Source organism: Prionailurus bengalensis, chromosome D1, assembly GCF_016509475.1.
Source record: "Prionailurus bengalensis isolate Pbe53 chromosome D1, Fcat_Pben_1.1_paternal_pri, whole genome shotgun sequence".
Classification (NCBI taxonomy): domain Eukaryota; kingdom Metazoa; phylum Chordata; class Mammalia; order Carnivora; family Felidae; genus Prionailurus; species Prionailurus bengalensis.
The window spans coordinates 62,841,411-62,913,499 of record NC_057346.1 but is presented as its reverse complement, the minus strand read 5'-3'; the positions used below and the strand labels follow the sequence as shown (position 1 = coordinate 62,913,499).

The 72,089-nt window shown below is 37.3% G+C and overlaps 3 protein-coding genes and 2 pseudogenes across 3 annotated transcripts in view; 1 reads left to right on the top strand and 4 right to left on the bottom strand.

The window, feature by feature from the left end:
• Nucleotides 1–6,142: 6,142 nt before the first annotated feature.
• LOC122482628 (olfactory receptor 56A3-like) lies at nt 6,143–7,090 on the bottom strand. The gene has a single exon (XM_043578943.1). It carries the CDS (start codon nt 7,088–7,090, stop codon nt 6,143–6,145), a length of 948 nt encoding a protein of 315 aa, XP_043434878.1.
• An 11,215-nt stretch (nt 7,091–18,305) lies between these two features.
• LOC122484286 lies at nt 18,306–43,799 on the bottom strand (annotated as a pseudogene).
• A 1,339-nt stretch (nt 43,800–45,138) lies between these two features.
• On the top strand, nt 45,139–46,207 carry LOC122482627 (olfactory receptor 56A3-like). Its single transcript, XM_043578942.1, has one exon. The coding sequence runs from the start codon at nt 45,139–45,141 to the stop codon at nt 46,084–46,086; it is 948 nt and encodes a 315-aa protein (XP_043434877.1). The 3' UTR covers nt 46,087–46,207.
• A 14,239-nt stretch (nt 46,208–60,446) lies between these two features.
• LOC122484285 lies at nt 60,447–61,363 on the bottom strand (annotated as a pseudogene).
• Nucleotides 61,364–72,076: 10,713 nt separating this feature from the next.
• The window catches only part of LOC122482626 (olfactory receptor 56A4-like), a 954-nt gene continuing 941 nt past the window's right edge, over nt 72,077–72,089 (bottom strand). Inside the window, exon 1 of the mRNA XM_043578940.1 lies at nt 72,077–72,089. This exon is cut by the window's right edge and continues 941 nt beyond it. Coding sequence (XP_043434875.1) covers nt 72,077–72,089 — 13 coding nt within the window.

Here is a 72,089-nt window from a genome sequence, read left to right as displayed (position 1 = left end):
TCCAGTATTTTTATGGTTTCCTGTGTCACATTTAGGTCTTTTATCCATTTTGAATTTATTTGTGTGCATGATGCAACAAAGTAGTCCAGTTTCATTCTTTTGCATATTGCTGTCCACTTTCCAGCACCATTTGTTGAAAAGACTGTCATTTTACTGTTGGATATTCTTTCTTGCCCTGTTGACAATTAATTGCCTCTATAGTTGTGGATCCATTTCTGGGTTTTCTGTTCTGTTCTAGTGATCTATGTGCCAGTTTTTGTGCCAGTACCATACTGCTTTGATCACCACAACTTTGTAATGTAATTTGAAATCTGGAATTGTGATGCCTTCAGGTTTGGTTTTCTTTTTAAGATTGCTTTGGCTATTCAGGGTACTTTGTGGTTCCATACACATTTTAGGATTATTTGCTGTAGCTCTATGAAAAATGCTGTTAGTGTTTTGATAGGAATTGCATTAAATTTGTATGTTGCTTTGGGTAATATAGACATTTCAAAAATATTTTTTCTTCCATCGATATTTTTTCTTCCAATGAGCATCGAATGCTCATTTCCACTTCCATTTCCTTGTGTCATTTTCAGTTTCTTTCATCAATATTTTATGATTTTCAGAGTACAGGTCTTTCGCCTCTTTGCTTAGGTATATTCCTAGATATCTCATTATTTTTGGTGCAATTGTAAATGAGATTGATTCCTTAATTTCTCTTTCTGCTGCTTCTATATTAGTGTTCAGAAATATAACACTGTACATTTAATTGTGTCCTACAGTTTTACTCAATTTGATTTTCAGTTCTCAGAATATTTTGGTGGAGTCTTTTGGGTTTTCTATATAGAGAATTATGTCATCTGCAAATAGTGAAAGTTTTACTTCTTCTTGATATGGAAATGTGGGGGTTCAAAGCCAGTGGCCAAGAAAGAATTCTTGAGATGTCTTTGGTGCAAAAAGTTGGTTTAATTAAAGCACGGGGATAGTACCCATGGGCCGAAAGAGCTGCACTGGGGTCATGATGGGCGACTGATTGTATAACTTTAAATAGGGAGAGCACAGGTCTCTATTTTGGAAACAAGGTTTCCAGGACACTGAGGGGTCTAGCTATTGTTGGAAAAAAGGTCATTTATTGCTGTTTAATAAACCCTCAGACATTAGACCCTTCAGATATGTATCAGTGGGCCTTTGCTTGGAGGATGTTTGCCAACATACATCTTGGGGCGTAGAGGTAAAGCGAGTTTCCAAAGGCATTTCTATATGTTTAAAGTAGACTCACAAGATCGTGGGGGTTGGGATAATGTTAAGCTAAGATTGCCTTTTGCTCTTAGCAAAGTGTCAACATTGAGGCAGCTGAGTTTCTAGAGGAAGGTGACTCTGCATGTCTAAAGGACTTATCAGTGGCCTGTAAGTTGAAAGAAAAATTTAACTTTTTCTTTTGCCTTTGTTTCTGACATCAGTCCTTGGTGATTTGGATGCCTTTTATTTCTTTTTGTTGTCAGATTTCTGAGGCTAGGGCATTCAGTACTAAGTTAAATAACAGTGGTGAGTGGACATCTCTGTCTTGTTCCTGACCATAGGGGAAAAGCTCTCAGTTTTTCCCTGTCGAGGATGACGTTAGCTCTGGGTGTTTCACAGATAGCCTTCATTATGTTGAGGATATTTCCCTATAAATATACTTTGGTGGGCATTTTTATCATGAATGGATGCTGTACTTTGTCAACATAAATGTAAAATACACACTGGATTTCAAAGACCTAGCATACATAAAAAAATGTAAAATGTTAGTATTAAATTCTTTTGTATGTATTATGTGTTGAAATTATGTTTTAGATATTGGATTCAACAAAACACATAATTAAGTTCAATTTAATTTCTTTTTGTAGTTTACAGTGGTGAATAAAACATTTAAAATTAAAGATGTGGCTCACATTGAACAGCACTGTTTTAGTATCAGTTATTTTAGTGGGATAAAGCCGTCATTAATCTTTTGAACTTCTCAAATGGATCTGTCAATACTGCTTTGATGTGAGCCATAAATGTGTAAAAGTTGCATATAAACACAACAATGTAAAACTTTCAAAAATATAAGTTTTAAATGTAAGGATTTTACTGTCTAGTTTGGAAGACAACACGTGTCAAATTTTCTCAGTCTTGGGTGGTATATGCTTTAAATCCCCTGATGTAGCCCTTTTCATGCATTCAATGTCCAAGTTTTCTAACAGCTAATTGGAGAGATCTTGGTTTGCTATGCAATATGACCCTGGTGGAGATTAGTTCTGAAAGTTTTTGGTCCCTTGATGAGCAGATAACTTCACATTAGCACATTATATCATATTTGTAAGACTTTTCTGTTGGTATCCAGTTATATGCACTTTATTTTTTTATTATTTTTAATTTTAATTTTAAATTTATTTTCATCCCAGTTAGTTAACATGTAGTGTAATAATGATTTCAGGAATAGAATTTAGTGATTCATCACTTTACATATAACACCCAGTGCTCATCCCAGCAAGTGTCCTGCTTAATCCATCCCCCCATCCAAAACTCCACCAGCAACCCTCAATTTGTAATCTGTATTTAAGAATTTCTTATGGTTTGTCTCCCTCTCTGTTTTTATATTATTTTTGCTTTCCTTCCCTTATGTTCACCTGTCTTATTTCTTAAATGACACAAATGAGTGAAATCATATGATATTTGTCTTTCTCTGACTGGCTTATTTTGCTTAGCGTAACACACTTTAGGTCCATCCATGTTGTTTCAAATGGCAAGATATCATTCTTTTTGATCACTGAGTAATGTTTCATCATATATATGTGTGTGTATATATATATATATATATATATATATATATATATATATACATGTGTATATGTACTACATCTTCTTTATCCATTCATCAGTCAATGGAACATTTGGGCTCTTTTCATACTTTGACTATTGTTGATTGTGTTACTATGAACATTGGGGTGCATGGGCCCCTTCAAAACAGCATAACTGAATCCTTTGGATAAATACCTAGTAGTGCAATTGCTAGGTCATAGGGTAGTTCTATTTTAATTTTTTTTGAGGAATTCCCATATTGTTTTCCAGAGTGGCTGCACCAGGTTGCATTCCCACTAGCACTACAAAAGGGTTTCTCTTTCTCCATATCCTCAGCAACTTCTGATGTTGCCTGAAATGTTCATATTCTGACAGGTGTGAGGTGGTATCTTATTGTGGTTTTAATTTGTATTTCCCTGATGATGAGTGACGTTGAGCATTTTTTCATGTGTGTGTTAGCAATCTGGATGTCTTCTTTGGAGAAGTGTCTGTTCATGTCTTTTGCCCATTTCTTCACTGGATTATTTGGTTTTTGGGTGTTGAGTTTGATAAGTTACTTATAGATTTTGGATACAAACCCTTTATCTGTTATTTCATTTGCAAATATATTCCCCCATTGTTTTAGTTGCCTTTTAGTTTTGCTGATTGTTTCCTTAGCTGTGCAGAAGGTTTTTATCTTGATGAGGTCCTAATAGTTCATTTTTGCTTTTGTTTCCCTTGCCTCTGGAGACATGCTGAGTAAGAAGTTGATGTGGCAGAGGTCAAAGAGGTTGTTACCTGTTTTCTTTTCTAGGATTTTGATGGCTTCCTGTGTTATGTTTAGGTCTTTCATTCATTTTGAGTTCATTTTTGTGTATAGTGTAAAAATGTGGTCCAAGTTTATTCTTCTACATGTCACTGTCCAGTTTTCCCAACACCATTTGCTGAAGAGACTGTATTTTTTCCATTGGATATTCTTTCCTGCTTTATCAAAGATTAGTTGGCTATACATTTGTGGGTTTGTTTCTGGGTTCTCTACTCTGTTCTATTGATTGATGTGTCTGTTCTTCTGCCAGTAACATACTGTCTTGATGATTACTGCTTTTTAATATGGCTTGAAGTCCAGAGTTGCAATGCCCCAGCTTTGGTTTTTCTTTTCAGGATTGCTTTGGCTGTTTGGGGTCCTGTCTGGATCCATACAAATTTTAGGATTGTTTGTTCTAGCTCAGTGAAGAATGCTGGTGTTATTTTCATAGGAATTGCACTAAATATGTAGATTGCTTTGGGTCATATCAACATTTTAACAATATTTATTCTTCCAATACATAAGCATGGAATGTTTTTCCACTTTTTAAGTCGTATTTAAAAAAATTTTTTAACGTTTATTTATTTTTTGAGACAGAGAGAGACAGAGCATGAACGGGGGAGGGCCAGAGAGAGAGGGAGACACAGAATCTGAAGCGGGCTCCAGGCTCTGAGCTATCAGCACAGAGCCTGATGCGGGGCTGGAACTCACAGAGCGGGAGATCATGACCTGAGCTGAAGTTGGACGCTTAATTGACTGAGCCACCCAGGCGCCCCCCCCTTTTTTAAATTTTTTTTAACGTTTATTTATTTTTGAGACAGAGACAGAGCATGAATGGGGAGGGCCAGAGAGAGGGAGACACAGAACCTGAAGCAGGCTACAGGCTCTGAGCTGTCAGCACAGAGCCCGTAAGTCATATTTTAAACCAAATAATTTTTTAAGGTTGAAATGTGTGAGAGAATGAGATTTTGGAGAGCTCTTTTTCAAGTAACAAAGAAAAAGGTTATCTATGGCATGAACCTAATTGGATCTTGACATTGTTTTTTCTTTCTGTTGTTTTTTTTTTACTTTTGATAGTTATATTATTCCCAATAAAATGTTGATTATGTTCTTTTAACTATTGATTCTTAATTATGTCAGTACCTGTTTTTGGTGTTTGTTCTTTTTTCCAATAGTAGCTCATAATGGTATCTAGAAGAAGAGGAATGAGATACCAATTCATTGTTCTTTATTGTGAGACAGAGAAGAACAAGAAATGGACAGTTTTGCAGAATGAAAACTTAAGTAGGCCCAGGATGAATCAATGAAGGCTAAGACGCCTAGATTTTGGGGACATATTGGCATTAGACTGTTGAGAGATTTTCCTTCCATGATGAAACGAGGAAATACACTTATGAGTTGTTATTAAGGTGCAAAAGCTTATATTTAGAAAGAATCTTTTAAAATAAATTTTTCACTATTCACAAGGGTAACAGATGAGTAACATGAAACACAATGAGACCATCTAATTTGTTCCCAAGAACCCAACTTTTTGTGTAGTTCTGTAAGCCTTACATTTCAGACCTTTAACTCTCTATCTAATGCTTTCTTATGTGGTCAGGTAACTTACAACATATAGATATGCCTTATTCCATTCCTCATTCTCTCCCATTGAGAAAAATATGTTCTTGGGACTCATATTGTATTACCACTAACCATAGTTTTAGCTCCTGACAGCAACAATATTCTATTTTTGTGTATTCATATCTGAAGAATTACCAGGACACAAAGTATCTTTAGATACTGTACAATTAACATGAAAATAATATTCAGATATTATATTTTTGATATTTAAATTATTATTACTGCATCATATATTACAATCCTTGCAATCTTTAACTCTTTAGCAGAGCTATCTGTGCATATCATAAAATATGACACTCTGGATCCAAAAGATAAATATCCTCCCCTTTGGGGAGGAGAATTTAGGAATCTCTTAAATCTGATCAAACTCATTGCTAATTGTTTCACAAATGAGAAATCCAAGAAAAATCCCAGTTCTCTTGCAATGCACATTTCAAAAGACAACCCAATTACAGACCCAGTTACACATGAATAGCAATCTTCCATCATTCAGGACTGAAATTCAACTCCTATGTTTTTGTATCCAATATGCTTCCTTCTGTGGAAATAAGAATAAGAATGCATTACACATTACATGACTGTACCCCCAAATATCCACAGTTGTATATTCAAGAATGCAAAGGCATGAAATATTAACAGCTGTATATTCAGGAACATAAATTTGTCACTTCAGAACCTACCCATGGAATCTCTGTATGTTGTTAGGATAGGATAATATGTGTGGAGAAAAAAAGTAAAGTGGTCAAGGATATTGTTAAAGTAAAAGTGAGACAAAAGGAAACTTACAATGAAACTTAAATTTTATTAAATAAGACACAGTATCCAAAAACCAGTTTGAAATTGTAACTCATAGATAAAATTTCAGCTGAATTACCCATGATTTGATTAAACTTAAACTATATTAGGAATCAAGAGATCCAGTTGTCCTTATTACCACCCTTTCTTCAGTAATCTCTGGATTCCTTGCTTGATCTCCTGGGTCCGCACTCCATAAACTATGGGGTTGAGGGCTGCGGGGATGACATGGTGGAGGACGTTGAGCAAGACTGGAACATCAGGGGAGACTTTCTTCTTCACCACATGAGTGAGCACGAAGACCAGAAGGATGGTGCTGAAGAAGAGGATAAGGATGAAGTGGGAGCCACATGTGCTCAGGGCCTTGGCCACAGCACCCTCTGCCTTGAGTCTCAGCACCGCTCGCAGTATGAGGGTGTAGGAGAGGAAGATGAGGATGAGGTCAGATCCTAGCAGTGTCCAGCCTCCAGCAAACTGGTAGAGGCGATTGATGGTGACATCATTACAGGAGAGCCTGGAGACAGACATATTGGCACAGATACAGTTTTCAATGACCTTTCTCCCACAATAATGGAGTCGGGATGAGAGAATGGGAATAGGCACTGTAGAAATAACATTCCTGGCCAAAATAAAGACAGCAGCCTTGACTACAAATTGGTCAGTGATGATGGATGGGTACCTCAGTGGATGGCAGATGGCCACATAACGGTCATAGGCCATTACCATGAATGTGCAGGACTCCATGGCAAGGAAACAGTTCATAATGTACATCTGGAGGAAGCAGGCATAGAAGCTGATGGACTTAAGTTCAAACCAAAAGATGGCCAGGACCTTGGGAATGACAGTGAGGCAGAGCACAATGTCCAATAGGGAGAGGATGCTGAGTAGATAGTACATGGGCTCATGCAGAGAAGCTTCCAGCCATATAGTGATCAGGAGAACACCATTGCCCCCCATGGCCAGGAAGAAGAGAAGGATTAGGGGGAGGGAAAAAGAAAGTTGCCAGGTGTGGGACCTGACAAAACAATTCAGGAGGAAGTCTGAAACCTCAGAGGAGATGGTGCCATTTTGGTGTGCTGTCATATTTTGTCATATATTTCTACAGCTTTCTTGTAGTGGTCTGTAAAATTAGGATAAAAATTAGCTAGTGACACATGACACATGGATTTAGAACAATTTGCTTCACCTAGGTGACATGCTTGAGTCCTAGCAAGTCATCCAGAGTCATGTGAATTCATCTGTTTGTCCTTTGTGCCATGCTACTGGGATAATCCTATCAATTTAAGCAGTATAGAGGACTGAGGATATATGCTTTGTTTAGATATGTTTGAATTATTCAAAATTTAAGTTTAAGGAAGTTTTATATCTTTGCAGCAACTAAAGAGAAGGAGAAATTACTTGGAAACTACTTTGTGAAAGGTGAGTCTCTAAATTTGTACTCTTAAATTTCTTCCCTTTTGTGTTTTATTATTTAATTACCACCTAGACTACCACATGACAATTTAGCAATATGCACAAATGAGTAGCAGAGTCCGGCACAAAGTAAGGACTCAGGCGCATGGCCTTAGTTCTCTATGCCACCCCCCATTCTGAATTTTCAGCTATAGTTGGCTTTAATCACAGTTTGAAAAAATGATACCCTGGAATTAATGTGAGTTAATTTTCACCTTGTCTAAAATGTTATTTTAGTTCATTGGTGTTGATCCCACCAAAGAATTGCCAATATGTGTTCATATATGTAGGATTCTTAGCTTCAGGGAACAAACAGTTTTAACAGTAGAATGTGCAATTCCACATAAGTGTGTGTGACAGTGGCCAAATAATTGCCGGTACATATTAATATATGTAGGATTCTTAACTTTGGTGAAGAAACAACCTTAAAAGTAGAATGTGCACATAGAAATGTGAGAATGATATGTGTCTTTAAACAAGATGAAAGTTGATTGTTCTGATTGCAATAATGTGAGGGTGATGAAGTCTACCTAAAGTCCTTTCGTTTCCTTTCTATATCCCTTTTGGTCTTCACTGTAACAATCCAGGTCCTCTTGTCTAGTGGTTATGCTGTGCCTTGGTGGAGTACTCACAAGGATTGGCAGATGCTGCGCATACAGGTGTTCATGAAAATAAACACCCATAGAAAAAAACATCCAGTCTTGAGTTGGTTAACAAAGGACCTTCTCCTGTCTTGGCCACTGTGTTCATTGAACTTTGCTTTTCCTTAAATTTTTCTTATTGGATACATTCACTTGTAAGTTTGAGACATAACTAATTGCACCTGAACAGCCCAGACCTTGCCACAATGACCTACAGGATGCACAACCTCATGCCACCAAATTTGAAATACTCCCTCCAAACACCACTTTCATCATTTAGGTTTGTCTTTGATCTTTCCCACCCACTGATCTAAGTCTTTGCAAAACTCTTTGATTGCACCCTCTGATCTAACTCTGCAAAATTTTTACACTTATTCTTATAGGTCAGAGCCCCCAAATTCATCATGCTCAAGAATCTTTTAATTTTCAATCATTCAGAGTATTCTTGGCAGGAATTGGGAATTAATTACGTGGAAGGAAGGAATATCTTGAAATGACCATTAGAGGGTATAGCCAAATGGAAAAAAATGGCAATTCAGGCATGAGTATCCATGGAGAGGTACAGAAGAAGAAGCATATTCTCTTTGTCTCCTGAAGAACTTTAGGATAATTATAGCCCTAGGATGAAATTTCTGAGGACAACATAGGAGTGTTTTTTATCCGTTCTTTCCACTCACTGACTCTTCCTTTCTTCTCTTTTCTCTGGATGTTCCTCTGAGTTCAATCCATAATTTATCCAAAAAGCATTGAACTACCTACTCAGCCTTAGAAGTAAAGTATCTGAGACCATGATGTTCTACTCTCCTCTTAAAATCTTGGATTGCAATCAGAGTTAGCCAGTTGAGCACTAGGGCTGAGGACCTAGAGCTAATGACTACAGGTTGTGGGTAGGGACAGGATGAAGAAGCCAGTGAGGTTGAAGAGCAATGATAAAATCAGAGACCCTGCAGGGTTAACTTTTATCAGACTGCAGGAGAGCACTATGGAAGCCCTGTTTAAAAAAGGGGAAGGGTTGTTAGGGACCACTAACTCCAAAACTCAGAATTGTGAGACCTCTCTCCCAAGTATCATTTCAGACATCATTGATCTAAACCAACCAGTGTGACAGATACCTCTATGATCTGTGCATAACTTTCTGTTTGTGGCAGCAATAGCTTTTAGAAATTCTTTATATTGAGCTGACATAGGAGGAACAACCTTCTGACTCTCACTGACCCTTCAACTGTGATCTCTGTCCTAAACCTAAAATATAAAGTTTATTTGTTTATTTTGAGAGAGAAAGCACACAAGTCAGGGAGGGGCAGAGGGACAGGGAGAGAGAAAATCCCAAGCAGGCTCTGTACTGTCAGTGCGGTGCCTGGGTGCAGGGCTTGAACTCACAAGCTGTGAGATCATGACCTGAGCTTGAACTCATGAACTGAACCATGAGATCGTAGACTCAGACACTTAACTGACTGAGCCACCCAGGTGCCCCGAGATTAAATTTCATTCCTATGCCATGATTCAAGCATTTGTGGGCAGAAGATTCTTTGCCCTAAACTAAATTTTCATAAACTAAATTTTCATATTCACATATGAAACCCCCACGTTTGCAAATATGAGTCCCAGATGATATAGTTACCTGTCTCCTTCTGTTCATTAATCTACTAGAGACAAATTCCTGCCCCTCTGCATCTCTGGCAGCACCAAGCAAAAGATCCAAAAAGGCAAGAGAAGAGCAAAAGGGAAGGTCTCAGAGCATAGGTTCTCACAGGTGCCTCCTGACCTGAGACAGGATGCAGTCTCTTCTACCCCATTTTCAGACTACTTCAGCAGTAGTGATTCAGGAATGGAATGCAGCACAGATCTGCATTGAAGAGAAAGATCCCCCCACCTTCACCCCATGTTCTCCTTAATCTTGCTATAGCTACCTTTCAGGCATCCTCTACACAAACTTACATAGGATGGAGTAGGGGTCTGGCTCCACTGATACTGCTGTTCCAGTTAGTTCCTGAAGTATCTGGGTGGAGTTATAACTCCAGAACCTCGGGGACTTTGCCCTCTGGGAACTTTCCATCCCTAATTCCTTGTACCTAAAATGTTCTCCTGGGACAGACAAGTAGGCAGGTAGAAGAAAATGATTTTTTTCCTCTCTAAAAGCAAGTAGCTCTTGTAATTCAGCCTAACATTGACTGTGTGTTCTGTAGGCAGTTAGTCTCCTGGGTGTAGGGGTTTTACATCCATACATCCATTTTCACAGTTATTTGCAGATGCGCACCCAGTGCCCTCCACGGGTCCAATAAGTTCGCTCAGAAGTTCTCATGGGCTTCCTGCACGTAATTGTTAGATAAGTACTCCCTCATCATGTTATTGAATGGATTGATGTTAACTTATCATGACTTTTATCACTGCATTATAATGGCAAAAATCCATGAGAAACTTAAAAAAAAATATTCCTGAGAAAATTCATTATGTTTTTCAGAGAAAAAAATCCCATAGAAATTTTTGCTGTAGTGAAAGATTTTTCAGCTGGGATGTATATAGAACTATATATTAGGAAACATGATCTGTTCCTTCATTTCTTACTTTCATTTTGAACCTCATGTGAACTACTCATACCCCTCCAATATGGAGCAAACATGACACTTTCTTTACTACTTATTTATTTATTTTCATGAATCTTTTTTATTTGAGTGTAGTTGACACAAAATGTTTCATAGGTTTCAGGTGTGTAACCTAGCGTTTCAACAAGTCTATCCATTATGCTATGGTCACCACAAGTGTAGCTACCATCTGTCACCATACGGAGCTATTAGAATACCATTCATTATATACCTTATCCTGTGCTTCAGTCTCTTTAAAGGTCTTCTTTTACTCTGTTTTTACTTCTCTTTCTTCTGTATATCTCAACATTTCTCATATTTCTCTTTCCTTCAGGAGAATGAAAACTCTAGTGTCCTTAAAATATGTCCTTCTAATTAATGTTAAGTATACTCATTAGTTATCTGTTTGTTTATGGGAGAATACTTTGGAAATTGGATTTCTACAAATGTCACTGTGTTATAAATCTGATGTTATTCTTTGTTTACACCCAAAACTAATTTCTAAAAATCTGTCCATGTTGCTTTAAGTCCACTTGATCTTTTTTGGTGGCTGTTCTATTCCCATTATATGCATTTTCCCTCTATGTAAGTAATCAACACCCAAGTGACCTGTGATTGTTACTAAAAATATTGTTGGTGTCAATATCCTGTACACGTCTCTTTATAGACCTAAAGTAGATATATGTGGAGGATTTTTGATTCAGTCATAGCATATAAATTATTTAATTTCACTAGGAATTACCAAATTTCTCTCCAAAATATTTACAAAATCTTACTAGAAATTCCTAAAGTTCCTTTATTTTTCATAATCCTTATAGCATTTGATGCTATCTTGTTAAAAAAAACTATAAAGATGTAACATACTATTTTATTGTTTTTAATTTGATTTGACTTTCTCCTGGTAAGTAAGCATTGTTCATATAGCGTTTGGCCATTTGTGGTTTTCAGGCTGTAAATCATGTGGTCATATCCTTTGCCTGATTTTTCTATTAATATTTGTTTTTCTTGCATATTTAGAAAATCGCTGTGCATATTTTAAGTATTAGAACCCTTTGTTGGCTAGATATTACTAGTATCTCCTCTAGTTTGCTATAAAGCTCTCAATTTTATTGTCTGCTGCCCAGTATTCAATGGACATCTTTCAATTTCACCAAGTCAAACTCTATTTTTTCTATAAATAGATTTTCTCTGTGGATCCTATTTAGCAAACATTCCAGAAGATCGCAAAGATGCTTTTGTTTACTTTAACTGTTTTTAAAACATGCATTATGTTTCATACCAATGTATTTAAATCTGTTTGTGGTTTATAATGCCAAGAGTAAGGAGTGGTATTAAGTTAGTACAAACTGCTATATTCACAACTGTGCAGCTATCAAATACTGTGTTGCTATTATTGTAAATATCTTCTACTTTGAGTCCCCTGGCCCCTCAACACTACCCTGGGCACTCTCATGGTGTCTCCTGGACTTCCCCATGATCCACAAAGTGTGCGTTATTGACAGCAGAATAGGGTCCATCAGTGGCAGCGACAGGGCACGGTCTGAATAGCTTCTGTTTTGTTGATGGAGGTGCTGTACCAGTTACTAAGCATTTCCCCCCCAGTTTAAACAAAATTATCTAAGCCGTTTTAATTATGCTTTAGTGTTTTAACCTATCCACCTATCTTGTTGACCTATGTGTTCTATGTAAACTGTCCTGGGTGTGTTTTTTGTATTGTTTTGTTTAGTTTACTTTTTTAAAATGTAAATTCTAATTAGTAAACATGCAGCATAATATTACTTTCAGATGTACAATATAGTAATTCAACAGTTCCATACATCACCCATGCTCATCAGAACAAGTGCACTCTTTAATCCCCACAAACTATTTAACTCATGCCCCAACCCCCTCCTCTCTGGTAACCATCAATTTGTTTTCTATAGTTGGGAGTCTGTTTCTTGGTTGCCTCTCTCTCTTTTATTTTTCCCTTTCCTATTTTTTTTTTCTTAAATTCCACATGTGAGTGAAATATGGTATTTGTCTTTCTCTGACTGACTTGTTTCACTTAGCATGATACTCTGCTCCATCATGTCATTGCAAATAGCAAGATTTCATTATTTTGTATGGCTAAGTAATATTCCATTGTGTATACATAGCACATTTTCTTTATCCATTTATTAGTAATTGGACATTTGGGATCTCTCCATAATTTGGCTATTGTAGATAATGCTGCTATAAATATTGGGGTAGAATATCCCTTTTAATTAGTATTTTTTGTATTCTTTGATACATACCTAGTAGTGTAATTGCTAACTTGTAGGGTAGTTCTATTTTTAACTTTTTGAAGAACTTCCATACTCTTTTCCAGAGTGGCTGCACCAGTTTGCATTCCCACCAACAGTGCAAGAGGATTCTCCTTTCTCCACATCCTCACAGCTCCTGTTGTTTTTTGTACTGTTGATTTTAGCCATTCTGACTGGTGTGAAGTGATATCTCATTGTAGTTTTGATTTGTATTTCCCTGATGATGAGTGATATTGAGGACCTTTTCATGTGTCTGCTAGCCATCTGGGGTCTTCTTTGGAAAAATATCTATTCATGTATTCTGCCCATTTTTTTTTAATATATGAAATTTATTGTCAAATTGGTTTGCATAAAACACCCAGTGCTCATCCCAAAAGGTGCCCTCCTCAATACCCATCACCCACCCTCCCCTCCCTCCCACCCCCCATCAACCCTCAGTTCTCAGTTTTTAACAGTCTCTTATGCTTTGGCTCTCTCCCACTCTAACCTCTTTTTTTTTTCCTTCCCTTCCCCCATGGGTTTCTGTTAACTTTCTTAGGATCCACATAAGAGTGAAACCATATGGTATCTGTCTTTCTCTGTATGGCTTATTTCACTTAGCATCACACTCTCCAGTTCCATCCACGTTGCTACAAAGGGCCATATTTCATTCTTTCTCATTGCCACGTAATATTCCATTGTGTATATAAACCACAATTTCTTTATCCATTCATCAGTTGATGGACATTTAGGCTCTTTCCATAATTGGGCTATTGTTGAGAGTGCTGCTATAAACATTGGGGTACAAGTGCCCCTATGTATCAGTACTCCTGTATCCCTTGGATAAATTCCTAGCAGTGCTATTGCTGCTGCCCATTTTTAAATTCATTTTTTATTTTGGAGAGTGTTGAGTTTTATAGGTTCTTCATATATTTTGGATACTAACCCTTTATCATATATGTCATTTGTGAATATTTGTTCCCATTCCATGGGCTGCCTATTAGTTTTATTGATTATTTCCTTCACCATCCAGAAGCTTTTTATTTTGATGTAGCCCCAATAGTTTGTTTCTGCTTTAGTTTCCCTTCTCTCAGGAGACACATTTAGTAAGAAGTTGGTATGGCTAATGTCAAAGAGGACACTGCCTGTATTCTCCTCTAGGGCTTTTAAGGCTTTATGTCTCACATTTAAGTCTTTCATCCATTTTGAATTCATTTTTGTGTGAGGTATAAGAAAGTGGTCCAGGGACTCAATTGGTTAAGCATCCAACTTTGGCTCAGGTCATGATCTCACAGTTCATGAGTTCAAGCCCAGCATTGGGCTCTGTGCTGACAGCTTGGAGCCTGGAGTCTGCCTCAAATTCTGTGTCTTCCTCTCTCTCTTTCTGCCTCTCCCCACCTCTCTCTCAAAAGTAAACATTAAAAAATATATAAATAAATAAAAGAAAGTGGTCCAGTTTCATCCTTTTGCATGTTGCTGTCCAGTTTTCCCAGCACCATTGGTTACAGAGACTGTCTTTTTTCCTTTAGAAATTCTTTCCTGCTTTGTTTACATTTAATTGACTATATATTTGTGGGTTTTTTTCTGGGTTTTCTATTCTCTTCTAGTGACCTATCCATTTTTTTAATGTTTGTTATTTTTGAGAGAGAGAGAGACAGAGTGCAAGCAGGGGAGGGGCAGAGAGAGAGGGAGGCACAGAATCTGAAGCAGGCTACCGGCTCTGAGCTGTCAGCACAGTGCTCCATACGGGGCTCGAACTCACAGACTGTGAGATCATGACTTAAGCTGAAGTTAGACACTTAACTGAATGAGCCACCCAGGTGCCTTCTCTGAGTCCGTTTTTGTGTCAGTATCATACTGTTTTGATCATTACTGCATTGTAACATAAATTGAAGTTAGAAATTGTGATTCCTCCAGCTTTGATTTTCTTTTTCAAGTTTGCGTTGGCTATTTGGGGTCTTTTGTGGTTTCATAGAAATTTTAGGATTGTTTATTCTAGCTCTATAAACAATTATATTTGCATGTTGATAAGGATTGTGTTAACTGTATAGGTTGTTTGAGAAGCATAGACATTTTAACAATATTTATTCTTCCAATCCATGAGCAAGGAATGTTTTTCCATTTCTTTGTGTCTTCTTTTATTTCTTTCATGAGTATTTTATAGTTTTCAGAATATAGTTCTTTCATCTCTTTGGGGAAGCTTTTTCCTATCTTATTGTTTTTGGTGCAGTTGTAAATGGGATTGTTTTCTTAATTTCTCTTTCTGTTGCTTTATTATGTTTCTGTATGTTGATTTTGCATTCTGTGACTTTAACGGTTTCATTTATCATTTCTAGCCATTTTTTTTTTTTGGTGGAGTCTTTCAGGTTTTCTATGTATAGTGTCGTGTCATCTGCAAATACTTTTATTTCTTCCTTGCTGATTTGGATGCCTTTTACTTATTTTTGTTGTCTGATTGCTCTAGCTATGACTTCCAGTACTATGTTAAATAACGGTGGTGAGAGTGGATATACCTGTCTTATTCCTGATCATAGAGGAAAAGCTCTCAGGTTTTCCTCACTGAGGATGATATTAGTTGTGGGTTTTTTATAGATGGCCTTTATTATGTTTCAGTATTTTCTCTCTAAAACTACTGTTGTGAGGTTTTTGTTTGTTTGTTTGTTTGTTTTACCATCAGTTAATGTTGTACTTTGTCAAATGGTTTTTCTGCTTCTGTTTAAATGATCATATGGTTCTTCTTTTTTTTATTAATGTGCTCTATCACATTGATTGATTTGCCATTATTAAACCACCAAACCAGGAATAAATCACTCTTGATAGTGGGGAATGATTTTTTAAAGATATTGTTAGATTTGATTTCCTAGTATTTTGTTGAGAAATTTTGCATACATGTTCATCAGGGATATTGGCCTATAGGTTTCTTTTTTAGTGGAGGCTTTATCTGGTTTTGGTATCAGGGTAATGTTGGCTCATAGAATAAATTTGTGTGTGTTTTTTTTCCTTTCCATATTTTGGAATAGTTTGAGAAAAATAAATATTAACTCTTCTTTTTTATTTTATATATAGAGAAAGCCTAAGGGAGAGGGGCAGAGAGAGAGAGAGAGAGAGAGAGAGAGTGAGAGTGAATCATAAGCAGGCTATACATTCAGTGCAGAGCTCAATGTGGGGCTTGATCCCACCACCCTGGGATCATGACCTGAACTGAAAGCAAGAGTCGACACTCAACTGACTGAGCCCCCCAGGTGCCCCATATTAACTCTTCTTTAAATGTTTTATAAAATTCACCTGTGAAGCCATCTGGCCCCAGACTTTTGTTTGTTGGGATTGTTTTGATTATTGATTTAATTTCTTTGTTGTTTATCAGTCTGTTCAAGTTTTCTATTTTTTCTGTTAATTTTTGGAAGTTTATATGTTTGTAGGAATTTATCTATTTGTACCAGGTTGTCCGATTTCTTGGCATATAGTTTTTAGTAATATTCTCTCATAATTTTTTGTATTTCTACGGTGTTGACTGTTATTTCTCCTCTCTCATTTGTGATTTTGTTTATTTGGATCTTTTCTCTTTTTGATATGTCCAGCTAGAGGCTTATCTATTTTATTAATTTTTTTTGATGAACCATCTCCTGGTTTCATTGATCTGTTCTAATTTTTTTTTTAGTTTTCTTCCAACTCTTGAGGAAGCCTGTATTGCTATGTATTTCCCTCTTAGGACCACTTTTGCTGCATCCCAAAGGTATTGGATTGTTGTGTTTTCATTTTCATTTGTTTCAATGTATTTTTTATTTCTTCTTTGATTTCCTGGTTGACCCATTAATTGTTTAGTAGATTTTGTGTTGCTTAACTTCTCTGTATTTGTGGTCTTTCCAAATTTTTTCTTGTGGTTGACTTCTAGTTTCATAGTGTTGTGTCCTAAAAGGTGCATGGTATGATTTCAATCTTTTTTGTATTTGTTGGGGCCTGTTTTATGATCTAATACGTTATCTGTTCTGGAAAATGTTTCATGTAGACTTTAAAAGGATGTGTATTCTGCTGTTTTAGGATGGAATGTTCTGAATACACCTATTAGGTTCATCAGGTCCAGTGTGTCAATCAAAGCCATTGTTTCTTTGTTGATTTTCTACTTAGATGATATATCCATTGCTGGAGGTGGAGAGTTAAAGTACCCTATTTTTGTATTATTATCAATTAGTTCCTGTATATTATAATTAATTGTTTTATATATTTGGGTGTTCTCATTTTGGGTACATAAATATTTACAATTGTTTTGTCTCATTTTTGTATAACCAGCATACATTCAGTCATTTATTCAACATGTATTCAGTCATTAATTTCATAAACATTCATTGGTCTATGCCATACACTGAGCACTGTTTGCACACTCAAAATACAACAGTGAACATAAAAGACAAAAATTCTTGCCCTTCTACTGCTTAAATTTTAGTGAATGTAGGCTGACTAAACAAATAAATGAGTAAATGTAGGTTCATTAAATAGTGATAAATTCTGTGCAAAACGGAAAACAGAGAAGGTATAAGGATATTGTTTGTGTTTGGGGAGAATATTGTTGGATACTATTTTAAATACTGTGGTCAGGGAGACCCAGTGGACCTGGGGGACGGAGCTATGTGGACAGAGGAACAATAAGCAAAAAGTTCCAGAGACAGGACTATAGTTCATGTTTTTAAGCAGCTCTTAGGGAGGCAGTTCTGACTGGGGGTCTGAAGGAGGAGGTTAGGTAGGTAAAGGAGTCCCACCTACAGGAACAAAATTTATCTCTCTTCTGGGCTTATTTATGTGTTTTAATCTAACTCTTAATTCTAACTTTTGAAATTTTCATTGGACCTTTTTGAGTAACGGGACCAAGATTTATGTATGTTAGAATCCCATTTTCTAGTTCTGTGCTAGACATAAAATAGCTTTCAATAAATATATTTAAATGCCCGAGGGAAAGGTTAAAACTAATGGTTATTTTCAGCATTTTTTAGCAGTTGCTTTTAGATTTTACTTGCTTTTCCAAAGTCAATGCACTATCTTTAAGTACTGATACTTCCCATCAACCACACATCCATTACACTGACTCTAAAAGGGATTTAATCAGGAGCAGACAGTGAGGTGTGATGCTTGATTCATCAAAATTCATAGCTTCTGGGCTGGGTGCCATGATGAGAGATTATATATACATCTGTATCCTTAGTCACTTCCAGAAAATGATGGAATGTAAGAAATGTGATGTACCTGTGGGTAAGAGAAAAACCATACAATTCATATCATCAGGCATGTCCAGAGAGAGGATTAGGACTGTAATTTTATCTCCAAGTCCCTGTATTCCAATAATGATTTTGAGTATTTTGGTTAAGAAAAGTCAAGCTAGAACACAATTACTTGCTGCTCTCACCCTCCTCAGCAATTTCCTAATCCCCTCTTTAATCTCCTGCGTTCGTACCCCATAGACAATGGGGTTGAGAGCTGCAGGAATTACATGGTATAACACATTAAGTAAGACAGGGATATCAGGGGAAATTTTTTTCTTGGCAATATGGGTGAAAACAAAAACCAGCAGGATGGTACTGAAGAAGAGGATGAGGATGAAGTGAGAGCCACAAGTGCTCAGAACTTTGGCAGCTGCCCCTTTTGCCTTGAGTCTAAGAACGGCTCATAGGATGAAAGTATAGGAGAAAATGATGAGGATGAGGTCAGAGCCCAGTAGAGTCCAGGCTACAACTAAATGGTAAATTCTGTTAAAGGCAATGTTATCACAGGAGAGCTTGGACACAGAGAGATTGGCACACATACAATTCTCAGTTATATTTTTTCCACAGTAATGATGCTGGGCAGAGAGGATGGGAATAGGTACAGTAAGAAATGTGTTCCAGGCCAAGATGAAGAGAACAGTCTTTCCTACAAACTGGTCAGTGATGATGGATGGGTAGTAGAGAGGCTTACAGATGGACACATAGCGGTCATAGGCCATGGCCAGGAAGGTGCATGTCCATGGGCAGGAAGGAATTCATGATGAACATCTGGAGGAAGCAGGTAGGGAAGCTGATGGACCTGTGGTCAAACCAGAAGATGGCCAAGACCTTGGGGATGACAGTCAAGCAAAGCATGATGTCCAGCAGGGAAAGGAGGCCGAGCAGGTAGTACATGGGCTTATGCCAAGAGACCTCCATCCTGATCCGGATGGTGATCAGGAGGGTGGCGTTGGCCCCATGGCCAGGAGGAAGAGGAGGCTGAGGGGCAGAGACAACCAATGCTTCCAGATGGGGGACCTGACAAAGCAATTCAGGATGAAGTCTGAGACTTCAATAGAGAAGGAGCTGCTATTCTAAGGCAGCATTGGCAGTGACTTTAGTGAGGCAGATGTCTTTGAGTAGCTGCAGAAGAGAGGAGTAAATCTATTATACTCTAATGGCTATGTACTTAGCTTGTAAAATCCATAAGGGTAAGTACATAGTCCACTTCATCCACCCCACAGCCCTTGTGCCTAGCACATTTTTTGACATATAAGAGGTGGCTAATAGAAATTTGTTGAATATATAATATAATGTTTCCACATCTTTATTATTTCATCTGTGTTTTATCTTTCTCTTATGTGAATGTATATTTTCATACATTCATGGTTAATATTTAATGAATCAGAAATTATTTAAACATCAAATGTTATTTAAATTAAATACATAAAGTCAAAGGCTGATGAAACATTTCAGTTTAAATTTTAAAATGAACAGAAATGCATTCCAAAGATTAGATGGGATTCATTTTCAAGATTTTAAGGAAGTAAAAGATGATAGTATCCAGTGACATGATGAACTGGGGTAGTTAGAGCAAATCTCCTGATGAAAAGGTATACAAATTATTTCTATGGTTATGTCTACATCTAATCTCTATCTTTATCAATACCCATACCCATATCCATACCTACACTTATACCTATACTTACACCTATTATTTATATTTTAATATCTTGAATACACCCATGAACAAGTAAAAAAGAAAGAATTATCAGGCTAAGGATTGAATAAAATCCATACATCAAAATCAAATATTGATGTTGGCTTTCAACCCGAGAGCACTTGCAGCACTCTATAAACTTAAGCACCTGTCTTCATTACCTAGGGGAGCTTGAAATCTAAACTCCAGGGACAGAAGATAAATCTAGGCTCAAGCAGGTGGAGAATGTAGCAGAGGATCTCCCATTTAGATAGGGCTTTACAACACTACATCCTGAATAAAAAGGTGGGCACTAGTAATAATCCCACTCCTTCATCTTCGTCCCTCACTTATACCTGGAACTTCAAATAACCTCAAAGCTTGTTATATAGTAGAAATCTTCCCTGTAAATCCTGAACTACTGGCTGGTTCTCTTTTGACTTGGCAGCCTGTGTTCACACCAACTGTTTGTCTCAGAAAGGAATTTAAAGTTATCCTGGATTGGTGGTGGTTTCAGAAAATAACAGAAACAAGCCCAAATCCTTTCTTGAGAAAGAAACTTCATCTCAGGCCTCAAAGAATTTCAGCACAAAAACTTCTGAAGAAATTGAGTTGCTTGTGGTAAAAAGACAATTAATTAAAAAAAAAAATGATGGGGCACCTGGGTAGCTCTGTCAGTTGAGCGTCTGAATTCGGCTCAGGTCATGGTCTCATGGTTCATGAGTTCAAGCCCTGCGTCAAGCTCTGTGTTGATAGCTCTGAGCCTGGAACCTGCTTCGGATTCTGTCTCTCTCTCTCTGCCCCTCCCCTGCTTATGTTCTCTCTCTCTCTCAAAAATAAAGAAACATCAAAAAATTTTTTTAATTTAAAAAATGAGTATAAGCCCACAAAAATGATAGCCAAATCCAATCTACAAAAACTTAAGATATTACTTATTTGATAAAAGATATTGAACAAAATTATTTTGTTCATTACGTAGCCCTACTAGGTTTTAGGTAATGAAAGAAAAGCTTTAGGGGAGCCTGGGTGGCTCAGTCGGTTAAGTATCCAACTTCAGTTCATGTCATGATCCCACGGCTTGTGAGTTTGAGCCCCGAGTTGGGCTCTGTACTAACAGCTCAGAGCCTGAGGCTGCTTTGGATTCTGTGTCTGCCTCTCTCTCTCTCTCTCTACCTCCCCCCTGCTCATACTCTGTCTCTGTCTCAAAAATAAACAAACATTTAAAAAAAGAAAAAAAAGAAAAGGTTTAAAATATACACAACAAAATAAACACACAGAAAAGGAGAATCAGTCCTTTCTCCAACAATGAAAAAAATAAAATAATTAACATTGCAAGAGACAGATTTAAGAATAGATTAGCCACGCTTGGAAAGATAGTTAGTGACCTAGAAGATAGAACTTGAGAAATGTTTTAGAATGAAGCTCCAATGGATACACAGAAAATGCAAACATGTAAAGAGCAAAATACGGGATTCTGACTGCTCAGAGTCCCTCTATCTTTTCTGTTTTCCTGGGATTAAGAAGATGATGTCCAGAATTAATATTTTTCTCAGGGCACTGGAATCTCTAAAACATAACAAAGCAGATTTGAAGAAGAACCAGATATACTTGAAAAACAGAATATCAACAATAAGAACTAAATTAAACAGTAGATTAGTGCCAGCTAATGGTAGAGTCAGTAAAGTATCAGAGGTGGTCAGAAGAATGTACTGAGAATGAAGATGGAAATAAAATAAAATCATATGGGAAAAAATGAAGAAAATGTAAGAGAAATAGATGGGATGAGCATGTTTAATACATTTAATAAGAGCTCCCAGTTGAAGAAGAAAGAGAATGAGACAGAAACATCTGAACTTTTCAGGAGAGACTACATCAGTAATCAGATTCAAGAATTCCAATAAGGGGCACCTGTGTGGCTCAGTCGGTTAAGCATCGACTTTGGCTCAGGTCATGATCTCAGGTTCATGAGTTTGAGCCCTGCACCAGGCTGTCTGCTGTCATCACAAAATCTGCTTGGGATTCTCTCTGTTGCTCTCTCTCTGCCCCTCCCACACTTGTGCTTTCTCTCCCACACAAAATAAAAATAAACTTAAAAAGAAATTTCAATAAATCCTGGGTGAGAGAAATCAATAAAAGTGTACACCTGGATATATATAAATATATACACTTAGTTGGGGTGCCTGGGTGGTTCAGTTGGTTAAGCATCCAACTTCGGCCCAGGCCATGATCTCACGGTCCGTGAGTTTGAGCCCTGCATCCGGCTCTGTGCAGACAGCTCAGAGCCTGGAGCCTGCTTCAGATTCTGTGTCTCCCTCTCTCTCTGCCCCTCCCTAGCTCATGCTCGCACTCTCTCTCTCTCTGTCAGAAATAAATGAACTTTAAAAAAATAAAATAAAATAAATATATACACTTAGATATCATGGTCTAACTTCAGGTACCAAAGAGAAAGAAATGATCTTAAAGATCAATATTACTGTTACAATGAAAACAATGGGTGTGTGTTTCAATATGCGTGTGTCAATAGGCCACAGGAGTAAAGTGTGGTAAATAATGAAGACACTAGTGAAGATGTCTTAATAATGCTTTAAATTGAACTTGATGGAGGTTTTGAAGATGTTAAATTGTTAAAAACTACTAAAACTACTATTGAATTATTTATATTAGCTGCTAAAATTGTATTTCTTTTTTCCAGCTTTTTATTGTGGTAGAATACACATGACTCAAAATTTATTATCTTAACCATTTTATTTTATTTTTTTTTCAACGTTTATTTATTTTTGGGACAGAGAGAGACAGAGCATGAACAGGGGAGGGGCAGAGAGAGAGGGAGACACAGAATCGGAAACAGGCTCCAGGCTCTGAGCCATCAGCCCAGAGCCCGACGCGGGGCTCGAACTCCCGGACCGCAAGATCGTGACCTGGCTGAAGTCGGACGCTCAACCGACTACGCCACCCAGGCGCCCCTTAACCATTTTAATATACAGTTCATTGATATTAAGTGCATCCATTTTGCTGCGCAACCATCACCAGGATCCGTCTCCAGAACTCTCTTCATCTTGCAAAGCTGAAACTCTGTACCCATTAAACAATAACTTCCATGACCTCCTCCCTTCTGCCCCTGGCAACCACCATTCTAGATGTTTTTTAAACTGCTAAGATGTTAAATAATTATTAGTTTTCAGTGATCACTATTTCGTTGCATGCAGTTATCTGATGAGCATTTCAAAACCATCTTAAATAAACACAAAAGAGGACTTCATACAAACCATATCATCCGGAGTTTAGCAGTGGTTGCAGTAACACTAGCATCAGCTAGTAACATTAGCATCAGCTCTGCAAAGAGTATACGTTTTCCTAAAAGACAGGAAGGACCTTGACTTTCTGTCCTTGATCAATGAAATACTAGGTGAGGAACTTCTAAGGATCTGGTTGCTTATTTGGAATCAAGACAGTGATCAGGAAGGTGACACTGGCCCCATAGCCAGGAGGAATAGGGCATGAAAGGTATCAGTGCTGCCAGCTGGGAACCTGACAAAACAGTTCTGGAAGTACTTGGATATGTCAGCAGAGCAGATGTTGCTGGAGGATAATATGACATTTGATCCCATCTTTGAAGAGGCCAACAAGTAGCTAAAAAGAAGAAACTTGTTAATAAATCATTTAAGCTTGTGGAGAACCATGTAAGAAGCTTTGTGGAAAGTATCAAACTAAATTAAAAAAGGATGGGAAATAACATAATAATCTGGTTAGTCAGATTGTCAATCACTGTATTTGACCTTGGGAGAAAATATCAAATATGATTCATCTCTGCCTTTGGGATAACTCATTGAATAAAGTAGGGCACAAAAATGTCAGACGGAAGAATAGCAGTATAGTGTGGCTCACAAAAATAAGATGTGCTCATGGTGTTTTGGAAGTACGAGAGAGTGATCCTTTATTTATTTTAAAATTCCACTTTAATTAACATACAGTGTTACATTAGTTTCTGGTGTACAATATCGTGATTAAATAATTCTATATATTACTCAGTGATCATCATGATAAGTGTACTTTTAATCCCCTTTACCTATTTCACGCATTCCCCCACCCACCCACCTCATCTCTGGTAACCACCAGTTTGTTCTTCATATTGTTCTGAGGGTTTTATTTATTTATTTTTGTCTCTCTTCATTATTGTTTCTTAAATTCTACATATAAGTGAAAATATATGGGATTTGTCTGTCTCTGACTGACTTACTTCACTTAGCAGTATGAACTCTAGATCCATCCATCTTGTTGTAAATGGCAAGATCTCATTCTTTTTATGACTGAATAATATTCTATTCTATATGTACAACACATCTTAATCCATTCTTCTAGCAATGAACACTTGAGCTACTTACATAATTTGGCTATTGTAAATAATGCTGCAATAAACAGAATGGTATATATATCTTTTCAGATTAGTGTTTTCATACTCTTTGGGCAACTACCCAGCAATACAATTACTTTGTCATATGGTAATTCTATTTTTAAGTTTTTGAGAAACTTCTATACTGTTTCCCACAGTGCCTGCACCAGTTTGCATTCCCACTAACATTAACAAGTGATTTCTTTTTCTCCACATCCTCACCAACACTTACTGTTTCTTGCGTTTTGGATTTTAGCCATTGTGACAAGTGTGAGGTGATATCTCATTTTGGTTTTGATTTGCATTTTCCTGATGATGAATGAGCTCAAAATATTGAGCATTTTTTCAATTGCCTCTTGGCCATTTTTATGTCTTTTTTGGAGAAATGTCTGCTCATGTCTTCTGCCATTTTTAGTTGGATTATTTGAGGGCTTTTTTGTTTTTGTTTTTGTTTTTTGGTGTTCAGTTGTATAGGTTCTTTAGATATTTGGATATTAACCCCTTCTTAGAAATATCATTTGCTAATATTTTCTCCAATTAGGTAGGTTGTTTTTTTAGTTTTGTTCATTATTTCCTTTGCTGTGAAGAAGTTTTTTATTTTGATGTAGTTCCAAGAGTTTATTTTTGTTTTTGTTTACTTTGCCTTAGAAACACACCTAGAAAAATACTATACTTGTGAATACTACGGTTTTAGGACTCACATTTAGATCTTTTATTCATTTTGGGTTTCTTATGTATGGTGTAAGAAAGTGGTACAGTTTCCCTTTTTTGGATGTAGCTGTCCAGTTTTCCCAACACCATTTGTTGAAGAGACTGTATTTTCCCCTTTGCATATACTTTCCTCTTTTTAAATAGCTAATTGACCATGTAATTGTGTGTGGGTTTATTTCTGGTCTCTCTTCTGTTACATTGTTCAATATGTCTGTTTTAGTGCCATGGCCAAACTGTTTTGATTACTACAGCTTTGTAGTATATCTGTGAATGTGAGATTCTGATACCTCCAGTATTGTTCTTTTCAAGATTGCTTTGTGTATTTGGGGTCTTTTGTAGTTCTACTGAGATTTTAGGATTCTTTGTTCTAGTTCTGAGAGAAATGCTGTTGGTATTTTGATAAGGATAGCATTAAATCTATATATTGCTTTGAATAGAATGGACATTTTAACAATATTTGCTCTCTAATTCCATGAGCACGGAATACCATTCCATTTTTTTCCTCATCTTCAATTTCTTTCATCATGTTTTATTGTTTTCAGATAATAGGTCTTTCACCTCCTTGGTTAAGTTTATTCCTACATGTCTTATTATTTTGGGTACAATTGTAAATGAGATTGTTTTCTTAATTTCTTTTTCTGCTACTTTATTATTCGAGTGTAGAAATGTGACAGATTTCCATATACTGATTATGTATCCTATGAATTTCCTGAATTCATTTATTACTTCTAGTACTATTTTAGTGGAGTCTTTCTGGTTATTAATATATAATATCATGTCATCTGCAGATAGTGAAAGTTTTACTTCTTCCTTCACAATTTGGATACCTTTTACTTCTTTTCCTTGTCTGAATGCTTGTAGCGCTATGATGAATAAAAGTGGCAAGAGTGGATATCCTTGTCTTGTTCCTGACCTTAGGGGAAAAGCTCTCTGTTTTTCTTCACAGAATATGATGTTCACTGTGGGTTTTTCATATAATGCCTTTATTATGATGAAGTATGCTCCTTCCAAACCTACTTTGTGAGGGGGTTTACCATGAATGGATATTGCAATTTGTTAAATGCTTTTTCTTTATTATTGAAATGATCATGTGGTTTTTATCCTTTCTTTTATTGATGTGATATATCATGTTGATTTATTTACAATTTTTGAACCAACCTTGCATCCTGGAAGTAAATTCTACTTGGCTATAGGGAATGATTTTTTTAATGTATTGTTGGATTTGATTTGCTAGTATTTTGTTCAGGATTCTTGCATCTATGTTCATTAGAGATACTGTCATTTAGTTCTCTTGTTTTGTAAGTGTATTTATCTGGTTTTGGTATCAGGATAATGCTGGCTTAATAGAATATACTTGGATGCTTTCCTTCTGCTTCTATTTTTCAGAAAAATGTGAGATTAAGAAGTATTAACTCTTTAAGTGTTTAGTATAATTCACCTGTGAATCCATCTGGTCCTGTACTTTTATTTTTTGGTAGTCTTTTGACTACTGACTCAATTTCATTCCTGGTGATTGGTCTATTTAGATTCTATATTTCTTCTTCTTCTTGTTCTTATTTTCTATTTCTACTTGATTCAGTTTTGAAAGAGTGCATCTTTCTAGAAATTTATCCATTTCTTCTAGGTTGTCCAATTGTTGACATGTATTTTTTGTTGTAATATATATTTTTTTGTATTTCTGTGGTATCAGTTGTCACTTCTCTTTCATTCTGATTTTACTTATTTGGGTCCTTCCTCTTTTTTTCTTGGTGAGTCTGCCTAAAGGTTTATAATTTTGTTTCTCTTATCAAACAATGAACTCTTGGTTTCAGTGATCTCACCTATTAGTTTTTTAGTCTCTATTTAATTTACTTCTTTTTTTTAAAGTTTTTATTTAAATTATAGTTAGTTAACATATAGCGATTGAGGAAATGAGATGGGCTCAATTCTTGAAAATGGTGGGATTAAAACATGGAGTTTTAAAGGTTAGTGGGCTTAGCTGGGATGGATCTCAGAAGGCATTGCCTTGCTCCTGGAGAGAAGAAAAGCAAATAACCCAGGGGCAGACAGCGTGCCAATAATGATTTGAAGAACGCCTGGAGTATACACAGAGGGAGAGTATTCAGAGTATTTGCTGTTCTCAGGGCATCCCAGATATGGCACATTCACAAAGTCACCTCTCCAGGATAAAGGAGCTCGCTGGCACTATTTTCCTCCCCTAACTCCCAACATAAACACAGAGCCACCTACAGGAAGTAGCAAGGCACCAACACTGGCTCCCTAACTTGCTTACACAAACCACATTACTGGAGTAAAATATTATATCATACAAATAAGTTTTTTTAAGCCAAAGACTGTAACAAGAGTTGAAGAAAGGCACTATATCATAATAGAAGGGTCTATCCAATGGGAAGGCCTAACAATTGTAAATAATCATGCCCCCAACTTGGAACACCCAGATATGTAAAACAATTAACAGATATAAAGGAACTCATTGATAATAACATAATAATAATAGGGGAATTTAACATTCACATCAGTGGACAGATCATCTAAGCAGAAAACAACAAGGAAATAATGGCTTTGAATGACACCCTAGACCAGATGGAATGAACACATATTCTGAACATTTCATCCTAAAGCAGCAGAATATTCATTCTTTTTGAGTGCACACAGGACATTCTCTAGAATAGATCACATACCAGTTCACATATCAGGCCTCAACAAATACAAAAAGATTGAGATAATAATATGCATATTAAAGCATGTGGTCTGAAAGACCACAGCACTATGAAACTTGAAGTCAATGACAAAAAAATTTTTGGAAAGACCACAGAAGTATGGGGGTTAAACATGAGATTAAACAATGCGTGGACAACCAGGACCTTAAAGGAGAAATAAAAAATACATAGAAACAAACAATAATGAAAACATGATGATCCAAAATCTTTGAGATGCACCAAAAGCAGTCATAAGTGGGAAGTAGGCAGCAATATAGCACTACTCAAGAAGCAAGAAAAGTCTCAAATATACAACCTAACCTTAGAGCTAGAGCTAGAAAAAGAACAGCAAATTAAGTCTAAAGCCAACAAAAGAAGGGAAATAATAAAGATTAGAGCAGCCATAAATTATATAGAAACAGACAAATAAAAAACAGTAGAACAGATCAATTAAACCAGGAGGTGGTTCTCTGAAAGAATTAGTAAAATTGATAACCCCCTAGGCAGACTTATCAAAAAGAAAAGAGAAATTACCCAAATAAATAAAATCACAAATGAGAGAGGAGAGGTCACAACCAACACGACAGAAATACAATAAATTATAAGAGAATATTATTAAAAATTATATGCCAGCAAATTAGATAATCTGGAAGAAATCAAATAATTCTTGGAAACATATAAATGACCAAAACTGAAACAGGAAGAAACTGAAAACTTGAACAGACTAATAACCAGTGGAGAAATTGAATGAGTAATCAAAAATCTCCCCCAAAACAAAAGTCCAGGGCCAGATGGCTTCCCAAGGGAATTCTGCCAACAATTAAAGAAGAGTTAATACCTATTCTTCTGAAACTGCTACAAACAAACAGACAAACAAAAAGAAATGGAAAGAAAACCAGCCAGCATTACCTTTATTCCAAAACCAAAGACCCCAGTATAAGGGAAAATTACAGGCCAATATCCCTGCTGAACATGGATTCAAAAATTCTCAACAAGATACTAACAATTTACATCCAACATTACGTTAAAAGAATTATTAATCATGAGCAAGTGGGATTTATTCTTGGACCACAGGGGTGGTTCAGTATTCATCAATCAATCAGTCTGATACACCACATTAATAAAATAAAGGATAAGAACCATATGGTCCTGTCAATAGATGCAGAAAAAAAATTTGACAGAGTACAACATCAATTCTTGATAAAAACCTTCAATAAAGTAGGGATAGAAGGAACATATATCAACATCATAAAGGCCATGCATGAAAGACCCACAGCTAATACCATACTTAATGGGGAAGAACAGCTTTCCACCTATAGTCAGGAACAAGACAGGGATGTCCACTCTTACCATTGTCATCTAACATAGTACTAGAAGTCCTACTTACAACAATCAGACAACAAAAATAAATAAAAGGCATCCAAATAAGCAAGGAATAAGTCAAAATTTCACTCTTTGCAGATGACATGATGCTCTATATAGAAAACCCTGAAGACTCCACCAAAACATTGTTAGAATTGATACATGAATTCAGCAAAGTCCCAGGATACAAAATCAACGTACAGAAATCTGTTGTGTTTCTATACACCAATAATGAAGCAGCACAAAGAGAAATCAAACCCCATTTATAATTGCACCAAAAGCCATAAGATATCTAGGAATAAACCCAGCCAAAGAGGTAAAAGTTCTGTACTCTGAAAACTATAGAACATTTAAGAAAGAAATTGAATGAGAATGCAAGCTGGTGCAGCCCTTCTGGAAAACAGTATGGAGGTTCCTCAAGAAACTAAAAATAGAACTACACTACGACCCAGCAATTGCACTACTAGGCATTTATCCAGGGGATACAGGTGTGCTGTTTTGAAGGGACACATGCACCCCCATGTTTATAGCAGCACTATCAACAATAGTCAAAGTATGGAAAGAGCCAAAATGTCCATCAATGGATGAATGGATAAAGAAGTTGTGATACACACACACACACACACACACACACACACACACACGAGTATTCCTTGGCAATCAAAAAGAATGAAATCTTGCCATTTGCAACTATGTGGGTGGAACTGGAGGGTATTATGCTAATTGAAATTAGTCAGAAAAAGACAAAAATCATATGACTTCACTCATATGAGGACTTTAAGAGACAAAACAGATGAACGTAAGGGAAGGGAAACAAAAATAATATAAAAACAGGGAGGGGGACAAAACAGAAGAGACTCATAAATATGGAGAACAAACTGAGGGTTGCTGGAGGGATTGTGGGAGGGGGGATGAGCTAAATGGGTAAGGAGCACTAAGGAATCTACTCCTGATATCATTATTGCACAATATGCAAACTAATTTTGATGTAAATTAAAAAAAATAAAATAAAATAAAATAAAATAAAACAAATTAGAATTTAAAAAAGAAAGAAATTAAAGAGGACAAAAAGATATGGGAAAGCATTCCCTGCTCATGGATTGGAAGAACAAATATTATTGAAAATGTCTATACTACCTGAAGCAAACTACACATTTAATGTAATCCCTATCAAAATGCCACCATCAATTTTTCACAGACGTAGAAAAAACAATCCTAAAATTTGTATGGAACCAGAAAAGACTCTGAATAGCCAAAGCAATTTTGAAAAAGAAAAGCAAGGCTGGAGGCATCACAATTCCAAACTTTAAGCTATTTTTCAAAGCTGTAGTCATCAAGACAGTATGGTGCTGGCAGAAAAGGACACATAGATCAATGGAACAGAATAGAAAGCCCAGAAATGGACCCATAACTATATGGTCAACTAATCTTTGATAAAGCAGGGAGTAATATACATTGGAAAAAAGACAGTCTTTTAAAAAAAATTCATTGGGAAAATTGCACAGAAACATACAAAAGAAAGAAACTGGCCCACTTTCTTGTACCACAAACAAAAATAAATTCAAAATGGATGAAATACCTACATGTGAGAAAGGAAACCATCAAAATCCTAGAGGAGAACACAGACAGCAAACTCTTTGACATCAGCCATAGCAACTTCTTGCTAGATACATCTCTGGAGGCAAGAGAAACAAAAACAAGAATGAACTCTCAGAATTTCACCAAGATAAAAATGTTTCTGTGCACAGTGAAGGAAACAATCAACAAAACTACAAGGCAGCCTATGGAGTGGGAGAAGATATTTGCAAAAGACATATCTGATAAAGGGTTAGTATCCAAAATCTATAAAGAAATTATAAAACTCATCCGCTTCAAAATAATCCACTTAAGAAATGAGCAGAAGACATGAAAAGACACTTTTTTTCAAAGAAGACATACAGATGGCCAACAGACACATAAAAAGATACTCACTATCACTCATCATCAGGGAAATACAAATCAAAACTACAATGAGATATCACCTCGCACTTGTCAGAATGGCTAAAATTAACAATTCAGGAAACAACAAATATTGACCTGGATATGGAGAAAGGGGAATGCTCTTACACTGTTGGTGGGAATGCAAACTGGTGAAGCCATTCTGGAAAACAGTATGGAGATTCCTCAAAAAGTTAAAAATAGAACTACCCTACAAGACAGCAATTACACTACTAGTTATTTACCCAAAGGATTCAAAACACTGATTTGAAGAGACACATGCACCCTGATGTTTATAACAGCAATATCAACAATAGCCAAATTACATAAAGAGCCCAAATATCCATTGACTGATAAATGGATAAAGAAGAGGTAGTATATGTACACAATGGAATATTATTCAGCCATCAAAAAGAATGAAATCTTTCCTTCTGTAACAAGGATGGAGCTAGAAAGTATTGCTAAGCAAAATAAGTCAGTTGGAGAAAAATGCCATATGATTTCACTCATATGTGGGATGTAATAAATGAAACAGATGAACATAGGGGCAAAAAAAAGAGAGATAAATCATAATATAGGATCTTAACTATAGAAAACAAACTGAACATTGCTGGAGGGGAAGCGGGTGGGAAGATGGATTAAATGGGTGATGGGTATTGAGGGCACTTGTGATGAGCACTGGGTATTCTATGTAAGTGATGAATCCCTAAATCTACTCCTAAAGCTGGTATTACTTTATATGTTAACTAACTAGAATTTAAATAAAAACTTGAGGAAAGAGGTAAAGATGGCGGCTTAGGAGGACGCTGGGCTCACCGCACGTCCTGCTGATCACTTAGATTCCATCTACACCTGCCTAAATAACCCAGAAAACTGCCAGAGGATTAGCAGAACGGAGTCGCTGGAGCCAAACGCAGACTAGAGGCCCACGGAAGAGGGTAGGAAGGGCGGCGAGGCGGTGCGTGCTCCACGGACTGTCGGGAGGGAGCCGGGGCGGAGGGGCGGCTCGCCGGCCAAGCAGAGCCCCTGAGTCTGGCTTGCAAAAGCGGAGGGGCCTGACAGACTGTGTTCCGACAGCAAGCGCGACTTAGCGTCTGGGAGGTCATAAGTTAACAGATCTGCTCAGAAAGCGGGAAGGCTGGAGGACAAAGGGAGGGAGAGCTGCTGAGCCCCCTGACAACAGAGCTCAGTTTGGTGGGGAACAAAGGCGCTCGCCAGCGCCATTTCCCCCGCCCATCCCCCAGCCGAAATCCCAAAGGGAACCGGTTCCTGCCAGGGAACTTGCTCGCTCCGCGAAAACACCCAACTCTGCGCTTCTGCGGAGCCAAACCTCCGGCAGCGGATCTGACTCCCTCCCGCTGCCACAGGGCCCCTCCTGAAGTGGATCACCTAAGGAGAAGCGATCTAAGCCTGCCCCTCCAGCCCCCGTGCGCCTTGCCTACCCACCCCAGCTAATACGCCAGATCCCCAGCATCACAAGCCTGGCAGGGTGCAAGTAGCCCAGACGAGCCACACCACCCCACAGTGAATCCCGCCCCTAGGAGAGGGGAAGAGAAGGCACACACCAGTCTGACTGTGGCCCCAGCTGTGGGCTGGGGGCAGACATCAGGTCTGACTGCGGCCCCGCCCACCAACTCCAGTTATACACCACAGCACAGGGGAAGTGCCCTGCAGGTCCTCACCACGCCAGGGACTATCCAAAATGACCAAGTGGAAGAATTCCCCTCAGAAGAATCTCCAGGAAATAACAACAGCTAATGAGCTGATCAAAAAGGATTTAAATAATATAACAGAAAGTGAATTTAGAATAATAGTCATAAAATTAATCGCTGGGCTTGAAAACAGTATACAGGACAGCAGAGAATCTCTTGCTACAGAGATCAAGGGACTAAGGAACAGTCACGAGGAGCTGAAAAACGCTTTAAACGAAATGCATAACAAAATGGAAACCACCACAGCTCGGCTTGAAGAGGCAGAGGAGAGAATAGGTGAACTAGAAGATAAAGTTATGGAAAAAGAGGAAGCTGAGAAAAAGAGAGATAAAAAAATCCAGGAGTATGAGGGGAAAATTAGAGAATTAAGTGATACACTAAAAAGAAACAATATACGCATAATTGGTATCCCAGAGGAGGAAGAGAGAGGGAAAGGTGCTGAAGGGGTACTTGAAGAAATAATAGCTGAGAACTTCCCTGAACTGGGGAAGGAAAAAGGCATTGAAATCCAAGAGGCACAGAGAACTCCCTTCAGACGTAACTTGAATCGATCTTCTGCACGACATATCATAGTGAAACTGGCAAAATACAAGGATAAAGAGAAAATTCTGAAAGCAGCAAGGGGTAAACGTGCCCTCACATATAAAGGGAGACCTATAAGACTCGTGACTGATCTCTCTTTTGAAACTTGGCAGGCCAGAAAGAATTGGCACGATTTTCAGGGTGCTAGACAGAAAAAATTTGCAGCCAAGAATCCTTTATCCAGCAAGTCTGTCATTTAGAATAGAAGGAGAGATAAAGGTCTTCCCAAACAAACAAAAACTGAAGGAATTTGTCACCACTAAACCAGCCCTACAAGAGATCCTAAGGGGGACCCTGTGAGACAAAGTCCCAGAGACATCACTACAAGCATAAAACATACAGACATCACAATGACTCTAAACCCATATCTTTCTATAATAACACTGAATGTAAATGGATTAAATGCGCCAACCAAAAGACATAGGGTATCAGAATGGATAAAAAAACAAGACCCATCTATTTGCTGTCTACAAGAGACTCATTTTAGACCTGAGGACACCTTTAGATTGAGAGTGAGGGGATGGAGAACTATTTATCATGCGACTGGAAGCCAAAAGAAAGCTGGAGTAGCCATACTTATATCAGACAAACTAGACTTTAAATTAAAGGCTGTAACAAGAGATGAAGAAGGACATTATATAATAGTTACAGGGTCTATCCATCAGGAAGAGCTAACAATTATCAATGTCTATGCACCGAATACCGGAGCCCCCAAATATATAAAACAATTACTCATAAACATAAGCAACCTTATTGAGAAGAATGTGGTAATTGCAGGGGACTTTAACACCCCACTTACAGAAATGGATAGATCATCTAGACACACGGTCAATAAAGAAACAAGGGCCCTGAATGATACATTGGATCAGATGGACTTGACAGATATATTTAGAACTCTGCATCCCAAAGCAACAGAATAGACTTTCTTCTCGAGTGCACATGGAACATTCTCCAAGATAGATCATATACTGGGTCACAAAACAGCCCTTCATAAGTTTACAAGAATTGAAATTATACCATGCTTACTTTCAGACCACAATGCTATGAAGCTTGAAATCAACCACAGGAAAAAGTCTGGAAAACCGCCAAAAGCATGGAGGTTAAAGAACACCCTACTAACGAATGAGTGGGTCAACCAGGCAATTAGAGAAGAAATTAAAAAATATATGGAAACAAACAAAAATGAAAATACAACAATCCAAACGCTTTGGGACGCAGCAAAGGCAGTCCTGAGAGGAAAATACATTGCCATCCAGGCCTATCTCAAGAAACAAGAAAAATCCCAAATACAAAACCTAACAGCACACCTAAAGGAACTAGAAGCAGAACAGCAAAGGCAGCCTAAACCCAGCAGAAGAAGAGAAATAATAAAGATCAGAGCAGAAATAAACAATATAGAATCTAAAAAAACTGTAGAGCAGATCAACGAAACCAAGAGTTGGTTTTTTGAAAAAATAAACAAAATTGACAAACCTCTAGCCAGGCTTCTCAAAAAGAAAAGGGAGATGACCCAAATAGATAAAATCATGAATGAAAATGGAATTATTACAACCAATACCTCAGAGATACAAACAATTATCAGGGAATACTATGAAAAATTATATGCCAACAAATTGGACAACCTGGAAGAAATGGACAAATTCCTGAACACCCACACTCTTCCAAAACTCAATCAGGAGGAAATAGAAAGCTTGAACAGACCCATAACCAGCGAAGAAATTGAATCGGTTATCAAAAATCTCCCAACAAATAAGAGTCCAGGACCAGATGGCTTCCCAGGGGAGTTCTACCAGACGTTTAAAGCAGATATAATACCTATCCTTCTCAAGCTATTCCAAGAAATAGAAAGGGAAGGAAAACTTCCAGACTCATTCTATGAAGCCAGTATTACTTTGATTCCTAAACCAGACAGAGACCCAGTAAAAAAAGAGAACTACAGGCCAATATCCCTGATGAATATGGATGCAAAAATTCTCAATAAGATACTAGCAAATCGAATTCAACAGCATATAAAAAGAATTATTCACCATGATCAAGTGGGATTCATTCCTGGGATGCAGGGCTGGTTCAACATTCGCAAATCAATCAACGTGATACATCACATTAACAAAAAAAAAGAGAAGAACCATATGATCCTGTCAATCGATGCAGAAAAGGCCTTCGACAAAATCCAGCACCCTTTCATAATAAAAACCCTTGAGAAAGTCGGGATAGAAGGAACATACTTAAAGATCATAAAAGCCATTTATGAAAAGCCCACAGCTAACATCATCCTCAACGGGGAAAAACTGAGAGCTTTTTCCCTGAGATCAGGAACACGACAAGGATGCCCACTCTCACCGCTGCTGTTTAACATAGTGCTGGAAGTTCTAGCATCAGCAATCAGACAACAAAAGGAAATCAAAGGCATCAAAATTGGCAAAGATGAAGTCAAGCTTTCGCTTTTTGCAGATGACATGATATCATACATGGAAAATCCGATAGACTCCACCAAAAGTCTGCTAGAACTGATACAGGAATTCAGCAAAGTTGCAGGATACAAAATCAATGTACAGAAATCAGTTGCATTCTTATACACTAACAATGAAGCAACAGAAAGACAAATCAAGAAACTGATCCCATTCACAATTGCACCAAGAAGCATAAAATACCTAGGAATAAATCTAACCAAAGATGTAAAGGATCTGTATGATGAAAACTATAGAAAGCTTATGAACGAAATTGAAGAAGATTTAAAGAAATGGAAAGACATTCCCTGCTCATGGATTGGAAAAATAAATATTGTCAAAATGTCAATACTACCCAAAGCTATCTACACATTCAATGCAATCCCAATCAAAATTGCACCAGCATTCTTCTCGAAACTAGAACAAGCAATCCTAAAATTCATATGGAACCACAAAAGTCCCCGAATAGCAAAAGGAATTTTGAAGAAGAAGACCAAAGCAGGAGACATCACAATCCCAGACTTCAGCCTCTACTACAAAGCTGTCATCATCAAGACAGCATGGTATTGGCACCAAAACAGACACATAGACCAATGGAATAGAATAGAAACCCCAGAACTAGACCCACAAACGTATGGCCAACTCATCTTTGACAAAGCAGGAAAGAACATCCAATGGAAAAAAGACAGCCTCTTTAACAAATGGTGCTGGGAGAACTGGACAGCAACATGCAGAAGGTTGAAACTAGACCACTTTCTCACACCATTCACAAAAATAAACTCAAAATGGATAAAGGACCTAAATGTGAGACAGGATACCATCAAAACCTTAGAGGAGAAAGCAGGAAAAGACCTCTCTGACCTCAGCCATAGCAATCTCTTATTCGACACATCCCCAAAGGCAAGGGAATTAAAAGCAAAAGTGAATTACTGGGACCTTATGAAGATAAAAAGCTTCCGCACAGCAAAGGAAACAACCAACAAAACTAAAAGGCAACCAACGGAATGGGAAAAGATATTCGCAAATGACATATCGGACAAAGGGCTAGTATCCAAAATCTATAAAGAGCTCACCAAACTCCACACCCGAAAAACAAATAACCCAGTGAAGAAATGGGCAGAAAACATGAATAGACACTTCTCTAAAGAAGACATCCGGATGGCCAACAGGCACATGAAAAGATGTTCAGCGTCGCTCCTTATCAGGGAAATACAAATCAAAACCACACTCAGGTATCACCTCACGCCAGTCAGAGTGGCCAAAATGAACAAATCAGGAGACTATAGATGCTGGAGAGGATGTGGAGAAACGGGAACCCTCTTGCACTGTTGGTGGGAATGCAAAGTGGTGCAGCCGCTCTGGAAAGCAGTGTGGAGGTTCCTCAGAAAATTAAAAATAGACCTACCCTATGACCCAGCAATAGCACTGCTAGGAATTTATCCAAGGGATACAGGAGTACTGATGCATAGGGCCACTTGTACCCCAATGTTCATAGCAGCACTCTCAACAATAGCCAAAGTATGGAAAGAGCCTAAATGTCCATCAACGGATGAATGGATAAAGAAATTGTGGTTTATATACACAATGGAATATTACTTGGCAATGAGAAAAAATGAAATATGGCCTTTTGTAGCAACGTGGATGGAACTGGAGAGTGTGATGCTAAGTGAAATAAGCCATACAGAGAAAGACAGATACCATATGGTTTCACTCTTATGTGGATCCTGAGAAACTTAACAGGAGCCCATGGGGGAGGGGAAGGAAAAAAAAAAAAAGAGGTTAGAATGGGAGAGAGTCAAAGCATAAGAGACTCTTAAAAACTGAGAACAAACTGAGGGTTGATGAGGGGTGGGAGGGATGAGAGGGTGGGTGATGGGTATTGAGGAGGGCACCTTTTGGGATGAGCACTGGGTGTTGTATGGAAACCAATTTGTCAATAAATTTCATAAAAAAAAATAAAAATAAATAAATAAATAAATAAAAACTTGAAACAATAAACAAATAAATAAATGAATAAATTATTATGAAAGATAACCACTCAGTTAAAAAAAAAACAATTAAAACAAATGAAACAAACAAAAACACCTTTGTGATCTTGTGAAATTTCCCTATATAGGATCCTCAGAGAAAACCTATTCACAGTAAAACAGAGTTTAAGTTGTTCAAATTGAAGATTTTCCATTGGATAATGGAAAGTTTACACTAAAACTCACAGATACATAATAGAGTAGAGGAGATACTAGCAAAATCTAGTGAAAAGGGGGCTCTAAGATATAAATTATGCATGCAGATTTTGCAAAAATATGCAAGAAATACAAAATTAATAGAAAAAGCAGGCAAAGGATGTCAAAATATAATTCACAGCATGACAATCACAAATGGTTAAACAGTATATGAACAATGCTGAGTTATCAGGAGAAAATCATATTAAAATAATGAGATCCTATTTTATATCCTCCAAGCATAAAAAAAAATACCATCAATTGGTGTAAGGAATGTGAAGAATTAAACTATAGAAGAATTAAACTATAGAAATTTCTAGTGAGATTTTATAAGTATTTTGGAGACAAATTTGGTAATTCCTAGTGGAATTAAATGTTTTTTCTTTATAACTAAAAAAACCCACTCCTACACATATACCTATTTTAGGACTATAAAAGAAGTATACAAAGATATTGACGTTAACAGTAATTATAGGTCATTCGGGTGTTGACTACTTATATAAAAAATGCACATAATGGGAATTGAAATGAATAAGCAATGAAAAAGAATGACTTATGCAGAACAACATGGACAGTTTTTTTAGGTTTAGTATTGAGTGAAAACAAATAATAACATCAGATTTATTATCCAATATTATTTATAAAATTCAATATCCAAATAATCCTCATGAACATGTAGCTACATAAGCATATCTAAAATTAATTGAAAAGACACATTTTAAGAACACTGGAGCTTTGGGGCGCCTGGGTGGTTCAGTTGGTTTACCATCAGACTTCTGCTCAGGTCATGATCTCATGGTTCATAAGTTCGAGCTCCACATTGGGCTCTGTGCTGACAGCTAGGAGCCTGGAGCCTGTTTCAGATTCTGTGTGTACTTCTCTCTCTGCCCCTCCCTTGCTTGTGCTCTGTCTCTGTCTCTGTCTCAAAAATACATAAACATTAAAAAAAACAATAAGAACACTGGGGCTTTCTCTTTTCTAAAGAGAAGAGGAATAGGAGCAAAGTTGAGATATGCAGGAGACAGAGAAATAAAAATAGAGCAAAAGAAGGCCTTTAAAGAAACTGATGCTGATGCCACAACACAGGGAACAGAGTCAGTGGTATTGTAATTGTGTTATGTGGTGACAGATGGTAGCTACCAATGGTGAACATAGCCTAACTGTATACATTTGTTGAATCACTGTGTTGTACAACTGACTAATAATGCAACATTCTGTGTCAACTACAATCAACTTTTAAAAATAATGAAAAATAAAGAAAGAAAAAAAAGGAACTGATGATGCTTGCTCCCATAATTTGAGGCATATGAATATTTCACATGAGGCTCAAAATGAAAAATAAAATAAACAAATCATTCTTTCTAGTATACAGCTGTATATACATCACATTTGAAAAGTCTTTCTTTTTTTTTTTTTTTAATTTTTTTTTTTTCAAAGTTTATTTATTTTTGGGACAGAGAGAGACAGAGCATGAACGGGGGAGGGGCAGAGAGAGAGGGAGACACAGAATCGGAAACAGGCTCCAGGCTCCGAGCCATCAGCCCAGAGCCTGACGCGGGGCTCGAACTCACGGACCGCGAGATCGTGACCTGGCTGAAGTCGGACGCTTAACCGACTGCGCCACCCAGGCGCCCCTGAAAAGTCTTTCAATACAACAAAAAATATAATAGGATTTTCTTTGAAATTAAATTTTTTTTTCAACGTTTATTTATTTTTGGGACAGAGAGAGACAGAGCATGAACAGGGGAGGGGCAGAGAGAGAGGGAGACACAGAATCGGAAACAGGCTCCAGGCTCTGAGCCATCAGCCCAGAGCCCGACGCGGGGCTCGAACTCACGGACCGCGAGATCGTGACCTGGCTGAAGTCGGACGCCTAACCGACTGCGCCACCCAGGCGCCCCGATAGGATTTTCTTTAAGAAAAGCACGTTGCATTTTCTCAGGAATATATTTTTCAAGTTACTCTATCATTATTATCATGATGCCATCATAAAAGTCATGACAAATTAATACCAATCCATTCAATAGCATGGTTTGGGAGGTACCTATCTAACAATGGTCTGTTGGAAGCCCATGAGAACTTATGAGTGAGCTTATTGGACCCATGGAGGGCATCGAGTATGCATGTGCAAATGACTGTGAACATGGATGGATGAATGTAAGACCCCTATACCCAGGAGATTAACTGTCCACAGAACACACAGTCAATGTTGAGCTGGATTACCAGAGCTCCTTGCTTTTAGAGAGAAAGAAAATCATTTTCTTCTCCTTCCTGCCTGTCTGTCCCATGAGGGCTTTTTAGGCACAATAGAGTAGGGGTGGAGTAGTTCCCAGAGGGAAAAGTCCCTGAGGCCCTGGAGTTATAACTACACCCAGATAGTTCAGGAACTAACCAGAACTCCAATATCAGTGGAGCCAGACCTTGCTCACATCCTCTGTAAGTGAGTCTGGATAGAGGGCCCCTGAGAGGCAGCTATTCCAAGATTAATCAGAACATGGGGGACACCTTTCTTTTCAGTACAGATTTGTGCTCCATTCCATTCCTGAGTCAGTACTGCTGAAGCAGTCTGCAAACCAGGTTGTAGAGATTTCATCCTGTCTCAGGTCAGGAAGCAAATGTAAGAACCTGTGTTCTGTGACCTTCCTTTTGGCCCTTCTGTTGCCTTTTCTGATCTTTTACTGAGTGGTGCCAGATTCAGAGATGCAGGAATTTGTCCATAGGAGATGAATAGGGGTGGGGTGGAAAGCCTGAAGAGTGATCATCTGCAGCTTAATTTAGATGATTTGGAGTTTTCAACTGAACATACTGAAGGGGCTTTAAGGCAAAGAATCAGCACACAAATGCTTGAATCATGGAGGAGAAATTAAATTTAATCTAAGTAACATTAGAGGTTAAAGACAGAGACCACAATTTGGGGTCAGTGGGAGTAAGAAAGTAGTTCCTCAGATTAAGCTTCATCTAAAGAATTTCTAAAAGCTATGCTGTAAAAACAGAAAACTATCCCCAGAAGATCATTGAGGTATCTATTACTGGTTGCACTCAGTAACGTCCTAAACAATATTTTGGAGAGATGTCTCAACTTCTGAGTTTCTGGAGTTAGGTGGTCCTTATAATTAGTAATTAATACATAATAATAATAATAATAATGGACACAAAGTAAAAGGAAACAAGAAGACAATTGTAATCTGAGCAGTGAAAGCAGGAGTCAGAGTTGTAAGTGCAAAAACAAGGGACATTATGGATTTCTGGAAAATGGCCCAAGGATTTTATGTGCATGGGGGTTGAGGTAAGAGAAACCTAGAAACATATAAAACAAAATGCCCGATACGATATGCATTTCTGTATCACTGTGGTGACACAGGACACAGGTATATTCATATAGTCAGTGGTTTGGACCTAACTTTTATTTCTTCCACATCCAGACCCTGCTAATTAAGCTGGAAATACAGGTAATATCACTGAGTCTCAGTTGTCCATTTCAAAAGATAAATTGTTAAAATGGTGTACTTAACCTACCTACTTCAGAATGTTATGAGTCACATATGAAATATGTTTAAAATTCATCCCAAAATTGCCAAAGTCACTACTAATGTATTCTGCTAGAAAGAGAACAAGAATTGGAAGCCATCTAAATCTCTTCTACATTATCATGTGGGAGCCATGCCTGGCAGGCACCAGCTGCACAAACCCTTGCTTAGGGAAGCAGAGGATCAGGAGTAAAGAGAAGAGCCCTGGAAGGGAATGCCATTCCTTCCTGCTCTGAGAGCAAGCCCCAGACACTAACAGGGTCTCCTGATGGGGAGAGTTTAACAGCAGCCTGCAGCTGGGGAATAGAAAATCATATCTGGAAACAAAAATACTATTTGAACCACTCCAGGAAAACGAGTGTTTCTAAAGTGATGGGGTTTTGGAGTCATGGGGGTCTGGAGCTGATGGCCAAGAAAGAATTCTTGAGATGTGTTTGGTGCAAAAAGGTGATTTTGTTTTATGATTTTTTTTTTACCTCAATACCTAGAGTTTCTTGTCTCGCAGCTTCAAAGAATGAAGAGGTAGACACAAAATGAGCAGCAGGCAAAACTTTATTGAGTAATATAAGAAAGTAGGAATAGAATGAAAGCTCTCTTTATAGAGAGGGGGCATTTGAAAGTGAATGCCTGTTACTGTAGGCAAGGGTCTTTGTTTTATAAGGTTTTGGTCACCACCTCCCTCCCACCTTTGTTTCTTCTCAGGTCCGACCCTTATTGGCTGGGTAACTCTAAATGTCAACTCATTCCTTTTTGATTGGCTCATTTCTTTTACATGAGGGGTGGTCTATGGCCATGCCGTTCCTTGTGCGTCATATGTTTTACGGTCTACTACTCACTTTTCGTCAGGTCTTTTGTCAAATTCCTGAGGGGAACCTGAGGGGGAATAGCGGCATCTGTTACAGTCTTAAGAGGAACCTTACACCCAAGAGGGTTTACTGTGGTCAGACACTCCCAGCATTATTCCAAAATATGTGTTTTTCCCCATCCAGGGGCCTCAGGTCCTCATCTTTCCCTCTCTGCCAATTTTATTCTATATTTCCCTATCATAATTTTATTAAATCACAGGGACAGGACCCATGGGCAGAAAGAGCTGCACTGGGGTTGTGAAGAGTGACCAGTTATATACCATGGAGTTGAGGGAGGTAAAGGCAAAAGGGAGGCCTACAAAAGGACTTTCATATGTTAAAGATACCTGAGGCCTTGCTATTGTAAAGCTAAGGTTGTTTTCTCTCTAGTCAGGCATTAACATTAAGTCAGTAGGGAGTTAATGGAGAAATGCTACACTGTGTATTTGCTTCAAGTATTTGTCAATGGGCTGCAGGTTATAAAGGACTTTAACTATACCTAACATTTCCTTCTTGCTTTTGTTCCCCACATCATTGTGGAAGGGACAGTGATATTGGGGTTCCGGGAAACTAAATCTATAGGTTTCTGGAGATTAGGTTGTTGACAAGATTGCCTTTTTCTTATAATTTACTATGATTTATGTGAACTGATGGAGACTCATATTCTGCATGACTGTGGTCTCTATCAGTTAACCATTTGTTTTCCCCTTTCCTTTGTTCTTGGGCAGCCAGGAGTGCCTGAGCAATGTCACACATATCTCACTGCTGCCGCACCCCCCCCCCCATGGGGTGGGGGAGGGTGGTGTTAACTTTTGCTTTGCCCTCAGCTTTCCTAATACTTCCTCATCATAGAGGTATGAAAACATTGTTCCGATCTGAGTTCATGATTTAATAAAACTCTCTTCCTTGCTACTCTAACCCCTATGCCAAACTATTGCTCCTCCATCAGATTCTGTTGTCAAAACTATTCATTGTATCACTGGTGAAGTTTGTGTTTTCTTTTTTATAGAATTGATGATGGCAAACATATTATCATTATAATTATTCATGAGATGCAGAGGAATCCTAGAAATTACTCCAACCCAACCCACTGTATTAAGCAAGAAGATCAGTGTAATACAGTAATGAGTGAATACAATTGTGAGGTATAATTTTCCTTGTTGGTAATGTGATATTATAACATATCTCATTGGATGCTGAATAATTCAATGGGATGAAGCCCTAGGAATTCTAGAAATTCCAAATCAATATGCAATTTATCTTATATAGTGAACCTCAAGAGTAATAAATAGGGAAGTATTTAAACTCCCAATGAAAAAGTGTTTCTAAACCCACAAAGTAATGGTTTAACAGAGTCCTTGGTGTATGTAGATAGATTTAGCTACAATGGACTGCATGATTTGAAGTACCCCACAAAGACCTGATCCTCACCTTTGACCAGCCTTCAGTCATCTTTCAAATCTCATTCACAATTCAGGGGGACAAGCACCTTAGAACCCTTCACCCTTAATGTAAAGGAGAGAACCACCTCACTTCATTTAAATTATTTTTTGCCAGCCTATGTCCCATGTCAGAGGTACTCAGTCTCCTTTACATTCTCCTAATTGTGCAAGACCTGTCATTTGTTCTTATTTTTACCCATTGTTTCCTGAATGATCTTAGTTTGCTTCCTTGAGAAAGGGACAGTTTCTTTTTCAACATTGTGACCCTAGCACCTAACAGAATGCCAGGGGAGGACGTCAAATGTTAGAGAACATGGCAACATCAAACTGGGCTTGGAAACAGGGGAATGTGTACCTGGATCATTATACTAATAATGGAAAAATAAAATAGAAACGGGATGCAAAAACTTTAAAGATAAGACTTCATAACCCTCACACTATTGCAACCAGAACAATCAAGTTTTCGCCTTGTCTGATGGCAGGTATCGGTCTCACAAGGCTATGTGGAATTGCTCCTTCTCCTCTTAAGATTGTTTCTTCCCAAAGTTAAGAATCGTACAAATATGAAGATATATAGAAAGGAGAAAAGCAATTTTTTGGCAGGATCCACACCTCCCTCATTAAATGACTGTTTAGAGATAATGAAGATTAACTTTATTTACAAGGCATCATCTTTTTTTAAGTTTTTATTTATTTATTTTGAGAGAGAAAGCATATAATCAGGAGAGAGGCAGAGAGAGGGAAGGAGAGAATCCCAAGGAAGCTCCGTGCTGTCAACACAGAACTGTGAGATCATGGTCTGAGCAGAAATTAATAGCTGGACGCTTAACTAACTGAGCCACCCAGGCACCCCAGGGCATCATCTTTTAAATCTGTAATTAAAACAAACTATAGCTGAAAACTCAGAATGGGGGTGACATGAGACCCAGGGACATTTATCTGTGTCCCTATTTGTGCCAGGTTCTGTTTCCTTATCTGTGTAAATGGTTACGGTTGAATTGACAAATTGGGGAAAAAACTTTCAAAAATAGTTTTCTAAGTAATTTTCTCCTCTTTGGTTTCTGCAAACATATTACAATTCTATTAAAAATAAACCTTGAACAAATCAAACATGTTAAAACCGTATTACCTCAGTCTTCTATACTGTTTAGTGATAGGAGTGGCCCTGGAGCATGGCACAAAGGATAAACAGATGAATTCACATGGCTCTGGATGATCAGCTAGGACTCATGAGTTTCACCTAACTAAAGCAAATTGTTCTAAATTCATGTGCCTTAAGTCAGTATCTAATTTTTATCCTAATTTTACAGATCACTGAAAGAAAGCTGCAGAAATATATATGACAAAATATGACAATATACCAAAATGGCACCATCACCTCTGAGGTTTCAGACTTCCTCCTGAATTGTTTTGTCAGGTCCCCCAGCTGGAAGTTCTGGTTGTCCCTGCCCCTCAGCCTTCTCTTCCTTCTGGCCATGGGGGCCAATAGTGTTCTCCTGATCACCATCTGGCTAGAGGTCTCTCTGCATGAGCCCATGTACTACCTGCTCAGTATCCTTTCCCTGCTGGACATTGTTGTCTGCCTCACTGTCATCCCCAAGGTCCTGGCCATCTTCTGGTTTGACCTCAAGTCCATCAGTTTCTATGCCTGCTTCCTCCAGATGTACATCATGAATTGGTTCTTTGCTATGGAATCCTGCACATTCATGGTTATGGCCTATGACCGCTATGTGGCCATCTGCCACCCACTGAGGTACCCATCCATCATCACTGACCAATTTGTAGCCAAGGCTGCCATTTTTATTTTGGCCAGGAATAGTATTGTTACAATGCCTATCCCCATTCTATCATCCCAACTCCATTATTGTGGGACAAATGTCATTGACAATTGCATCTGTGCCAATATGTTTGTCTCCAGGCTCTCTTGTAATGATGTCACCATTAGTCGCATCTACCAGTTTGTTGGAGGCTGGACACTGCTAGGATCCGACCTCATCCTCATCTTCCTCTCCTACACCCTCATACTGCGAGCGGTGCTGAGACTCAAGGCAGAAGGTGCTGTGGCCAAGGCCCTGAGCACATGTGGCTCCCACTTCATCCTTATCCTCTTCTTCAGCACCATCCTTCTGGTCTTCGTGCTCACTCATGTGGTGAAGAAGAAGGTCTCCCCTGATGTTCCAGTCTTGCTCAACGTCCTCCACCATGTCATCTTCTCAGCCTTCAACCCCGTTGTGTATGGAGTACGGACCCAGGAGATCAAGCAAGGAATCCAGAGATTACTGAAGAAAGTGTGCTAATAAGGACAAGATCTCTGCATTCCTAATATAGGATGAGTTTTGAATCAATGATGGGTGAGTGGGCTGGAATTCATAGCTATTGGATATTGTGTCTTCTTTAAAAAACTGAAGTTTCATTGTATGTTTTCCTTTCTCTTTTACTTTAACAATATCCTTGATCCCTTTGCCTTTCCACCATGCACATTATCCTATTTTGACAAAATACTGGGATTTCTTGGACAGGTACCTTACTGAGAATTTTATTCTTGAATATACAGCCATTAATATGCCATGTCTTTGTGTTCTTGACTATACAACTCTGGATATTTTGGGGTAGTTATGTAATATGCAATGTATTTTTATTCTTATTTTTATCGAAGGGAGCATTTTGGAGACAAAGACATAGGGGTGAAATTTCAGTCCTGAATGATGGAAAGTTGCTTGTGGTCTATAATTTGGTCTGAAATTGGGCGGTCTTTTGAAATGTTCATTGCAAGAGGATTGGGATTTTGCATGGGTTTCTCATTGTGCAGTGATTAGCAATGAATCTCATTAGATTTAAGGGGCTTCTAAATTCTCCTCCCCGTTGTGTTTGTGCTTTGGACATTTATCTTTTGGATCTAGGGTATCATACTTTATGGTGTGCAAACATAGCTCTGTTAATGACTGAAGAATTATAAGGATTATAATACATGATCCCATAATAATAATTTAAAATGTTTAAAACATATTATCTGAACATTGTATCATATTAATTGGAGAATTTCTAGGCACACTTTGTGTTCTGGGAATTTTGTTACATATTAAAACACAAAAATAGAATATTGTTTTTTAATATTTCTCATGAATTCCCAATGGGACTAAGCCCCAGTTGTGCACAGCAATAACTTACTCATCAGTGCATCCTGTATTGCCCCTGAACCAAAAAAGAACAACTCCCCTTATTATGATCAATTTAGTGAGTCAGAACCCAAACTGCATCCTGTGCTGTAATAGTACAGAGACTTGAAAAGGTATAGAGTGGTGGTCCAGAAACACATATCCATTTAAATTCACTAGGATAGTCCCTGCATAAACCAGAGTTCACAGCAGATAAAGGTGGACAAAAATAAATTTTACCAAGTTATAGTTTCAGTACAATTGTTGTGTCAAATATGGCATCTGCACTAAAGCTGACAAAGTCTCTGGCAATTTACTATGCAGATATTATTCTGGCTGATGTGTTCTCAGTTAATTCCCACCCAGAAAATATACCAAGAGCAGTTTCTATTGAACTGGTGTAGGCAGCAGTATACAGTCAAGGACTTTCTCTAGGCTACATTAACCGTTTTGCTTTTTGTCACTATATAGACCACAAGAACCTAGAACATTGTTTTAAATGATTTTTTAAAAAATATTTTTAAATGAATTTATTTTGTTTTTATTTGTATTCATTTATTTTTAAATTCCAGTTTAGTTAACATGCAGAGTTATATTAGTTTCAGGTGTACAATATAGTGATTCAACAATTCTATACATTACTCAGCGATCATTATGCTATGTGTGCTTTTAATTCCTTTCACTTATTTCACCCATTTCGCACTCACCTCCCCTCTGGTAACTACCAGTCTGTCTTCAATATTTAAGAGTCTAATTTTGTCCATTCCTTTTTTTTTTGTTTGTTTGTTTGTTTTGTTTCTTAAACTCCACATTTGAGTAAAATCATTTGGTATTTGGCTTTCTCTGACTGACTTACTTCACTTAGCATTATACTTTGTAGATCCATCCATGTTTTTGTAAAAGGCAAGATCTCATTCTTCTTTATGATTGAAAATATCCCATCCTATATGTATACCACATCTTCCTTGGTCATTCTTCTGTCAGTGGACACTTGGGGTTATTCCATAATTTGGTTATGGTAAATAATGCTGCATAAACATACTGGCGCTCATATATTTTCAGATTAGTGTTTTCATATTCTTTGGGTAAATACCCAGTGGTGGAATTACTTGGTCATATGGTAATTCTATTTTTAATTTTTTGAGAAAACTCCATACTTTTTTTCACAGTGCCTGCACAGTTTGCATTCCTACCAACAATACAAGATAATACATTTTTCTCCATATCCTCACCAAAACTTCTTTCTTGTGTTCTGGATTTTAGCCATTGTGACAGGTGTTAGTTGATATCTCATTGTGGTTTTGTTTTGCATTTTCCTGATGATCAGTGATGTTGACCAACTTTTCAATTGCTTCTTGGCCATTTTTATATCTTTTTTGGTGAAATTTCTGTTAAAGCCTTCTTCCCATCTTTTAATTGGATTAATTTTTTTTTGTGGTGTTGAATTGTATAAGTTCTTTATATATTTTGGATATTAGCCCCTTCTCAGGTATTTCATTTCCAAATATCTTCCCCTGTTCAGTAGGTTGTCTGTTAGTTATGTTCATTATTTCCTTTGCTATGCAAAAGCTTTTTATTTTGATGTAGTCTCTAGAGTTTATTTTTGCTTTTGTTTCTTGTGCTTTAGAAGACATATATAGAAAAATTTTACTACTGCTGATGTCGACAAATTATTGCTTGTGCTCTCTTCTAGGATTTTTATGATTTCAGGTGTCACATTTAGGTCTTTAATCTATTTTGCGTTTATTTATGTCTATGGTGTAAGAAAGTGATCCAGTCTCACTCTTTTGGATGTAGTTGTCCAGTTTTCCCAACACTATTTGTTGAAGTGACTGTCTTTTTCCCTTTGCATATACTTGCCTCCTTTATCATAGATTAATTGACCATGTAGTTGTGGGTTTATTTTTGGGATCTTTATTTTCTTTTATGGATCTATGTCTATTTTTGTGCCGGTGGCATGCTGTTTTGTTTATTACAGTTTTGTAGTATATCTGTATATCTAGGATTCTGATACTTCCAGTTTTGTTCTCATTTTTAAGATTGCTTTGTGTATTCGGGGTCTTTTGTGGTTCCATACAAATTTCAGGTTTATTTGTTCTAGTTCTGAAAAAAAAATGTTACTGGTACTTTGACAGGAATTACTTTAAATTTGTAGATTACTTTGGGTAGAATGAACATTTTAACAATATTTGTTTTCCCAATCCATGAGCATGGAATATTTTTCCATTTGTTTGTGTCATCTTTAACTTCTTTCATAAATGTTTTATCATTTTCAAAGTACATGTCTTTTACCTCCTTGTTTATTATTAGCTATATTATTATTTTGGGTGCAATTATAAATTAGATTGTTTTCTTAATTTCTCTTTCTGCTACTTCATGATTAGTGTATAGAAATGCAATGATTTCCATACATAAATTGATTTTTATCCTTTGACTTTACTGAATTCATTTATCAGTTTTAGTAGTTTTTTGGTAGAGTCTTTTGGGTTTTCTTTTTATTTTTTTAATTTAAATTCAAGTTAGTTAACATACAGTGTAGTCTTGGCTTCAGGAGTAGAACCTAGTGATTCATCTCTTACAAATGACACCCAGTGCTCATCCCAAAAAGTGCCCTCCTTAATTCCCTTCACTTATTTAGACATTCCCCCACCCACCACCCCTCCAGCAACCCTCAGTTTGTTCCCAGTATTTAAGAGTCTCTAGGGGCGCCTGGGTGGCTCAGTTGGTTGAGCGTCCAACTCTTGATTTTGGTTCAAGTATGATCTCCCAATTTGTGGGATTGAGCCCCGAGTCAGGTTCTGTGCTGACAGCACAGAGCCTGCTTGAGATTCTCTCTCTCACTCTCTGCTCCTCTCCAGATTGCTCTCTGTCTCTCAAAATAAATAAACTTAAACAAAAAAAAAGAGTCTCTTATGGTTTACTTTCCTCTGTATTTTTATCTTATTTTCCTTCCCTTCCCCTCTGTTATATGTTTTGTTTCTCAAAGTCCACATATGAGTGAATCATATGATACCTGTCTTTCTCTGACTGACTTATGTAGTTCAGCATAATACCCTCTAGTTCCATCCATTGCCATTGTTGCAAATGGCAAGATATCGTTCTTTTTCATCACTGAGTAGTATTCCAGTGTGTGTGTGTGTGTGTGTGTGTGTGTGTGTGTGTGTGTGTAGTTACATCTTCCTTATCCATTCATCATTCAATGGACACTTGGGCTATAGTTGATATTGCTGCTATAAACATTGGGGTGCATGTGCCCCTTCAAATCAGTATTTTTGTATCTTTTGGATAAATACCTAGTAGTGCAATTGCTGGGTCTTAGGATAGTACTATTTTAATTTTTAATGAGCCTCTATGCTGATTTCCAGAGTGGCTACCCTAGTTTGCATTCCCACCAACAGTGCAAAAGGGTTCCCTTTTCTTCACACTCCCACCAAACTTATTGTTTCTTGTTTTGTTCATTTCAGCCATTCTGACAGGTGTGAGGTAACTTATTGTGGTTTTGATTTGTAGTTCCTTGATGATGAGTGATGTTGAGTATGTTTTCATGGGTCTGTTAGCCATCTGGATATCTTCTTTGGAAAAATGTCTATTCATGTCTTCTGCCCATTTTGTCATTGGATTATTTCTTTCTTGGGTGTTGAGTTTGGTAAATTCTTTACAGATTTTGGATACTAACTCTTTATCAGATATGCCATTTGCAAATGTCTGCTCCCGTTCTGTCAGTTGTCATTTACTTTTGTTGATTGTTTCCTTCACTGTGCAGAAGCTTTTTATCTTGATGAGGTCCCAATAGTTCATTTTGGTTTTGTTTCCCTTGCCTCTGGAGACATGTAAATAAGAAGTTGCTACAGCTGAAGTCAAAGAGGTTGCTGCCTGTTTTCTCCTGTGGGATTTTGGTGGTTTATTGTCTCACCTTTAGGTGAATTTATTTTTGTGTATGATGTAATAAAATGGTCCAGTTTCATTCTTCTGCATGTCAGTGTCCAGTTTTCCCAGCACCATTTGTTGAAGATACCGTCTCTTTTCCATTGGATACTCTTTCCTGCTTTGTCAAAGATTAGCTGGCCCTATATTTGTGGGTCCATTTATGGGTCTCTACTCTATTCCATTAATCTCTGTGTCTGTTTTTTTCTTTTTTTCCAATACCATACTGTCTTGATTGCTACAGCTGTGTTATACGGCTTAAAGTACAGAATTGTGATGCCTCCAGCTTTGGTTTTCTTTTTCAACATTACTTTGGCTATTTGAAGTCTTTTGTGGTTCCATACAAATTTTAGGATTGTTTGTTGTAGTTCTGTGAAGAATGCTGGTGTTATTTTGATATTATCATGCCATATGCAAATAGTGAATGTTTTACTTCTTCCTTCCCAATTTGGATGCCTTTTATTTTTTTTCTGGTCTGACTGCTGTGGCTAGGACTTGTATAATCATGTTGAGCAAAAAGTGGCAAGAGTGGACACCCTTGTCTTGTTCCTGATCTTAGGAGAAAAGTTCTTAATTTTTCACCATTTTTTAATGATGTTAACTGTGGATTTTTCATTTATGGACTTTATCATCTAGAAGTATGTTCCCTCTACACCTACTGTGTTGGGTTTTTTTCATGAATGGATGTCATACTTTGTCAAATGCTTTTTCTACATCTGTTGAAATAATCATATCTTCTTTATCCTTTCTCTTATTGATGTGATTCATCACATTGATTGCCTTACAAATACCGTATCATTCTTGCATGCCAGTATTAAATGTCAGTTGATTATGGTGAATGATTTTTTTAAATTTATTGTTAGATTCTGTTTACTAGTAGTTTGTTGAGGATATTTGTGTCTATGTTCATCACAGATATTGGCCTGCAGTAGTTGTTGTTGTTGTTGTTGTTCTTCTTCTTCTTCTTCTTCTTCTTCTCCTTCTTCTTCTTCTTTTTGTAGTGTCTTTTTCTGGTTTTGGTATCAGGGTAATGCTGGCCTCGTAGAATACACTTGGAAGCTTTTCTTCCTCTTCTTTTTTTTTTTTTTTTGAAAAAATTGAGGAGAATAAGCAGTAACTCTTTAAATGTTTGGGAGAATTCACCTCTGAAGGCATTTGATCCTGGACTTTTGTTTGTTGGTAATTTTTTATTACTGATTTAATTTCATTGCTGAGAATCAGTCTATTCAAATTTTTTGTTTCTTCCTAATTCAGCTTTTGGATATTTTCTAGGAATTCATCTATTTCTTTCATGTTGTACAATTTGTTGGCATATAGTTGTTCATAATATTCTCTTATAATCCTTTATATTTCTGTGATGTTGGTTATATCTCCTCTTTCATTTCTAATTTTGTGTTCTCTCTCCCTCCTTCCCTTCCTCCCTACTCCTATCTCTCTTTTGTCTGATGAATCTAACTAAAGTTTTATCAATTTTGTTGATCTTTTCATAGAACCAGCTCCTGGTTTCATTGATTTATTATATTGTTTTATTTTTGGCTTCTATTTTGTTTGTTTCTCTTCTAATCTTTATTATTTCCTTCCCTCTACTGGTTGTGGATTTTGTTTGTTCTTTTTCTAACACTTTTAAGTGTAAGGTTAGGTTGTTAATTTGACATTTTTCTTGCTTCCTAAGATAGGCCTGTATTGCTATAAACTTCCCTCTTAGAACAGCTTTTGCTGCATCACAAAGGATTGCATCCTTTATGCAATTAGGATTACTTCCTTTATGGAAGTATGGGTTACCTCCTTTATGTTTGTTAATATCTGCTTTTTGTATTTGATTGCCCCCATCTTGGAGCCATAAATATATGTAATTGTAATTGTTGTTATTGTTGGATTGTTCCCTTTATGATTATATAGTGTTCTTCTTTGTCTTTTGTTACAATCATTGTTTTAAAGTGTATTTTGTCTGATATAAGTATTGCTCCCTGGCTTTCTTTTCACTTCCATTTGCATGATAAATGTTTTCCATCCCTTTACTTTCAATCTGCATGTGTCTTTAGGTCTAAAATGGATCTTGTACACAGAATATAGATGGATCTTGCTTCTGTTCATTTATCCCTTCCATCACTCTATAGAACCTGGAGCATTTTGATACTCCAATCTCACTGATCCACTATATGGACAACATCATATTAATCAGTTTGGTTACACAGAAAGTGTCAAGAACCCTAGATTATCTGATAAGACACATGCACATGACAGGGTAGAAGAGAAATGCCAAAAATATTCAGGAGGTTGCCTTAGTCAGGATGTTTTTACATTTCCATTGGTTAGGAGCATGCTCAGACATCACCGTCATCTATAGGAACAAACTATTGTATCTTTCACCTCTTATCACTAAGAAAGAAGCCTTTTTGGATATTGGAGACAACATGTAACACCATTGAGAATTCTGATATGATCCATGATCTGTTCAACAGGTGACATTGAAGGTTAACAATTTTTTTTTTGAAGGCTCACAATTTTTACTGGGGCCAAGAGCAAGACAGAACTCTGCAGCACATTTAGGCTGAAGTTCAGCAGCCCCACTTCTCAGACCATAGGATTTTGGAGATACAGTTGTGTTTGGGAGATACAATGGTATTAATGGTAGATAAAGAATCTATGTGGACTCTGACAAGTCATAATATAAGGGTCCCAGGATAAACCCATAAAGTTTGCAGCAAAGACTTCTTCAGAGAGCTAGTCACAATTCAAAACACAGCTCCAACTGTCTGAGGCAAGAAATAATCAACTTGTACAGGCAGAGCAGCAATCCATTCTATTAAGAGAATAGTATTTTTGGAGTTGCCTAGAGCAACTACAGAGGGCACAAATTACGCTAGCTTTTGTCTCAGAGCTTATTTGGCTTATCTAATTTACATGAATGTCCTTCCCTCTCCTAACACCTGTGGATTCAAGAAAGCTCCCTTTGATTAGATAAAAGGGGAGGAAGAAGCTTGGGTGTATGAATGAGTGAGTTAGCTCATGATGTGCAAGGTAGAAATGGACTGTTACCTCATTGCAGCCTCAATCATGGGCTAACTGCAAAGATGGAGACAATGCTCTGAGCAGTATATCTGGTCATCGACTTGGTGTAAAGAGAGGATTAGTAAGATTTGAAAATCAGAGGCAAAAAGTATATGAATACCCTAATGGGATTTGGCACAAAGCATGCAGATCTTCACAGTTCACATTAATGCCCACCTCAGAGCATGTGTCAGAGAAGAGGGGGCAATGAACAACCAGGCAGCTAGAAGTCATGACTTCTAGAAACTTTGATTGTATGTGAGAGATATCTAGAATGACTGGTAAAGGAGGGAGATGAAGTGCATGATTTATAGTTTCTGGACCAACTGCAGTAGCAGGAATATCTTAAATCCCTCTTTAGAAATTGTAACAGGCATTATCTAGAAGAACCAGTGGCAGGACAGAGCTAACTTGCATAGGGAATGGGAATATCTGACCAGCACAGTGGTAAACTAATGCAGACATGGTCGGTGCCCTGCACTTCCATTACACACCAACACTGTTCTGCAGACACCTGGGACTCTGCCGGGGAGTGCCCTCTGGCTGTGGAAGCATGCTAGATTCCTGGTTTGGGCAGAACCAAAAGTATTGGGGGGTTAAAAATTTGAGAAACAGTTTGCAAATAATGATGGATAAAAGTTATGGCAATATCTTTCCAGTTCTTTGAATTATCACTTGTATCTGTCTGCTACCACAGTCTTGTCCTGATTTATCCTGGTGGACATAGCTTTCATAATGATACTAGAAGCAAGTTATGTTACATAAGATCCCTGCATGTATGCTGTAAAGATATTTGAGATATTAGTGAGGTCTCATTGGATTCAATTGTTACCTCTATAGGTATTGAGGTATGTAAATCACTAGGGAGCACCTAAGAAACATCAGAGGTTAGACTTAAGAGAATAATAATAATTTTAGATGTTACTGAAATTTTTTGGAGGTAAGATGGCAGAGGAATAGGGCAACCATAAGCTTGCCTCCTCCCTCAAATTCAGCTAGATAATTATCAAATCATTCTGAACACTCAAGAAATTGATCAGAAGTCTTAGAGAACAAGGCTGTACATCTACAAATCAAAAAAATGACCCACAGAAGGTAGGAACTGTGTAGAATTTGTGAGAGAAAAGACCTGGGAGCACTCCCCAGGCAAAGGAACCCTGACTGAGGTGGGAGTAGCACATGAGGAGGAGGAGAGAGAAAAAGCACTGGGGAAAAAAAAGTGAAAACACACTCAGAGGACTGCACAAGAAAACTATTCCCCAAAACCTTTGACAGGGAAAAAGGAGAGGGTTAGTGTACTTCCAGTTTTCTATAAACAGCAGAACACAGATTCTGAAGTTTTGGAGGCCTGCAAAATTATCAGGTTTGCACCTGGGAAACTGAATAGTGGGAGAGTAGACCTGAGCCCTGCAGTAGGCAGCCTGAGGATCCCTAGGGTCAAACAGAGAGAAGCAGTTCCCCTGCTGGGAGTGCTTTCAGAATTAGTGATGCAGCCTCTCCATGGACACAGGACCCTGTGGGCACCATCGAGATGTGCCACTCACCATTTTAGGAAAAAAGATGCTGGTTGAAGGCAGTAATCCCTTGCCCCAGTTGTGTGTTGCAATTTACTGTAAACTGGCCGTCTGTGTGGTCATGTGGCTGTCTTCTGTGACAAGCTGTCACTGGATACAACGCAGAGAGACCCTCTCCTAGATGACGAGTGCAGTTCTGTGCTGTGCGGGCCTCTGAAGTGTGGGGTTTTGAAACATGGTCATACCTGAGATAAAACATAGAAGTACTGTGCCATTTGGTAGGCAGACAGCTCAGACACAGATGAGGTGAGGTGGGGATCTGACAGAAACCAGGGACATGGGCTCATCACTGAGCATCTGTGATAGCTTACTGAAGAGGGGCAGCGTGCATCCCCTTAAGCCATTTTCTCCCTGTACCCTCCAGCTTGATCCACCTCAGTGAGCTAAACAGCAACACCAATGGAGAACAGAGCTGCTACACCAGGTCCCACCCCCTGCACCCTGCAGGCACATCTCCACTAGGGCAATTACATCTAAGAATCAGAACATGCATGTACCCCAGAAGACCAGCACAAACCCTTTGCCTACACCAAGTCTACTGATCATAGAGTGTTGTAGAGCTTCAGCTCTAGAAGAAAAAGGATCTTGTGTCATTTGGCATTTGTTTTTATTTTTGTATTTGTTTTGTTTGATACAAAAAGAGCAATTTTTAAAATTTTATTTATTTTTTATTTAAAAAAATTTAAATTATTTTTTATTTTTATATCTTTTTTAAATTTTAATTTTTTCTTCTTTTTCTTTTCTTTCTTTCTACCTTTATTTCTATCAAGCTTCTCGTAACAAGCAAAATAAAACAGAGCTAAGATCTAGCTATGTATTTTCTTTTATTTTTTAAATTTTTCTTCAATTAAAAAAATTTTATTTTTTTTTATTTTGCTTTTTTCCCTTTCTCTCCAAAATGACAAGAAGGAGGAATTCACCCCAAAAGAAAGAACTGGAAGAAATGATGACCAGAGAGTTAATCAATGCAGATATAAGTAAGATATATAAGTCTAAATTAGAACTTTAAACAATATTAAGGATATTAAGTGGGCTTGAAAAAAGCATAGAATACACTAGAGAATCCCTTACTGCAGAAATAAAAGAACTAATATCTAGTCAGGCCAAAATTAAACATGCTGTAACTGAGATGCAGTCCCAAATGGAGGCAATAAAAATGAAGATGGATGAAGCAAAGAAGTGAATTAGTGATACAGAACATAAAATTATGGAAAATAATGTAGCTGGAAAAAAGAGGGAAAATAAAGGTCATAGAATGAGAAGGCAGACTTAGGGAACTCAGTGACTTATTAAAATGTACTAATAGTCACATCATAGGAGTCCCAGAAGATGAAAACAGAGAAAGAGGGACAGAAGGTTTATTAAAACACATTATAGCTAAAAACTTCCCTAATCTGAGGAAGGACACAGACATCAAAATCCAGGAAGCACAGATAACTCCCATTAAATTCAATGAAAGCCAACCATCACCAAGGCATATCATAGTCAAATTCATAAAATACACAGACAAGAAAAGAATCCTGAAAGCAGCAAGGGAAAAGAAGTCCTTAACCTACAAGGGAAGACAGATCATAGCAGCAGATCTATCCACAGAAACATGGCAGGCCAGAAAGGAGTGGCAGGGAACATTCCATGTGTTGAATCAGAAAAATATGCAGCCAATAATAATAATAATAATAATCCTTATTTTATTATTTATTTATTTCTTAAGAATTCTTTATCCAGCAAGATTGTCATTCAGAATAGAAGGAGATAAAGAGTTTCCCAGACAAACAGAAACTAAAGGAGTTCATGACCACTAAACCAGCCCTGCAAGAAATTTTAAGGGGGTATTGCTGAGTGGAGAAAACAAACAAACAAACAAAAAATATCAAAGCAACAACAGCTAGAAAGGACCAGAGACCATCACCAGAAACACCAACTCCACAGGAAACACAATGGCACTAAATTCATATCTTCCAATAATCACTGATTGTAAATGGACTAAATGCTCCAATAAAAAGACATAGGGTAACAGAATGGTTAAAAAAAAGATCTGTCTATATGCTGCCTACAAGAGAGTCATTTTAAATGTAAAGACAACCACAGAGTAAAAGTAAGGGGATAGAGTACTATCATGCTAATGGACATCAAAAGAAAGCTGGAGTAGCCATGCTTGTATCAGACAATGTAGATTTTAAAACAAAGACTGTAACAAAAGTGAAGAAGGGCATTGTATCAGAATTAATGGATCTATCTATCCATCAAGAATATCTAACAATTGTGAATATTTATGCCCCAAACTTGGGAGAAATCAATAATATAAATCAATTAATAAGAAACAAAGAAACTCATTGATAAAAATATAATAATAGTAGAGGACTTTAACACCCCACTTATAGCAAGGGACAAATCACCTAAGCAGAAAATCAACAAGCAAATAATGGCTTTGAATGACATGCTGTACCAGATGGACTTAACTGATATATTCAGAACATTCCATCTTAAGGCAGCAGAATATGCATTCTTCTCAAGTACATATGGAACATTCTCCAGAAGAGATCACATACTGGGTCACAGATCAGCCTTGAACAATTATAAAATGATTGAGATCATACCATACATATTTTCCAATCATGATGCTATGAGAATTCGTCAATCACAAGAAAGAATTTGGAAAGCCCTCAAATATATGGAAGTTAAAAAACATCCTAATAAAGAATTAATGGGTTAACCAGAAAATTAAAGAAGAAATTAAAAAAATACATGGAAGCAAATGAAAATTAAAAAAAAGCAAACAGCAAGTCCAAAACCTCTGGGATGCAGCAAAGGCAGTCCTAAGAGGGAAGTATATTGTAATTCATGCCTATATCAAGAAGCAAGAAAAACAAAACTGGAGGCATCATGATTCCATATTTCAAGCTGTATTACAAAGCTGTAGTTATCAAAACAGCATGGTACTGGCACAAAAAACAGACACATAGATCAATAGAACAGAATAGAAAACCCAGAAATGGACCTACAATTATATGGTCAACTCCTCTTCAACAAAGTAGGAAAGGATATCCAATGGAAAAAAGACAATCTCTCCAACAAATGGTGTTGGGAAAACTGGATGGTGACATGTAGAAGAATGAAACTCTACCCTTTTCTGACACCATACACAAAAATAAATTCAAAATGGATCAAAGACCTAAATGTGAGATAGGAAACCATCAGAATCCTACAGGATAAAACAATCAGCAACCTCTCTGACCTCAGCTGGAGCAACTTCTTACTAGACACATCACTGAGGCCAAGGGAAACAAAAGCAAACATGAACTATTGGGACTTCATCAAGATAAAATGTTTCTGTACAGTTAAGGAAACAATCAACAAAACTAAAAGCAGCATACGGAATGGGAGAAGGTATTCTCAAACAACATATCTGATAAAAGGTTAGTATTAAAAATCTATGGGGCACCTGGGTGGCTCAGTCGGTTAAGCATCCGACTTCAGCTCAGGTCACCATCTCGCGGTCTGTGAGTTCGAGCCCCGCGTCGGGCTCTGGGCTGATGGCTCAGAGCCTGGAGCCTGCTTCCGATTCTGTGTCTCCCTCTCTCTCTGCCCCTCCCCCATTCATGCTCTGTCTCTCTGTCTCAAAAATAAATACACGTTAAAAAAAATTTTTTTTTAAAAAATAAAAATCTATGTGGAATTTATCTAACTCAACACCCAAAAAACAAAAATCTAGTTAAGAAATGGGCAGAAGACATGAACAGACACTTTTCGAAAGAAGACATCCAGATGGCTAACAGACACATGAAAAGATGTTCAACTTTGCTAATCATCAGAGAAATACATACCAAAACCACAATGAGATAGCCACCTTACACCTGTCAGAATGCCTAAAATGAACAACTCAGGCAACAAGAGATGTTGGCAAGGATGCAAAGAAATGGGAACCCCCTTGCATTGTTGGTGGGAATGCAAACTGGTACAGCCACTCTGAAAAACATCATGGAAGTTCTTTAAAAAAATTAAAAATAAAACTACTTGATGTCCCAGCAATTGCACTACTAGGTATTTATCCAAAGGATACAAAAATGCTGATTCAAAGAGGCACTTGCACCCCAAAGTTTATAGCAGAATTGTCAACAATAGCCAAATTAAGAAGAGCCCAATGTCCATTGACTGATGAATGGATAAAGAAGAGGTGGTGTGTGTGTGTGTGTGTGTGTGTGTGTGTGTGTGTATAATATTCCATACATATATATACATACACAATGGAATATTACTTGGTGATCAAAAAGAGTGAAATCTTGCTACTTGAAACAATGTGGACAGAACTAGAATATATTATGCTTAGTGAAATAAGTCAATTAGAGAAAGAGAAATATATGATTTCACTCATATGTGGAATTTAAGAAACAAAACAGATGAACATAGGGTAAGAGAAGGAAAAATAAGATAAAGTCTAGCTGTTTTCTTTTAGAAAGTTTCACAGAACTTCTTTTTGTGAACTGATTAATTCTGTTACATTTCAGAATCCAGAATCATCTTATAGAAATCTAATAACAGAGATATTCCTATTAAATCATGCCAACTTATGGCAGCCTTTGGCAAGTTTAGTCAGTTGTGAAGAGTAAGGTTGAATAACATACATACAATATAGCCATATAGTGGAACAGTGGTCATGACATGTGGTGAGGGCAAGAACATAATTAGTGATGTCAGTGGAGATGATTTTGTCAAGTTGGTTTAGAAAGTCCATAGGAGTTAAAGCACAGGTATGATACAATAGTACTTGATAGTGTTTAGAATATAAGCTCTGCACTGGGCCTTGGTTTTTCCTTCTAGCTGAATCCAATCACTACACACACACACACACACACACACACACACGTATACTATACACACACACACACACACACACAAACATGTATATATATTTATGTATATCATATATTTCATCAAGACTTGGGAAGTTGAGGATCAAACATATTTAGGGTTAAGAATTCTTAAGACTTGCTCCTGAATCTGCTTTTTCCCGACCCCATAGATAACAGGGTTGAGTGCAGGTGGTACAACCATATGTAGATTGGCAAGAAATATATGAATATATCCAGGGATGCTATGACCAAAGTGGTGGGTCAGAAAGGGAAAAATGCTGGGATGTAGAAGATGAGCATGACACAGATGTGGGAGCCACAGGTGTTGAGAGCTTTGAATCGGGCATTCCACGATGGTAAACAAAAGACTGTATAGAGTATTTTCATGTACAAAAAACCAATTACAATAAGGTCAATGAATCCCACAGAAAAAGCAACCATACCAAGTAAATTATTGGTCCTGATACTGGTACAGGAAAGACGGTCAATGCCCATGTGCTCACAGTAAGTGTGGGGGATGATATGGGCACCACAGAATGACAACAACAAGATGAGGAATACAAAAGGAATAACAAAGATTAAAGATCTCACGATCATGACTATACCTAGAATGGTCACCACCTTGTTTTTGAGAGGCGATTGCAGGTGACAACACAGCGATCTATGGCCATGACTGTCAGTATCCCAGACTTGAGGCCAGTGCACAGATGAATCATAAACATCTGTGCAAGGCAGGCACCAAAAAGAATTTCCCTGAAATTGAACCAAAAGATGCCCAGCATCTTGGGAATAGTGGCAGAGGACAGGCTTAGGTCAGTGAAGGCCAACATTGCCAGGAAGTAAAACATGGAGACTAGGCTCAGTCTGAATTATAAAGAGGATTATAACATTCCCCAGGAGTGCAATCAGATATACAATACAAAAGGGGAAACCAATCCAGATGTGAAAAATTTCCAGGCCTGGAATCCCCAGCAGGACAAAGGAAGAAGGATGGGATCGAGTAGTATTATGATAGGCCATCTTCATGGTTGCTGGTAAGTTTTTTCACATTGTGTCAGGACTCCAATCTCATTCATGTCATTCTTTCAAGCCATGGAGAGACATGGAATTAATTATCCACCTTAATCCTTAGCAGAAGACCCTGGAGTGAAAAGTGATAAATGATTTTAAAAGCTCCCAAATACAGAACTCACCAGATTCTGGACATCTTGTTTTTCTGTCCAAGATACATCCCAAACTTGATACTCTGCAAATAGTCTTAAGAATGATGTAAAATGATGTGCTTACATTTTAGAGGAACTTCTGTAATGTTACAATGGAGAATGGGTTGCAGGGGCAATTGGAGTTTGATACAAGTAGGGTGAACGATGATGCTAGCCTGATCTAAATAAATGATTAGGGAGATGGAGAGGTGAAGGAATATGTAGTAAATTGACAGAGAACAGTATTTGATGTGATTTGGGGGATGAAAGAAAGCAATAGGTCACGTTTAACTTCCAGAATTCTGTGTTAGGCAAATGAGCAAATATTGCTGCTATTCAGTGAGATAGAGAACATAATGGGAGTGATTTTTGTTTGCTTTAGTTTATGAGAGTAGGTGTTGACATTAGTCCTAAAATAAATAGATATGAAGTTCGTTTTGAATCAAGTAGTAATTCTCAATAGGCAGAATATCAGTTAAGTTCCCACTATTGTTGAAACTCAGTTTTAGGGCTTCAGTGAGCTTATAAAGTACCAAAAATCTATGCATGTGCCTGTAGGAACCATAGGATTCATGTTGTGATTAAGACTATCATATTTTTTCCCCATGTTCATAATATTTAATCTCTGGAGAGTCATACTGGGGAGAATATCACAATAGTAAATGAATGTCTGTATCTTCAAAGCCCCCTCAGGTAACTAAAGAAGAAAGAGGTAGAGACAAGAGCCATTCTCAAAGATGACAAATCAAACGTCTTCAGGAAAAATAATCTCATAAATATGTTATATGGGGATTCATGTATTTTCTCTATTTGTCCACCTGCCTGTATAACTGTGTTAAAATATGTTGTATAATATTGACTAAATCAAACAAAATAATACAGCAGGTTAAATGTTGTCTGTGGGACTAAGGCATGGACATATTTTAGTGTGGGCATTATTCTGTGTAGCATATCTGCTATATTCCTTTCCTTTCTAAGCTACTATTACAAGCTGAAATATGAATAAGAATTCAACACTGGGGTTTTAAAAGAGCCTGTTTTATTGTGCCTACTCAGTAAAAGGAGAGTGTGGCAATGTCAACTACCCACATCATTCATGTCATCCAAATCCCCCCTTTGACCTCAATGTCCGAGTGTTCTTCCTTGGAGTGGATGTCATTACAGGACAATTATGGTTGTGTCTCCTCTTAGAGTATGTTTTAGCTGATATTCTTCACCCCCAGCAGTTCAATTATTTGTTTAATGGAAAGTCAGAGAAGTCAGACTCAGTCCCAAAGTGTCATCTAAATAAGCAGAACACAAGATAACAGCAGCGTCAAACTTCTTATAGTACTTTTCCTACTTTCCCTCCACCATAGGTGTGAATTTATTTCTCAGTAGATTTCCTTAGGTTGCTACATCAGAAGAAGGAGTTTACTTCTCACTGACCTACATACTCCTAAAATCAGTTTATTTCAAAGGTGGTCTAATTGGGGTGCCTGGGTGACTCAGTCTGTTAGGTGTTGACTATTGATTTTGGCTCAAGTCATGATCTCATGGTTCATGAGTTTGAGCCCCACATCTGGCTCCATTGCGGAGCCTGCTTGGGATTCTCTCTCCCTCTGTCTCTGCTCCTCTCCCATTCATTCATTCATTCATCATTCATTCTCTCTCTCTTTCTTAAAATAAATAAATAAACTTTAAAAAAAAGGTGATCTAATTTTTATGGGCTTAAATGCTTTGTTTTGTGTGTTGAAATAAAATCTAATCACACCTGAGATTTAAAACATTTGGATGATTATTCATGATTACCCAAGGCAAATTGGTTTATTTCACTTCCTTTTCCCAGTGTTTATTTGCCCTCTATAAACACTGGTAGTTGCTCTTATTTTATTACTTTTAGTATGAAATAAACCCAAAGTTAAATTTAAGAAATCCCTTCCAGAGGTGTTTTTCTTATCAAAGCATAAGATTTGAAAGGGGGAATAATGTTGTCATACGAGAGTTAAATAGTACAATAAATGCTATGATGAGAACAGAGATATCTAAAGACACCTAAATGGGGTGTAACAATATTCAGGAAAGCAAGGCTTGAGTGTGTCTTAATTGCGCCTAGCTACAAAAATAACAAAAGAATGTCCCACAGTTAGGCAATCATATAAATTTATGATTTATATGTAATCATATAAACACAGGAAAGAGAACAATAGATCACATATTAGCCCATACATAGATATTGAGAGTATACTTACTGTGGTTAAATAAGCACTCCCTTTAATGCAGGTGTGCTTCTATGGATTCGGCTTGTTTAGTTGTTTTCTGAGATGAAATTGTTAAAAATCTTATTTTCATACAAATGATTAGGTAGCATCAGAATTGCCACTGATGAAAATATTCATCTAGCAAAAATGGTGACTGTACAAAGAGCCAGATTTCAGTAAGCCTAGAATTTTGAAATGAGAGACAGGTTGGTCCTTTTCAATTGGCTTGAAGCATGCTAATGCTTCACAGACAATGATCTCAGCTATTATGACCAATATCCAGTGCTCAACACAGCATTGGGCACAGAATGGCAGAACTACTCCTTCTAAGCTTTGCAGTGTTGATGACTTTGTACAAATTAAGTTTATAAAAAGTTATAAAGATTGAATAAATACCTAACCAATTTTGCCTTTTTGGGAAGGCTGTCAGTACACCCTGCTGTTTCTAAGCATGCCCCTCATGTTATAGCTTTGGACCATGCACTTGGTGATGAATGGAGTTTTTGCATGCATTTTCTTGTAAGCTACATAGAAATTAGTCTTACTGACGTCACTCTGTCACTCATTTCTATTTGGATTACTCACTTTCTACCTAAGTGACGTTTAGCAAAGCCTCAGAAATGAAAATCTACAGTGCAGCAGGAAAGCTTTTAAATAGTAGCAATTGTTAATGAATGATACCAAAATTGAGTGGTTAGGGGTGGTGGGGGATAAACATGTTTGGAAAGTGTAGAGTGAACAAAATTGAAAATATTGTTTTGGGTGTACCTGGGTGGCTCAGTCGGTTGAGCATCTGACTTCTGCTCAGGTCATGATCTCATGTCTAATGGGTTTGAGCCCCACGTTGTGCTGTGCTGACAGCTTGGAACCTGGACCCTGGAGCCTGCCTCAAATTCTTTGCCTCCCTCTCTCTTTGCCCCTCCCCCACTTGCACTATGTCTCCCTCTCTCTGTCTCCAAAATAAATAAACATTGAAAACATTTTTTTCAAACATCAAATAAGCAATTAAATTATAATTCAATATTAAAATAATTTAAAAGAATTTACTGCATATCCTTAAGTTGTGATGATAAGAAATGCATGAAATTAGGCAGCTAAAATTTTAATTCTTAGGAGAACACAAAGTTATTATAATAGAAAGACTGGATGCCTCGGGTACTCTACGTGCTTTTGAGACATAAATGTTTCAAGTATTTATTTACTTAATACTTATTTACTTTGTAGCTGTTGTTATTAGAGGTAGGAATAGCTATGGTATATGCTGATGATAAAGAAACAGTTCTATTTTTGTAATGCTTATATTCTAAGTTAGCAAGGAAAACAAGCATGTAAAATAATTAAATTACTCTAGATAATAATAATTATGGAAATAAAATTAAGTAGAATTAAAAATCAACAATAAGAATAGAAACACATCAATTTAAAAAGGAAAAAAACCTAATAGGGAAAACGTTTAATATAAGACAACAAATGTTCAATAGCAAATAAAACATCATTAGTTACCAGGGAAATGAAAATTAATATCCAAAGTGATTCCATTTGACACTCCTGGAATGGCTAAAGTAAAAATGATTCACATTATCTTTGGTTGAAGAGGATATGAAATAACAGAAACTCTCATTCATTGCTAATAAGTATGTGAAATGTACAACGACTTTAGAAAACACTTGCCTGTTTCTTATGAAGTTAAAAATACATTTTCACTATTATTCAGCACCTTAATTCTTAGATATTTACCAAAGGAAATAAATATCCGGTAGACTTGTCAAAAAGACAATTAGATATATATGCCTGAAGCTCAGAAAAAGCTGAGCTGATTATATACATTTGGGAGTAATATAGCTGATTATATACATTTGGGAGTAATTAGTGTGTTTGATACATGTCGTCTGCATTGTATACATGGATGGAAGAATGAAGAGGAAAAACTATAAAAACAAGAATTAGCAATAGATATCCTAATTTATTGTTTTTCTGGAGGTGGTGTACCAATATTTTATGGTTCACCAAGTGATGATGAAAAACATAGGATTATGGTTGGCAATTCCACTCTGGAGTGTGTGTGAGAGAGAGGGTGGGGTGAGAATAAAGAAAATAAGAGTTACATTATCCTTAGTCGTTGGGTGTAGGGTAAAACAGATGGACACATCCTAGGTTTTCGTAACAGTTGGGATGCTCTATGCCATTGTCTCCTATTTTATTTTATTTTTTTAAATGTTTTAATGTTTATTTCTGAGAGACAGAGACATGGCACGAGTGGGGGAAGGGCAGAGAGAGAGGGAGACACAGAATCTGAAGCAGGCTCCGGGCTCTGGGCTCTGAGCCGTCAGCACAGAGCCTGACATGGCACCCAAACTCAGAGCTGTGAGATCATGATCTGAGCCAAAGTCAGATGCTCAGTCGACTGAGCCACCCAGGCGCCCCTCTCTCCTATTTTAAACATCCATTGAGAATAATTTCCTTTATCCCTTTTCCTTCTTTCAAGGACTTTGTAATAAATGCTTCTAAGTCATCTTACTCTTTCCACGATCTCTTCTTCTGTCCTTTATTTCTTTGCTCTGAGTTTCTACCATTATAGAAACTCCATTATACCATGGGGAGCCAACTCACCAGAGTTTTAGTAACTCTGCCATCTCCAAAAGGGTCACTGTTTGGATGCTACAACCTCTAGGGTTTGTGGAGTAATATTTATAGTGAGTAAGAATTTTAGTGATACTTTTATACTTCCCAGTTGCATTTGTTCCCTGGGGCTCCCAAGAGCTTGGAGGATGAGAAAAAGGAGTCCCTGCATTGCCAAGCTAAAGCTGACTCTTTCCTTGGGGTTGGTTTGGTTCAGTAATCCAGTCATGGTTTCGCATTGTTTGTGGGCTTTATACTGCCCAAGATGACACTGGGTGAGGTCACTTCATGAGAGCAACACATAGTGGTCAAAATGCAATAAGGAGTTCTGACTTATTTTATAAATCATTTCATCATTTTTACAAGTCTCTGCAGTAGACTCTGGGATATCAGAAATAGAAGCCATTTACCATTTAACAGGAAATAAAACTCAGAAAAATCAAGAGACAGAATTAGGTCATAGCAATCAGTGCCAGAAAGGAAACTAAAGTCAAAGACTACTGAATTCCTCACCCAGCACTCTTTCTAATGAATACTTCAGAGTATTCCCCTTTATTCACAGGTTATTTGTGCAGATTTGATCTCCGCATTTGTGCCACAAACTATGATAATAACAATGAGGCAGAGGTTGCTAGTTAGGCAGTTTACTATCATGTGATGTCTTAAATATCTATGATGAGTTCTAGCCCAATGATCATATTAATAGTATGCAGAAGGCCAGTGGTAAATTTCAGGTCCAACTCTAAAGCCCAGAGAATCAAAACCTCTGATGGTATAAGTCCCAGCCTAAGAGTAGGAGAAGACTGATGTCCAGCTCAGGCAGACAGGCAGGGAGGGGGAGGGAGGGAGGGAGAGAGAGAGAGAGAGAGAGAGGTCTCCCTTTACCTTTTTGTTCTATTCAAGTTCTCAATGGATTGAATGAGGTCCACCCACATTGGGGAAAACAATCTGCTTTACTCAATCTCCCAAATCAAATGCTAACTGCTTTCATTTTATTTAAATGTTTTTTATTTATTTATTTTGAGAGAGCCAGAGACAGAGACAGAGAGGAGAGGGGCAGATAGAGAGAGGAAGAGAGAATTCCACAGAGGCTCTAAATCCCACAAACTGTGAGACCATGACCCAAGCCAAAATTAAGAGTAGGACACTCAACCAACTGAGTCACCCAGGCACCCCAAATGCTAACATCTTTCAGAAACACACTCAGATACACAAAGAAATAATGTTTAACCAAACACCTGATAGCCCAATCAAATTGACATATAAAATTAACCATCACCCTGGGTGGAATGCAAAAACTAGGGAAATGGCCTTCAGAATCAAAATCAGTAGCATCCAGATATCTATTGCTCCAACACCATATATTGAAAAGGAAATTCCTTGCAATATCATATTTGTCATAAATCAGATCACAATATAATCATGTGTTTTTTCTTGTACTACCCATTCTGATCAATTGGTTTATTTACAAATATCACACTATCTTAATTAGGGAGTTTCATAAAAATTCTTGAAGTGTGTAGTCATATGTCTTATTTGTGAGATTCTTTGTGTTACCTTGTGCATTTGAAAATCAGCTTGCCAGTTGATGCAAAAATATCTGCTGAAATTTTTATTGGAATTTCATTAAATCTATATATCAATTTGGAGAAAATTAACACCATTGCATCACTGAAACTTCTAATCCACATATAAAATATATCTCGATTTATTCAAGTTTTCTTTATTTTTTCTCACCAACGTATTCTAGTTTCAATGCAAACAACTTGGGACATCTTTATTCCTAGGTATTTGATTTTTTGATGCAATTGTAAATGGTATTGACTTATGAATTTCATTTTCCATTTTTTTCTGGAGTTTGGAAATACAATTGATTTTTGTGTATTGAAGGTCTATGCAGCGATCTTACTAAATTTACTTATAAATTCAAATATTCTATTTATTGATACTTGTCAATTTTTCTATCCACAGAATGAAAGTTATTTGCAAATAATGACTTATTTACTTCTTTTCAATCTTTATACATTTTTTTCCAAGAATTTACTAATTCACCACTGCATATGATTGATATTCACTGTAGATTTGAGGAAGATAACCTTTAACAGATAAAGCAATTCCCTTATATTCTTACATTTATGAGATTATTTTTACTACCAGCTCATGGTGAATTTTTTTTTTGCATAATTTTCCTAGATCTGTTGAGAAATTTTTATTTTCCCTCCATTATTAAGGTTAATGAGGTGAATTAGATATAGATCAATTTTCAATGTTTAAAGCAACTTCTGATTCCCATAATAGACCTCACTTATTCATAATATATTTTTGGTTTTCTTGGGCTCAATTTCAAATATTTTGTTTAGAATTTGTATATCTAAGTTAATGAGAGATGTTGGCTTGTAATTTTCTTGTACGTAATTCCTGTCAGTGTTTATGCCAGGTTTACAAATATACTGGAATATATGCCAGGTTAAAAATATACTGGAAAGTGTTCCCTCTTTTTCTGTTTTCTGAAAGCATTTATGTTATTTCTTATTTCACTCTTTAGAATACTACCACGAAGGTAACTAGGCCCAGGCTTTTCTCTTTTAATTATGATTTCATCATCTTTAACAGATATAGAATAATGCAGATTTTGGGGGGAAAGTTGTATTTATCAAGGAATTTTTATACTGTGTCATTGTCAAATTAATTATCATAGTGGTTCATAGTGTAGTCTTAATATATTTTAAAATATCTGTAACTTTCAGTGTTTTTTTTTAAATACTAGATAATTTAAATTTGTGTTTTTTATTTTTCTAAAAGTTTATCTCATCATTTTTCTAAATATAACTTCAGCCTTGTTGATATTTTCTATTATATATATTCTTTGTTTTATCGTTTTTTGCTTATATTTGTACTATTTCTTGTCTTCTATCTTTTTAGGGCTTAATTTTTCTGATTTGCTGTTTTTTTTAGTTTTTTTTTTAATTGTAAGCTTAGCTCTATAGGTCAAAACTTCAGGCATGGCTTAGTTTGGTTTTCTGCTTCAGAAGTCTCCACAGAAGGCAATCAATTGTTGGCCAGGGCTCCAGTCTCATCTGAGGCTGTATCTATCTCTCTACATATCTATATCAGAGAAAGACAAATACTGTATGATCTCATTTATATGTGGAATAGAAAAAAAAACACAACAACTCATAGATACAGAAAACAGATTGGTTGTTGCCAGAGGTGGAGGGTGGAGGGCTCATGGAAATGGGTAAAGGTGGTCAAATTTTAAGTTAAAAATTTTTAAATAAAACAAATATATAAAATTAGTAAAATGATTTTTAAATGTGGTAATATACTAAATAAGGACACATCTCTTCTCAACAGCTATACTGATGCTTCTTTATAAATGTATGATCATTCTATGACTCAAATGTATTCTAGATTGCTTTCTATCTGCCACAAAATGCTGGGCATCAAATTAATATTTACAATATGCCTACTAAGTGCCAGATAGCAAGCTTATGAGGATATGAGAAAATTGGGATGTAACTCAGGAGTTTTATGTAACTCACTAGGTTATGCTAGTGCAAACAGCCAAAGTTGGGATCAGTAGTGTGGAAAGAGGTCAGGTTTCAGGAACCCAAGTGACATAGATTTATCTTGGCTCAATTGCTGTAATCTTGGGAATCATTTGACTCTGTGAGCTTTAGTTTCTTCATCTAGGGCCAACAGGAAAACTCCTCAGGGCAAATGTATAGGTAAAATAAGAATGTATATAAACTGTCTGGCACATTAGGTAGACACATGGAAATGAGAGATTGGAAAGTATGAAAGCAAAAGACACAGAGCTCAGCTAACTCAATATCTTGAAATTTTGATGACACCAATGTTATGAAATGTGATATAATAGACCCCAAAGAAGGCTCTTTCAAAATCCAACACTTCAAAAGTGCATGCAGAAATGCACCTCCCAAATATAGACAAGAACCAGATGTCTAGTGCCGCACCCCCCCAAAAAAGACATCCTAAAAAAAAAAGGTTCTTGTCACAAGAGTTGTAACTATCTGAGTTGATGGATATAAACTAAACATATTGTGGTAATCAGTTTGCAATACATCTATATAAAATCATCATGATGTATACCTTAAACTAATACAATGTTATATGTCAATTATATCTCAACAAAACTGGAAAAATAAAAGACAAAATGATACATAAAGAAAATACTGTAGAAATATTAAATTTCAATGTAAATTATTCACCAAAGATACATTTCAACACAAAAGATAGTAGGATAGTCCAATTGAGAATGTTATTCAAATGATGTTTGGAAAAATTATGGACTTCAAAGTCTCAAAAGAGAAGTCTCAGGTTGCTACTGTAAAATATTCCTTGGAAACATTGGACTAATGCATGACATCATTAAAGAGGGGATCCCAAAATAGTTCAATGCACTTATATGTGAAAGTCAAACCCTAAGGCTTCTATGCCCAGAAAACTGTTGACAGTTATGCCAGCCACAGCTCAGAATAGAGGCCTAATAGGCAGAATAGAGTTGGGAAGGGACTGTGCCAGAAATGTGATGGAAATTTCTAGGTTCCTTATAGGAGGTATATGGGATAATGTGAGGATTACAGTGTCATGAAGATGAAGATAATGAAGAAAAGAACACATAACACTTCAAACAGTACAACTCTTCCCCCTCCACTGCAAAAGCCCTAAAAATTCTCAATCTCCATCGTAAGCAAAGAAGCAAACAAACAAAAAACTTAAAAAAGAATCTTAGTAGGAAGGAAGGAAAGAAGGAAGAGAAAGAAAGAAAAGAAAGAAAGAGAGAGAGAGAGAGAGAGAGAGAGAGAGAGAGAGAATGAAAAAGGAAAGCCACCCAGAGAGGCTGCACAGATGGGAAATCTTAACAGGTTCTGGGGGGATCTGAGAAGCCAAAAGATGGCATATCTTCCATAGGTGCCAAATAATAGTGTCAAGAATGTCCAGAGTAATGGCGTGCCTGGGTGATTCAGTCGGTTGAGTGTCCAACTTCGGCTCAGGTCACAATCTCACGGTTTGTGAGTTTGAGCCCTGCATCAGGCTCTGTGATGACAGCTCAGAGCCTGGAGCCTGTTTCGGATTCTGTGTCTCCCTCTCTCTCTGCCCCTTCCCCACTTGTGCTCTGTCTCGCTCTGCCTCTCAAAAATAAAATAAATGTAAAAAAACAAACAAACACCTTTTTAAAAAAGAATGTCCAGAGTAAAGCTTTCAACCTCAAGAGCCAAAGTTCTGGGGTAACAGGTACTTCCACCCAATCAACCCCCGCAACACAAAAGCCATGTCTGAAATGGAAGGCAGGAGAGGCATCTAGGGGATATGCAGATCTCTTTAAGTATAAAGAAGTTTGTTTCTTTAATTGCCAAACACTCCCACTGTAATCCAGTTCCACTTGGCTAAGGCTTGGCAAGACCCTCAGATAAGGAGTAGTCAGGGAAAATTCCCAAGTTATCACAGAATCCAGGCAAGGAAGACTTCCTTTGAAGCAACAGGAAAAAGGATTCACAGAAGAAAGTTTTCATTGCTGTCTGATATACCAAGAAAAAAGAGAATCAGAACTCATTCCAGGATTGAAAAATGAAATTTCCCTTCCAACATGAAAATAATTGCTGACTTTTATTAGCAATTCCAAAGGTGGATCTGATCCTTTTTACCTCTTACAACCTCCTC

Excerpts from the sequence above, each read along its gene's own strand:
- LOC122482628 (XM_043578943.1), bottom strand. The coding sequence starts at position 7,090 with ATGACAGCACACCAAAATGGCACCATCTCCTCTGAGGTTTCAGACTTC.
- LOC122482627 (XM_043578942.1), top strand. The coding sequence starts at position 45,139 with ATGACAATATACCAAAATGGCACCATCACCTCTGAGGTTTCAGACTTC.